Source organism: Clavelina lepadiformis, chromosome 2 (genome assembly GCF_947623445.1).
Source record: "Clavelina lepadiformis chromosome 2, kaClaLepa1.1, whole genome shotgun sequence".
Lineage (NCBI taxonomy): Eukaryota > Metazoa > Chordata > Ascidiacea > Aplousobranchia > Clavelinidae > Clavelina > Clavelina lepadiformis.
This window is the reverse complement of record NC_135241.1, coordinates 25,340,887-25,404,437: the sequence shown is the minus strand read 5'-3', so window position 1 is coordinate 25,404,437 and position 63,551 is coordinate 25,340,887. Positions and strand designations below refer to the sequence as shown.

The window sequence follows — 63,551 nt, the reverse complement described above, 5'->3', positions numbered from 1 at the left end:
AATACATCAGCGTCTCTCAAAGACCGTTCGGGATAACACAAATAGCTTATTGTTCAAGCTAATCGATAACACAATATGCAATAACCTTTCAACCTCAGATCGTTCAACTCGACATAAGTGGGGAGTGACAAACTCTGCGACCAAACCGCTTCATTTCATGTCTGAGTCACTGAGTGCAACATGTGTCATGCCAAGTCCACTGCCTGCACGTTTCATACCGCACATGACAAACTAATTGCAAGATTACTGCCAAGATAACACTGGTCTGCATGAAAATTTTATTCTGTAAGATGCCAACGTTTTTTAGCTAAGTTTGGTGCGCTGATTTCAAAAATGCCATCGTTTTTGGCCTGTCACATCAGGTTTTAAAGTTACGGTTGAAAAACCGCATAATTTTTCGCTTTTACGTTTTACTACCCACTTTTTTGTCAAAAGGATATAATTTATCAAGATAAATTTTGTTATCACAACGAGCTACGTATGTGCATCAAAGCTACGTATGTGGTACCAGAAAAAACTCAAGAGCCTTTCCTTTGGCGTCCCTACGGTATGTAGGGAGCAAAAAAACCATCGCAATGACTGTTATTTTTGTATGGTGTATTAAGGGGTTTAACAGAAGAAACAAATCCAATATCAAGTAGGCCTACCCTAATTTAAAGTCAGCATTGAGGTCTGTACCACATTGTGATGAAATTCCTGTGCCGAATCCTCTAACAGAGATGCAAAGCTCCTCAAAATCTGAAAGAAGTGCAGGTGATAGAGAGCACTACCAGAAAGGAATAAACGATCACTCTCCAAAGCTGTTTTCACAAACTCAGCTGAATGATCTCACAAGAGAGTTATATCTTTCAAAAGAATATGCACAACTTCTAGCGTCAAGATTAAAGGAAAAGAATCTTCTAGAAAAGGGTACAAGTTTTGCGTGGTACCGCCACAGAGAGAAAAAATTTACAGAATTTTTTAGTAAAGAAAATACTCTGATTTATTGGAAGAATGTTCAGGGTTTAGTTGAAACATTTGGGATATCATATTCAGCAGAATATTGTAGACTGTTCATAGATTCTTCGAAGACGAGCATGAAATGAGTTGTGGTACAATGGCCAACTGTGCCATCAGTACCTGTTGCACATTCTACTGAGATGCCAGAAACGTATGAAAACACAGAAACTCTGTTGCAAATGATAAAGTACCAAGAGCATAACTGGTTGATATGTGCTGACTTAAAAGTTGTAGCTCTCATACTATACTACACTAAATTTCCCTGTTTTCTTTATCTCTGGGACAGTAGGGCGGATACTTCCCACTTTACTCGGAAATTGTGGCCAGCAAGAGATGAGTTTCTGCCAGGATCTAAGAATGTGAAGGTACATCCTCTTGTTGCTCCAGCAAAAGTTTTTTTACCGCCCTTGCACATCAAGTTAGAGTGCATGAAAAACTTTGTGAAAGGTATGCACAAAGACGGAGAAAGATTTAGGTAGGCCTACCTGCAAGAAAAGTTTTCGTCTTTATCCGAAGCTAAGCTGCAAACAGGTATTTTCACTGGACCTCAAATCAGAGAACTGTTGAAGGATGAAGATTTCGAAAAAAAAGTCTATAACGGAATTGCGAGCCTGGAAGGGGTTAAAAGCTGTTATCCAGCAGTTCCATGGAAATAACCGAGCCTCCAATTACAAACAGCTTATTACAGATATGCTCGATGCCTTTTAAAATTTGGGGGTAGGATGAGCGTCAAAATGCACTTTTTACCCTCCCACCTAGACTGCTTCCCAGATAACTGTGGGACGTTTAGTGAGGAACAAGATGAACGTTTTCACCAGGAGATAATGGTGATGGAGGAACGCTATCAGAGTAAGTGGAATGTCAGCATGATTGCTGACTACTGCTGGTGTCTTAAAAGAGAAGACTCTACTAAATTTGTGAGAGAATCAGGTAGACGCGCATTTTCAATAAAATAGATACCGAGGTAGTGAACCGCTGTGCTTTCAATAATAATCATTTTACTGGATTGCATGGCTATTGCTGTCATATTTCAAAAATCTTTATTGTTTTATCATAAGAAGACAAAGATGTGTAACAATTCTGTGCAAACTGTGAATTTTTTCGAGTCAAGCTTGTTGTAAACCTTACGTTATTTGCGATTATTCACCAAAAACGCTATATCACTTGTAACAGTTATCTCAAAAACTTGATGTGCTAGAATAAAAAGGACCACAGATTCGAAATCAGCGCCCCAAAATTAGCTATATTTGCATGTTTTTAGTGAAAAAAAAATTTTGAAGTTTAAAAATGCAGGCCAGTGTAATTAATACAAGTTGCCAAAAACATTTGGCTCAAACAATAACGGCCGCACTATAGTTATAAAATGACATATTCAACCTGGTAAGAAAATAGTTTATGACCTTGTTAAAACGAAACTTAGCAACTCATCGAATACTTTCTTTCGGGAATTCTTTTTATATTTTGCTTTTAAACATATTTTACTTCGTTAAACTATTATTGTTAAAGATACCACGTTAAGTGCAGACGTGTAGATTAACCGTAGGTGGTGTAGGCGGAAACAAACAGAGATATTATACAAGGAAGTGATCAAATATAAGCGACGGTTGTCTCAGAGCTGAAACGCGTGATAGCTATCTGGCTCAACTAGTCATGTTACAAACTATTCAAAGAAGCAAAACAATGAAGGTAGCTTGGTGAATGACTTTATTAAGATTTGTTGGCAGTCTTTGTTGGTGATTGTTGATAAATAAAGGATTTTCAAATACTTCTCAACTGCTCTTAGAAAATACTTAGATGCCGTAGGAATGTGAAACGGATTTCGGTTAGTATTTTAATCAATCAAATAATCATTAATCTTTTAGTTTTCCAATATTTCAGCACATTTCGTTGTGAAACATCGTATAGTAGTTTTCATCGTGCTTTCATGTGTTGTATATAACTGATATTGGCTCGACACCTGAATGCTGAGGCCTTGTTTGCACGAAGAAGGTAGAACCTATTCAAAACATAGGTCTACAAATTTGATCAACATACATAAACGGCATTTAAAAGGAAAGTGGTTTGCAGTAAGTTGTTCGCTTCTATGTATGTGGAGACTGTTGAGGTTACATAGCGACTGAAAATAAAGAATTGAAACACAGGTGTTCGGTTCTGTAGTAAGTACCAGAGTGTTTAGAGAGCTCAGCTTGGGCCAATACGGTTCATGTTCGGTGCTGAATGGCCATGGGACGATCGTTGTAATACTGGTATTTGGCATTCACGATACTTGCCCCTGTTCAGTGGTTCTGGTGAACAGTTAATCTTTCAGGCAATGTTAATAATTAGCTAAACTTTCAGTTTGTAAACAGTCAATGACGAAAAATCAAAATTTTTATTTGTCATTTGCTTTTGCAAGACCAACGTCTCGGGTTCGGATCTCTCGGAAGCAATTGCAAACTGGTAGAGGTCGCTTTGCCATTAACTGCAAATTACCAAACGAGGTTTTTAGTTTAAATTTAAAACAGATAACACAACTTTCATGAAAGGATTGCAAAGAAATATTTACAACACATTTGACTTAAGACAAATAACAATTTTATGCAAAAACGTCATTGTTTAGAACAAGGGTCTCGAACACGCGGCCCCCGACGCACTTTGAAATATTTAATTAATATTTTTTTCATTGCCTCGTGTTTTTCAATGTTCTTAGGCCAGTAACAAATCTTTAAATTTTGCTTCATTTTAAATAAGTGCGAGAAACAATACAAAAACGATAGACGCCCGTGTTTGCTTGTTCTCGTTCTGACAGGTTTCGGTATTTGTTGAAAGTGGTTCTAGAACTGCATTGAACTGATATTCTATGTTCCTATATATTCTAGAAGGAAATATATTCTGAGCATATATTCTTGGTAACTGTGGTGTGAAGTTATCCCAATGATTACGTAATTCCGGTTTACGTCATCAATCCTTCTCTGCCCTTTCCAACTGGTACAATTATCCGACTCACGGTGACTTTTATGATGGGAGAGTCCATAATATTCATATATATGAGGTTCCTATGTGCAACGGTTCCGCCGAGACGAGATGTGAAACAAGTATTACTGTGTATTGCGACGAATTAAAACTAAATATCGAGGACCTTGTTGCTGATAAACGCTGCCAGCTAAGTGGTCAGAACAAAAAATGAATACAACACCGATTACATTCACTTATTTTTGTTCAATGTAATGGGTGGTTAATGTTTATTGACCTTTTACTGTGTATTGCGACCCTCGGGATGATTTGCAATTTTTTATCTGGACCTCAGATCAATTTGAATTTGAGATCCTTGGTTTAGAACTAAAAAACTTAACAAAGTTTTTATTAAAAATTTGTAAACACAAACATATTTACTTAACTAAAAAATTTGTCATACGTTTTATTTAAAATTCACCTCTGGATCCGGACAACACTAAGTGCAATCGTGTACAGGAATAATTCTCTTTTTATAATAAATCAACAATGTTTAGAAGAAGATGAGCTTAATGAGTGCTTCTGTGCTTGTCCGGACCCAACCTTTTTACAAGAATATACGGGGACTTAAGAAAAGGTGAAATACCTGGGTAGGTCATAAAATCTTTGCTCTATTATATGGCGAAATTAGTAAAGAGAAGCAATTGATCGAAAATTCCCGCATAAGGTTTTCTGGAATTTTGCTCATCATTTTAACATGTTCTAGGCTAGGGCTAGGATAAAGTTTCTAACTTCAACAACAAGGAAGCAAATTGTGTGCTTGATGTTACCATCAACCGGTCGTATGCGGACTTCTGTCCTGTCCTCAAATAACTTGAACAGATCTACCGCCAACACCTTGAGTGATCAAACCTATTCGCAAGACAAGTAAGAAATCGCTTTGATAAAACGGTTCTTAGCCGGGTTTAGCAAAGACGCTGTGGCTACGACCTTAGGTACGTCAGCTCAGAATCAAGTCTATTCCACTTCTGAGTATGAGCATCTATCTGGTGACGTAGTACAAACACGCACCACATAGAAGGTGACTTACGATTTAAGACTGGATGGATATCACTGGCGAGATTGCAACGCTTAGATGACGTATGTGTGAGGGTGACTAATGTATCTGTAATATTAACCGCGTAGGTGGAAGACAAAGAATATATTACACGGAAGTTTTCAAATCGATTATCTCATAACTTAAACGCTTACTAGATAAATGGCGCAGCTTGCCATGTCACAAACCGGTTGAGAAAGAAAATGAAGATTACTTAGTTACAGATTTGATTAAAAATTTTTGAAATTTGTAGGTGATTTTGGATAAATTAAAAAGCTTTAAAACATTCTCTACCGCTAATTTTATAGATATAATATTTCATAATTGCCATAGAACAGAAGGCGTAGTTCGGTCGATAGTTTCGATCATTAATGTTTTGTTCAACCTTTCATCGTTCAAGTGTTTTAGCACATTTTATGGCCAAATATCATGTAGTAGTTTTCATTTCGTGTAATCTTATTTATGATGTCAGCGCCTTATCAGAATTCTAAAGGTTTATTTGCTCTGAAAGGTTCCTAGGTCACATATGTTTGATCAGCAGCCAGCTTAGCATTTTAAACCGAAAGTAATTTGCAGAAAGTTGCTGGATTCTAAATAAGCAGTAAATGTTGAGAATACAGAGGAGCTAAAAATTAAGATTGTGTTTTATTTTTAAAAGCAAAGATATGAAAGACAAGGAGCTTTATGTCGTTGCAGTTACTTTGATTGCTACATTTTGCTACATTCAGTTTGCAGGATTTTTTGAGTATGTTATAAAACAATCTCAAGTTTACATTTGTTGGAATATCTGCTGTCGTCGAATATGTGCTGTCGTCTGTGACATTCCTAGACTAAAAATAAACATTACTTCATCAAGCATATTGTTTTTAACTCGATTTTTATATGTGACTACTTCCGTGTATAATGCTGTTGTTTTCAACCTAGGCCTACCTGGTTATATCTACACTTACATTAGTAACCCAAACATACGTCATCTGACAGTTTTGCAGGTTTTTTAAGTACTCTACGCTGCTAAATGGATATTATAAATCAATCTCAAGTGAAAATTTGTTGGAATATCTCACAAGTTTACAAGCTGCAGATACTTGTTGTTGTGCTTCCTATGATGTAGACAGCAAAAAATGTCTAATTTTGATTTCTCGGTGCACAATTAATTCTGTTGTTTTGTGCTGGTACTTACCACATGTCGTTTAACCCATGGCCTAAGTTTGATCTCCTTAATTGGGTGTAAATACAGGTAAGATTGTATCCAACACGAATGGAAAGAGAATCAAAGAATCGAAATCCAAATAATCGACCCGAGTCTTAACGGGTTGGGTTTTGGTGCTCAGGTTCTATATTTGAAAACGAGTAAGTGGTCTGAGAAATGAATTTTGAGACGTTTAGATTCCTTGTAAGGTAATAGAAAGCACAAGGCTGTACTAAGGTTTTGCAGCCAGCTTGCAAGGTCGATGATAGCTCATGTAAATGCAACAATTGCCAAACTTTGAATTCTCATCAAACAGCGAATTTTATTTAGAAAATTTAGGAAAAACCTTTACTTAAAATGTTTTGTAGCAATGAAAAAATTAAGCAGAAAAAGAAAATTTTCAGCTTGATTAATGGTTATTGATTTTGCTCGTTTTTCTTCATTTTTTTCTGAAAATGTTGCGGTCAACCCAGCATTTAAGATAGCCTAATTGAATGGTCGTTTGACAGCAAGATGCTCTCGGATATGTTCACGATATTCTAATTTTCACACTTTTTCTTAGATCAAATGTTAGACCTACATGTACAGGTTCATTTTCATATAAGTTTATTAAGTTTTTAGTAACGAGTGACAAACTAAAACTTGATATCTGCTTATTTTGAAAAAAAGCTACTTTGGAGAAGTTGTCAATCAAAATAAGACGCCATGAGGTTTGGCTTGGATGTTCATTGTCTGCTGATATTTTATGGTATTTCATGATTTATAAATTACTATTTTACCAATTGCGATAATATAGGGTCAATGGTACAGTATAAGTGCCTTGGATTTTATCTCATCGATTTATCTTATCTTACAACTTATCTCTATCTACCAAGTACCACTGCATACACTTTCAACGTGGTGCTTAATTGCACTATGGTATATACGTGAGAAGGTGGGAAAAAGTCTTGGCTGTACCTCAAGATCTTACGTCATTTGATAGTTGCAGTTGACGGAGATAATTTCAATTATTGACGCATTACATTGTTGTCGGCGTTCTACCTGTGTGTGTGTTGTATTTCATTGAAGCGTTGAAAATAATTTCCATGCGTATTATCAGCGTCATGTTTGAAACCATGAACCTGAAATTATGTTGTCGATCTTTAACTGAACTTAAGGAACCATGGCTTCTCTTGTTCTCTTCCTGATTGGTCGTCGCTGGTTGATTATCGTGTAACGCAGAACGCTTTAAATCAAAAGATGACGTAATTACTATTACTTCACCTTTGTAACGGAGAATATTGGTCGGTGACGACTTTAATCAAACGTAACACTACATTGTTATTATTATTATTATGTCTATTGCGCATTCTCAAATCTTGTGTTTGGAAAAAGGTTGCAAGAACAAGAAGAATCTTGTAGTTTGATTATTAGTAGATTGGTTGCCACTTTCCAATTTTTTTTTCTTTTATCGCTAATTTATTCATTAATTTCCACATTTATTCATTCCATCACATCTTTGCACCCAACACTCCTCCCTTGAAGTTAATTAAAAAAATTTATGTATTTTGTAAAAATTGAGGTGCAACTCTTAGCTTTAGATCTAATCAATTAATAAATAACATTGTTGGTATTTAGTTTGTTTGTTAAACAGTCAGCTTTTTTTAACACAAAATTTAAACTTACATTTCTTAATTGCACTGAAGCGCTCTCACAGATTTTTGATTTCTCTGACGCCCAAATTTCGTCATTTTCACCGCTTATTCCATCCAATGCACCACAAGCAATTGGCTCTGATGTTGACATCACTACAACTGTGACGACTACTTTGCCAACAGGCAGTCTTGTATCAATATTATGGGAATTCAGTGATGTGAGTAATGCTGTGTTATATTTATGTTAAATCCAATCTCTACAAATTGTTGACTTTAGTTATGCTTGTAGGAAGTAGTTGGAGCTGTTTCGATTAATAGCACTGGAGGAACAAGTGCAACTTTGAATCCTGGTTCAATCTATGCAAGCAGGATAGATATCAGGTAGGAATGACATTTATAAAAGTTTTAATAATTTACCAACTTACATTAGTAGCCTGTTGTAGAATAAAATACGAACAGTAAATAACAACCTATAAATAGTTTTAATTTGACCTGAACATTAAGTTCCAAGTTAATCATGAATTTGAAGGGGTATTTTTAATGATTAGATATTTGTATTCAAATGTCATGTTTCAGATAGGTAATTTCAATGATTAAATATTATAGATATGATATTGTAACGCAAAGTTATATTCTAATGCAACAACGCATAAAGTTGTTGTTATTTAAATTTGTTTAGGTGAGCTCTACCATAGAAACTCGTATCGTGTGTTTGTGGTACCGACTAATAAAAACACATGGAAATAACATTATGATGAAGTGCTTACGTCATCCAAACGCAGTAAATGTTTGGTCTCTGCAAGTATTTAAAAATTAGACAGTTTTTGTCTAGAAATCAACTAATTTAACGCTTTTTGTCTTTTTATTTTGCCTTTATGAAAACATTTTAAGAAAATCGTTGCAACACATAACTTTTTTATGCAGTACAATATTTGATTGTACTCGTGACAAATGAATCAAAAGAACAAATGATTTTTTAGTTATTAAGCCGCAAATTTCTAAAGAAAGCATCAAAAATGCCGATAATACTGCTAGAATAGTTAAAAAAATCATTATAATTTAAATAAAGCATGTACGGTGGCCGATGTATAATTACATAAAATCAACATGTATTTTTATCAACGAAAACGGACAAATAGACTCACAGTGCGTGACGTACCTTACATTACTTGTAAAATATTACATCTCTCCACCCGGTTTAATTCTATTAATTGTGGTTAAATTGATTCCTTAATCGAATTTCAAAAGCAACTGGTAAACGTAAAATGTACATCGCAAAACAGCGCAGCGCAAAACCCAATTTATGTATTTTTAGTTCGATTTCACCAACCGGGAATATGCCCTGTTGGCATCAATTAATTATAATTTATTAATCGATATTTGGAAACTTGTCTAGCTTGATATAAAGTCAATAGAAAGCAAAAGTGAGGCAGGAAAATAGAACTTTTTAAACAAGTTTTTGAAATACATTCACAAATGAAGCGAAATGAAACACATTTTAAAAGTGATTTAGCAAGTGGTTCTGTTTTTGCAGTGTTGGTATATTTGCTTCAGACCAGTTCACAATCACTCTGACCATACGAGAGTTACTTGCCAGTGAGGATGGTTCAACTGTCAGTATCTCATATATTGATTTGCTTAATGCTTCACTTCAGTTAAATATAAAAGGTATAATTGTTTTAAAAGAGATTGATATTCGCAAGTGTTTTATCATACCAAGTAGATGTAGTAGAAACAAACCAATTCAGTCAATTATTGTAAAATATCAAGCATAGAGCTCACCCATGTATACGTTCTATCAGAGTTTCCACCCAGGCTGCTTTAAGCTATATTTTAATTTTCATAGAATCATTTTACTCATTAAACTTACGTGAAACATGTAGTTTTCAAATGTAATTTCAACTTAGTGGATCGTGTACATGTATCTCGTGTGCAAAGTGCCTTGAAAGCGAATTAGTAAAATCACAACAAAAAGGCACAGTTTGACTTTTGTTTCCACACAAACAAATCAAACTTTCATTCTCAAGTGAGAATACACAAACACGCAAATTTAATTTATATAAAATTTGAAATATGAGATCAGCATGTAAGTTCTTAGCTTCTGTATATTCTCAGAATGTCCATCATCCCTTCCTTATGGTGTTGTGATTACGTCATCATCTCGACCTTATCGGTACCAAGCCACTGGAATGTTCAGTTGCCCGACAGGAGATTTGTTTTACTCAAATGGAACTGCACTTCCATCTAGTGATACAACATGCTTAGCGAATGCCGAGTGGAGTGTTCAGGACAATTTACAATGTTGGTCAGGTAAGTTGGCAGATCTATTGTTATCTGTATCTTGTGAGAAATCATACCAATTGGTAACCATAGTTTTTCCGAAAAAATCTTGCAATCCATTGCTCAAATCGTCTTTACTTATTTGTACTTGACGATTCTTAATACACGCATTGCCAAAAAAACTGAGCTGTAACATTTAAATTTAAAATTTGCAGCTCCTGACGTGATGTTAAATGGTGATTTAAACGTTATTGAACTTGATGACATTACACTGACTTGTGATTATGATGTCACTGTCATACCCAGTGGGACTTCTTCAATATTTTATTTTGATAATGTGGGATACACATTGAAAAAGGTAACAAACCGTCATTAAAAATTGGTTTTGTCAAAGTTTATTTTAAAGTTAGAAATTTGATAGTATTTTCTTTTCACAATTAACGACTCGTTGAGAGTTAATGTAAAAACTGCCTTAAATTTAAAATGATTTTAAAGTTGTTGAATTTGTTAAAGGAAGATTCATTCACGCTTCAATTACAAAGAGAAGATAACATGAAGCCAATATCATGCCAAGCCATAACTCCATATACAGAAATATACAACAACACTGGACGATCTTTGACTGAAACTGTGAATGTGTTGTGTAAGTGTCAATACAACTTTGCATCATTGTTAGTGCCTGCGTCAAACATCGTGTGTTTCTTAGCGAGCTACTGAAATCTTAAAATTTATTGATCCCTTCCTAGCTGCTTATGGTTCGATTCCATTATGTTTAGAGTATTCATTTGTGAATAATAAAGTGTTTAGTATAAATATTTTGACTAATCGTTAACAGATGGTCCAACTTATGCAACAAGTCATACGTTTGCATTAAAATACTTCGTGAAAATCGGAGACGATGAATATCTTCTTCGATCAGATGAAAACCTGACATTATTTTGTTCAAGTGATGCAAATCCTGCAGCATCGTGCATATGGACAGTTTGTGGCAAAAGTTGTGAGAATATCTCATCAGCACATACAAGTGATTGCAACATGGATTACCATCTTAGCACAAACAGCTCAATCTCTTGCACTGCTACCAATGATTATGGTTTTGCTTCAAGCAAGATGCAAAAAGTTACCGTTGTGCCTTTGACAAGTAATTCAAAACAATCTAAATAGCATCATAAACTGTGCTTCATGAAGAAACGCGAATATTTTTATCTAATCTTGAATTGCAGTTTTTTAAATGAAATTATTTGTTACAGGACCGGTTTTATTTGGCAACAAACAAGATGAAATTTCTATGGTTGCTAACACTGTGACATCACAAACTGGAAGCAACATAACACTTTCTTGCTCCATCTCATATGAAGACGAACTTGCAACAGAATTTGAAATAATCCTACCAAATGGAACTATTGTCAAACAACCGATGCTTGAAGTGGTTTCCTTGACAACCGCTGATGCAGGCAATTACACTTGCGTTACAAATGACTTGTTCGGAAGCTTTGAAGCATCGGTGTATGTGGACGTGCAATGTAAGTTCAAATAAATTCGTAATGAAACCGAACACTCGGATTTCTACATTTATAATGTTACTTTTTACCAATCAAATATTCATAAAACTTACATTTCCAATCGCAAAGTGTAAGATTACTGCTTGGTGTTCTTATTATTGACTGGTACTTGCATTCAGTCTTATTGTTGCGATCAGATGCTCCATACCAAGCAACATCAACATCATGTACTTGGGTCATTGAAGAAACTGGTTTCTGTGTAATTATTTTTAAGTCCAACCCAGGAATGGAATTTGTCTCCTTAGATATAAATGGTAAGAGGTGTTATAATTGAAGCTGTTTTAACTTGACCTGATTTTGGTCACACTTGGTATTTCTGTAACAAACCTAACCTGGTGTAAATTTTCTAGAACAACCAGCCTTAAATGATGGTGCAAATGATGTTGTCAGCAACGGAGATAAACAGCAATATATATTCACCAAAACTAAGGTGATTCTGTTCTAAAACTCCACCATACATGCGGAGTACATAACAAGCACTATACAAGCATTTGTGTAGTTAACGCAAGTCAAAGCTGTTGTAAAAAGACATATTACCGCATATTAATGTGTAATGTTAAAGTAATTACTTACTTCATATGCCAGGTGACATCCAGTGACGAAGGAACTTACAATCTTATACTGAGCTCTCTTCTTCCACCATACAACTATTTAATAGAGTTTGACGTCACTGTTGTCAACATCGATCAACTTCCAACTCCAGATAACACAGGAGCAATTGTTAGTGGAGCCGTTGCCGCTGTTGCTCTCATCTGCATTACAGTTGTGCTCGCACTGTATGTTACAAGAAGGCAACAAACACCAAAAGCTAAAGGTTGGAAAATACTGTGAATGCACAGTAATTTTTATTTTTGCACAAAACACGAAAGTAAGGGCATAACAAAGTTATATAAAAGCGCCACTTGAAAATACGTAAATATTTTCAAAAAAACATGAATTCTTAGTCAAACTTTTTTACATTTCTTTTAGATAGATTAAACACTTCACACAACACAAAACCACATTCTGGTGAGTTGAACTTAAACAGCGATGTATTTATTGACAGTAAAAAGAATTATGAAAAAACGAAAAGTTTTCCATCTATTGCGATTATTTACTTTTGCTGCACATATTTTGCTTAAATAATTGTAATGAATTTGAATTTGATTTTCAGTGCATGAGGAATATGTTGAATTCGACGAACACGTACAAAGCAATGAAAATGTGACTTTAATGTTGACATTATTTTGCATTTATTGCGAAAGATTTAATTTGAAATAGGGAACGTTGCAATATTCAGAAGCATGAAAAAGCGAATTATATTTTCTTAAATATACCCTCTCACTGTTCGATTTGTCGTATTTATCATTCGTGGTTTATGTAAAAGAAATAAAACGTTTGTAGATATATATAAATAAATTCATGATTTGCAGACACAAGAAACAAACGCAACTTATGAAAACCTGGAGAAGCTTGAGGAAGGTATCTCAGAACATTGTGTTAAGATAAACGTGAAGGTTTTCGAACAATTACTAAGTATAATCTATAAGCTCATTGCAAAACTAGTTCACGCTGTTGCAATAAAACATGATGCCTATTAATAAAGACGTAAAATATTAATTTGTAAAATATTTCATAAAGATACTTACTCCGCCATTCTTTTAAAGCTCAGATTTATATTAACAGACAAAAATGGCTACTTGGAAGTGAACGTTGGTGATCGACAAACTACGGTTCGTTTCTGAAATTGTTAATTTTTGTCGGTTTGCATTTTGTCTACGTTGTAATTTAGAAAATATACTGGTAAAGTCTGAATTTATTTTATATAATTTGACAAATACAAAATTACAATATTTTTGAAATTATTTTTATAACATTATTGTGTTGTTGAGTATAACATCATCATCGTAAAACTAAAATCATCATAACATTGTGTTGGTATGTAGCATCATTCTACAACTTTATTGGGGTTACAATATTAAACGTAAATCAAAGGTTAGGTTATAAGACAAGTAGTAATGACGTCAGCAGTATCATCAGTCATCTGATTAATAATGACTCAATTTCTTGTTTAGGCTGCAAACTATGAAAATACCAGAGGAGAACAAAATTATGAAATCATCGAAGGACTTTATGATGGAGAAATATAGAACATTGATGGAAAATCATTTAAAAAATCATCTTTTTATGATGTATATTTTTTAAAAAAGCACTTTCATGGCCCGGACTGAAATATAGGACCTTTGGACATGAACGACATGAGCAGACTATTAATATGATTATAAAAGTGTGTAGCGGTCAACGTTTCAACGTAGAATCAGTTCCACTTGCATTGCTATGAATCTTGCCAATTTGCTCTGGTTATCTCATCTTACTTTAGTTAGCCTTATCTTTTGCCACTGCGTGGGCTTGGAAGCTGACGTAGTAAGAATAATTAATCACAATTTTGAATCCGGTTATAAGCGGATATTTTCTTTTGACTCCGTGATTGAAAGCATGTTCAGAAGCTCACATGCTCTGATTTGAAACAATATCGTTCTAGTATCAGTCTAATTTAACTAGCTATTATACTGGTCCAATAAACATATTTGGATATTCAAAGCAGCTCTCTAACAATTTGTAATAGGCGCTGTAGACAATACATCAGCGTCTCTCAAAGACCGTTCGGGATAACACAAATAGCTTATTGTTCACGCTAATCGATAACACAATATGCAATAACCTGCCAACCTCAGATCGTTCAACTCGACATAAGTGGGGAGTGGCAAACTCTACGACCAAACCGCTTCATGTCATGTCTGAGTCTTTCATTTCTTGTCAAACCATTTCATGTCTGAGTCACTGAGTGCAACATGTATCATGCCAAGTCCACTGCCTGCACGTTTCATACCGCACATGACAAACTAATTGCAAGATTACTGCCAACATAATTAATAAAAGTTGCCAAAAACAGTTGGCTCAAACAATAACGGCCGCACTATAGTTATAAAATGACATATTCAACCTGGTAAGATAATAGTTTGTGATCTTGTTAAAACCAAACTTAGCAGCTCATCAACAACTTTCGTTTGGAAGTGCTTTTAATATTTTGATGCTGCGTATACTTTACATCGTTAAACTATTATTGTTAAAGACGCCAGTATAAGTGCAGACGTGTAAATTAATCGTGGATGGTGTAGGCGGAAACAAACAGAGATATCATACAAGGAAGTGATCAAACATAAGCGACGATTGTCTCAGAGCTGAAACGCGTGGTAGCTATCTGGCTCAACTGATCATGATACAAATTATTCAAAGAAGCAAAACAATGAAGGTAGCTTGGTGAATGACTTCCTTAAGATTTGTTGGCAATCTTTGTTGGTGATTGTTAATAAATGAAGGATTTTCAAATAGTTCTCAACTGCTTGTAACAAATACTTAGATGCCGTAGAAATGTAAAACGGATTTCAGTTAGTATTTTAATCAATCAAATAATCATTAATCTTTTAGTTTTCCAATATTTCAGCACATTTTGTTGTGAAACATCGTATAGTAGTTTTCATCGAGCTTTCATGTATTATATATGACTGATATTGGCTCGACACCTGAATGCTTAGGCCCTGTTTGCACAAGAAGGTAGAACCTATTCAAAACATAGGTCTACAAATTTGGTCAACATTCTTAAACGGCAATTAAAATGAAAGTAGTTTGCAGTAAGCCGTTCGCTTATATGTATGTGGAGACTGTTGACGTTACATAACGACTAAAACTAAAGAACTGCAACAGAGGTGTTCGATTCTGTAGTAAATACCAGAGTGTTTAGAAAGCTAAGGTTAGGCCAATACGGTTCATGTTCGCTACTTAATGGCCGTGGGACGATCGTTGTAATGCTGGTATTTGGTATTCACGATACTTGCTCTTGTTCAGTGGTTCTGGTGAACAGTTAAAGTTTCAGGCAATGTGAATAATTGGCTAAACTTTCAGTTTGTAAAAAATCAATGACGAAAAGTTAAACATTTGCCATTTTGTCAATTGTCCTTTCTGTAAGAAGAACATCAGCTTCGTAGCTAGAACAACTTATTAGCCTAGCTTTGTAACGAGCTCGACACAGTTCGTCTGTGACTTTGGGCAAATAAATGTCAAACGGAATAGCTGAACTTTCAAGCACAAACCTCAATCAATCAATTTTATTTGTTACAAATGTATTAAATATAAGTTAGCATGTGTCTATGTTGGACCTATCTAAAATGGTAGATCTTTCACTCACCATCCAGATTATGAAAGAGAGAGTCTCTTCGTCCAAATTGTGGAAAAAAGCTCATCAGGGTTGGTGGCCTTTTGATTCAAAATCACTCGAGCATAACAATTTTCATTTTCATATTCTGAATGGTGATTGGTGAGTAGAAAGAATTTAAATATGCTATTATCTAATATACCATTATATAAATATGCTCATTGCTCCTGTTTAAAAAGTTTACGTTGTATAAACTAAACCCATTCTGTATCACCCAAAACTAAGTTGGCAAAAGTTTGTTTTTGAACATTTTACGTTCTCACCCTTTTAATAAGCCCTAAAACTTCACCTAACAACCACTATACTAGGGGAATTTACCCAAGTCAAAACCTTTAAAAAACTTAGATTCATTGTAGGGTGAAACAATTGAAATGTGTTTTGTTTGATTTTCTTGTAAGTCAGACATCAGCAAACATTTTTAAAAAATTTGTCCGGTCGTATTTTTTTGAAAAGTTGATTATCTTTTCCAGGTTAGACCCCGACTAGAAAGTACGGAAATCTTGAACAAAAACTCGTCCTTGCAAAGACGAAGTGTTGCGTGTTCCGAAGCTTTAATTTTTAGTTTCATTTAATGATAATTTGGCATTCAAGCAACCAGTTTTTTTTTGTTTATTTGTAAAAAATCGACGTTAAGATAAAAAATTTTGCGTGTGTGTTGGTACTACACTTTCCACTATGGGGCTAGGCTAACACTTTCAACAGTTCAATCTTGGATGTTGGCTCTAGCCTAGTCCGGTAACTGTGGTAAAAACAAGAATGCTTTACCAGTTTATGTGCTGTCGTCTGTGACTTTCCTAGACTGATAATAAACATTTCGTCATCAAGCATAATATTTTTAACTCGATATTTATATGTGACTACTTCCATGTATAATGCTGTTGTTTTCAAACTACCTGGTCATACTCATATCTACACTTACATTAGTAATCCACACATAGGCCTACGTCATCTAACAGTTTACAGTTGCAGTATTAGTTAATCTACACTGCTGAATGGATGTTACAAATCAGTCTCAAGTGAAAATTTGTTGGAATAATTTACAAGTTCACAAGCTGCAGATACTTGTTGGTCTGCTTCCTATGATGTAGACAGCAAAAGTGTCTACTTTTGATTTCTCAGTGCACGTTATTTTTCTATTGTTTTGTTTTAGGTAATTACCACATGTCGTTTAACCCATTCTTTGGTGCTTTAATATCTTTGACTGCGTGTAATTACAGGTAGCATTGTAACCAACAAGATAGTCTAAGCATCGACCCGAGTCTTAACGGGTTGGATCTTGGTACTCACGTTCCACGTTTGAAAACCATTAAGTGATCTGAGAAATACATTTTGAGACGTTTAGATTCCTTGTAAGGTAATCGCAAGCACATTACTGTGCCAAAGTTTCGTAGCCAGCTAGCAAGGTCGAAGATAGTTCATGTAAATGCAATAAATACCAAAATTTGAATTCTCATCAAACAGAGAATTTTATTCAGAATATTTAAGAAAAACCTTTACTTAAAATTTTCAGCTTGATTAATGGTTATTGTTTTTGCTCGTTTTTCTTCATTTTTTTTCTGAAATTGTTGCAGTCAATCCAGCATTTAAGATAATTGAATGGTCGTTTGACAGCAACATGCTCTCGGATTTGTTTTGACATTCTAATTTTCACACTTTTTCTTAGATCTCATGAACAAGTTGTTGAATAAATTTATTAAGGTTTAACAATAAGTGACGAACTAAAAACTTGATATCTGCTTATTTTGAAAAAAAATCTACTTTAGAGAAGTTGTCAATTAAAATAAGACGCCATGAGGTTTGGCTTGGATGTTCATTGTCTGCTGATATTTTATGGTATTTTATGATTTATAAATTACTATTTTACCAATTGCGATAATATAGGGTCAATGGTACAGTATAAGTGCCTTAGATCTTACCTTTTTGACTTATCTTATCTTTTAACTTATCTCTATTTGTCAATTACCACTGCACTTTCAAAATGGTGCTTAATTGCACAATCGTATGTACGTGGGAAGAAAAAGGGTACTTCAGGTACATGTACGCTGGTACATGTTCAGGTACATGTTCAGGTACATGTACAGGTACGCTGTACTTCAAGATCTTACGTCGCTTGTTTGTCGCGGTTAGCGGTGATAATATCAATTAAATTATTGCCGCATTACATTGTTATCGGTCGTTCTACTTGCGCGTGTATTGATTTTCACATTAAATTTTATTGTTAGAGTTATTGAAGCGTTGAAAATAATTTCCATGCGCATTATTAATGACATGTTTGAAACCATGAACCTGAAATCATGTCAGTCTGTTGTTGATCTTTAACTGAATTTAAGAAGTCATGGCTCTTCTCGTTCACATCCTGATTGGTCGTCGCTGGTCAATTATCATGTAAGGCAGAACGCTTTAAATTAAAAGATGACGTAATTGCTATTACTTGTAACGGAGAATATTGGTCGGTGACGACTTTAATCAAACATAACACTACATTGTTTTTATTATGTCTATTGCGCAGTTTCGAGTTTTCTCTCTTGAAAAAGGTTGCAAGAACAAAAAGAATCTTGTAGTTTGGTTGTTAGTAGATTGGTTGCCACTTTCCAAATTTTATTCACTTTTCACTATTTTATTTATTAATTTCCACATTTATTCATTCCATCACAGCTTTGCACCCAACACTTCTTCCTTGAACTTAATGAAAAATTTTTATGTATCTAGTAAAAAATGTGGTGCAATTCTTAGCTTTAGATCTTATAAATTAATAATTAACATTGTTGGTATTTAGTTTGTTTGTTAAACAGTCAGCTTTTTTTAACACAAAATTTAAACTTACATTTCTTAATTGCACTGAAGCGCTCTCACAGATTTTTGATTTCTCTGACGCCCAAATTTCGTCATTTTCACCGCTTATTCCATCCAATGCACCACAAGCAATTGGCTCTGATGTTGACATCACTACAACTGTGACGACTACTTTGCCAACAGGCAGTCTTGTATCAATATTATGGGAATTCAGTGATGTGAGTAATGCTGTGTTATATTTATGTTAAATCCAATCTCTACAAATTGTTGACTTTAGTTATGCTTGTAGGAAGTAGTTGGAGCTGTTTCGATTAATAGCGCTGGAGGAACAAGCGAAATTTTGAATCCTGATTCAATCTATGCAAGCAGGATAGATATCAGGTAGGAATGACATTTATATAAATTTTAATAATTTAATAACTTACATTAGTAACCTGTTATAAAATAATTTATGAATAGTAAGTACCAACGTATAAATAGTTTTAATTTGACCAGCAGGACATTAAGTTGCAAGTTAATCATGAATCTGAAGGAGTATTTTTAATGATTAAATATTTGTATTCAAATGTCATATTTTAGATAAGTATTTTTGATGATCAAATATTATAGATATTATATTTTAACATAAAAAACTCAACGTTTTAATTTTTTTTCCGGTTAACTCTAGCATAGAAACTGTTAATCTTATTTGTGGTACCTAACCTTTGCACTAGATTCCAATTGTACCTTGCATGGTCTTTGTCTTTGGACAATTTTAAAACCTTAATTAAGTGGTTCTGTTTTTGCAGAGTTGGTGTCTTTGCTTCAGACCAGTTCACAACCACTCTGACCATACGAGAATTACTTGCCAGTGAGGATGGTTCAACTGTCAGTATCTCATTCATTAATGTGGTTAATGCTTCACTTCAGTTAAATGTACAAGGTAGGCTATAGTTGCATTTAATGTGGTTGGTATTTGTAAACATACAAGGTAAAATTGTATTTACAGTAAAGTCATTTGATATTTGTCAGTAATATCTTTAGTAACCAGATGCAGTTTACATTGTCATAAAACTACTGTAGTGTGAATGATTTTGCAAAGAAATACACTGTCAGGTTTTTGGAAGGATTTGACTAAAATTTTGTTTGAAATGAATCGAGTCACAAAACAAATTATATCAAATCATTATACAATCGATTTTTATATTTGTAAAAGAATTTATTCAAAACTTTCCGTGCAATACATTCTGTTTATTGTTCACAAGTGTCAGAAATGGATAAAATCAGATGCTCATATTTGCATTACGAGTATTCAGAAAGCCGTTCACTGTCAACTTAAAACGAAAAAAAATTGTAAATAATAACTTGGCATGTGTTAAGACTTCAACTTGATAAACGTTACTGACTTGACTAGTCTTGACTTGAGACCGTAATTAAAATGGCTTGACTTGGAATTGCGCTGTTTGTGACTTTACTTAAGTGTTATAACCATAAAGAAGAGTAGAAATATAAGCTATTGTGCTAAAGAAATCATATAAGCTATTGTGTTATTATTATTATTATTATTAATTATTTTTTTGAGCAAGTTTACATGGTAAAGTGCATTGTATCTGCCGTATGTTTTGAAAAGTAAATTAGTTGAGTTACAGCATAAGGACACACGGTTTCCTGCTCAGAGCACAATGAACCAAGTTATTAAGCAAATTTTGAAACGTTGTGGCACACACAAAAAACGCTTGTAGTCAAAACCTTTAGTGGTTGTTGGACTCTGGCAATGGTGTGATATTATCACATCTCCTTTTCTTCTTCATAACGTAGATTGTATGAATGGGCACTATAATATGTCTATGTCTATGCGTTGCAATGTAATTAGAAAGAAACTATCTAAATTCTAAATTATTTTCTCAGAGCCATTTTAGCCAACAAGATTACACACTGATACACAGATATCTAGTTTATGCAAAAATATGTGATTTCAAAGTGTCGTTTTTGCATTTTATTCCTTCGCTTTCTACTCACAGAGTGTCCGTCATCTCTGCCCTATGATGTTGTGATTACGTCATCATCTCGACCGTATCGGTACCAAGCCACTGGAATGTTCAGTTGCCCGACAGGAGATTTATTTTACTCAAATGGAACTGCACTGCCATCTAGTGACACAACATGCTTAGCGAATGCCGAGTGGAGTGGTCAGGACAATTTACAATGTTGGTCAGGTAAGCTGTTCTACTGTTATCTGTGTCTTGCGCAATGGTAGATCTAGGGGTGGTGTCTAAAGACCCCCTTAGTATGGTTATTGTTTTTGTTTACGTAGAGTCTGACAAATGGTGATCTGCAGCTCACTTAACAACGCATTAAAGAAAGACTAAAATCGCTAATATAATATTCGCATGCTGCCAAGGTATCACCAAAGTCACGTTTAAAATTTTGTTCTAAATGCATATCGAAAAACATCATTCCCTTTCACATGGTAGACCTGATTTCCAACGCTTCTGTTAGAGAACGCACTGATTTTCACCTAGTTTTTCTCTTTAACTCCTTTCTATTAGCACTAGTCGTGCAACTCTCACAAGCGAGGTTATTTGTGGTCATGCGAGATGGACAATATACACTGCAATTTTCTTTTAAGTGACTGGTGGAAGACATTTAAATTTAGTGTAACTTTAATGGACACCTTTATTAATTATCTGCTTTCAATATTTTACGTTTTTGCTCTCTTCCTATTCCACCGGAAAAAGTCAAAGCGATAATTCACAGTCTCTTGTTAACTCAAATGTTATAACATAATTACCTAAACTAACCTAAATCTACCTTTTAGTCTAAATCTGACTTCAATTAAATCCCAAATAACTAAAATCAACTTTTGCATACCTTCATAAGCTAAACACCTATCTTTAACAAATAACTGCGTGATCTACGTGAACTAGTCGCTCTCAAGTTTTTACTGTCATTGTTAAGATCAAATTTCTGACATTCGCGACCAACAACCACTTTCAACCTGCACAAACGTACTGTAGAAGATGGAATAAATACTGACGTTATGCAGTATGACGTCATAATGGTAATTCATGATATCACGGTGAACTATTGGCAAGTTAAAAACCTCTAGTTCGGCACAAGCTACTGTAACTACCTACCGACAAGCATAGTACTGTGTTGAATGTCTGCAGAATTGAAATACAGTAAGCGAAGTTCTATGACTTAACTATTAACATCTGCGAATATATGACACTTGTCCAGTTACATTTAGTAAACGACCCGTCGCAATTGACAAAGTCTATAGGGTTTTTGACTAACGCTATTGAGCATATTTATATGAACATATGGTGCTGGCTTTATGATTACCATTATTGTGGTCTTATTGAACAAAACTTTTCACTTTAAACATGAAGAATTTCAATGCAGAATAAGAGCTTTAGACATACACAATTACCATTCTTAATTTGATGCGATCGAGACTGTTTATCCTAAACCCTATGACTGAAGTAGGATTGCAGTAATTTCATATCTGTTTGGATTTAAGAATTGATGGCCGCATTCCAATGCTCTTGTTTTTATCAAGGTAAAGGGATTTGGTAAACTTTGGTGGTTGGCATCGTGTTATTTATACATATTCAGATACCAACACTAAAATTGACTTGAGAGTTTGCTACTGAGTCGCTCGCGTAGGGGAGTTTCCAAAATGAAATATTTAAAAGTGACACCCCCACGTTAAAAATTTTCTAAATCCATCCCTGATTTTGTGGGTGTTGTCAGAAATTCTGCCAATTAGCAACCATTGCTTACTTACTGTATTATTGCAATTCTTGCTAACTGAAAACACAAACATTTTCTGAAGCAGAGCTAATACACATTATGTTAGTATTTTTAGCTTCTAATGTGACCCTAACTAGTGACCTGAACATTGTTGAGTTTGATGACATCACACTTATGTTTTATGTTTAATCTTTTTAGCACCTACTGTGATGTTAAATGGTGACCTCACAGTAATTGAGAATAATGACATCACACTGACTTGTGATTATGATGACACTGTCATACCCAATGGGACATCTTCAATATTTTATTTTGATAATGTGGGATACATTTTGAAAAAGGTAATAAACCCTCATTAAAAATGGTTTTTGTCTAAGTTTATTTAAAAAGGTAATAACATGTCATGGAAAAGTTATTTTAAACTTTATAATGATTAGATTTAAATTTGATTATTTTGCTTTTCTTATGTAACAATTTATTAAAATGAAATATTATGAATAACAACAACCAAAGTATATTTTTTGAAGATATCTGAATGTATTATTGCAAAATTAACTTGATCCAATGGAAATAGCAATATTATGATAATAGTGTGGAAGCTAAAGTTTTATGGTTGTCGTTCAAATCTAGGGTTAAGTTTTCCTTAAATTTTAAGCACTGATGAAGCTGTTACTTTCACTGCAGGAAGTTGCATTTACCCTTCAATTGCAAAGAGAAGACAATGGGAAGCCGATACTATGCCAAGCCATTACTCCATATACCGAAATACCAATACACAACAACACTGGACGTTCTTTGACTGAAACTGTGAATGTGTTGTGTGAGTATCTGATGCAACTTTGCATTATAGTTAGTGTCTACATCAAATATCACGTTGTTTCTTCAGACTCAGTCAGTGGCTGCAATATAAGTTATAAAGGTCAAACGATTTATTAATTATTATTAATAGGGATGATATTTGGCATTTTGATGCATGTCGGTTTGGCCTTTTTGTTAATATGATGGCCGATATGAGATCAATCTGAAACTAGGTTACTTTGGCTCATATTTTATTTATTGTTTGTCACAATGACTTGCTTTATAGAAGAAAATTTTCAGATTAAAAAAGGGAAAAGCTTTTAGCCAAAAGGTGGACAAAAGATCATTTGCCAAAACGCATTTTTCCGTGCAAAACAATAAACACCTCATTATGACATGTTGTTGAAATTCATTGATTATTTTATTGACATAACTGAAATGTATTTAGCCGACATTTAACATTTTTGATTTAAATTGTAGCATTTGTTGCCTATTTAAGTGTTAAGATTTGTTGCGTTGTGAGCGCTGAAGAAAGATATTCAAACTAGCTGTTTCACTAACGATAGGTACTTTTAAACTTTCGTGGTATAGTTTACTTATCAATGCTTTCAATTGTCTTGCTTGGTTGGTTTTTCAACCATACGTTGATGATCACTTTAATGCTCAATCAATCAATCTAATTTTCAATCCTTGGGTCTTGGGTTGGCGATTGGTTTTGTTGGGTTGCCGGCTAAGTAGTTCATGAAACCTTTTGATATAACTGATTATCGTATTCTATTGCATATTCATTTGACATTTCTGACTAGTGAATTCTTGTTAAAAGAACTTGATACTTGACGAATATCTCTGTGACATTATAGCAGTGTTACAGTGATTATATAGTTGGTTGGTGACTAGAAAAGCCCACTGTGTAGTATTTTTTCTCATCAATTATAGAAGGGAGAACGCGTTTGTGATTTCAAAGAAGTGCTAAAAAGAAAGTTTTGAAAAAAATCAAGAATTAAGAGTATTGTTGGCACCCAGTAAAAGCTCTCCTGTCATTTGTTACTACTTTCCTGTGAAAAACAGTTTTCTGTGCTTATTCACATCAAGACTTACTTAGATCTGAGAAATTGTCTTTAACCCGAAAATGACAAGAGATTGGCATCCGTGTATTATGTAGAAATTTTGTTAAAAGCGGAAGACCTAAGAATCACCAGTTTAAAGAGTTCAATATATTTGATTTTAATAATTTTGAAATATGTTTACTTGGTCGCAGAAGCATCAAGTCTTTATGAAATGATCTTTGAAATCAAGTAGTTTGTGGAAATGAAAGGAGAACCTGTCACAGATCTCAGCCAGTGATTTGTGATCTTGTATTCATGGTGGGTACTGACTGCCTTGACTTGCATTGGGAGCTAAAATGAATTGATTTTGGTCACAAATTATTATTGCCGCAAGACTTCTTCCCGTTATTGTTTAATGGTTAAGCATCTAGTTGGTCGTTGGTCTTTCGAACCTCTCTTGCTTCCAGAATAATACCGTGATGATTCTATCTTGAACTGGGTAGACATGGCAGTTGCAGTATCTGTTGCTTCAGAAGAATACCGGGAAAATGCAGCCGCATGTTGCCATTAGGCCTCACAGTCTTTGGAACCTTACTTTTGCCATGGACTCTGCACAGGGTCAAGCTGTGTGGCTTTGTGTCACAACCCCATCACCACATTAAATAATCAGCGAATGACGAGAACCAAACTGAATCCGCTATGGATCTTATTAACCTCGTAAACATAGAAATACCAACGACGACAATGCTTGCACTACTCGACCAAAATTATACTCGCAAGAAGGTTATATGCATGCGTGACCCCAAAGCACGTGCATCACAATCTAACATATTGCAGCATTAGTTACTGTCTTTTATGTGGCAGGCAGCCGCTTAAATATTCTAGAAGTACTGTATGTTTAGTTGCAAAGTACTTTTTATTTTACCAAAGAAATAGGCTAACAGCATAATTGATTTGCTTCCAGATTTCCTTATGCTTAGACATAGCATGTGTAGGTTGGAAACGTTGTTTAAATTTAAGTTAGATTTATGTTATATTTAATGAAAATTTTAGGTGAAAAAGATTAAAACATGAAATTTGTTTGAGAAGGTAAAAAAGGCAGCTCTGTTTCCGTATTTCTCAAATACCTCAGTTTTAGGTTGAAAGTTGTGTGATACCAAACTACTATGTTACAATGTAGTAATATCACAGTCATACTAATAAGCAATAAAATAAACTTCTCTTGTATAAAATGAACATATTTCGTTTTCTCTAAACTAATGTGGGCTGTGACTAAAACAAAAATATCACTAAGCAAATTTTTTGAAAAGCAGGTTCATGTTTTACTAGAAAAACTATTTTATTTTATTGCTGTTTATTTCCCGCTTCACGTCATTTTTCAAATTGACAGATGCACCAAACACAGTTACCAGCAAAGTTGAGCTTTCTCAATACACAATAGTTGCAAAAGAAGGATATCTTTTGAGATCAGATGAAAATCTCACCATGCAGTGCATATATAGTGAAGCAAATCCACCTGCAAACTGTAACTTCATATTTCATATGACTCAGTCAAACACAGTCAGCTCAGTCAGTGGTTGCAGCATAAGTTATGATCTTGACCAATCAAGTCTGGTCTCTTGCACTGCTGGAAATGAAGCTGGTTCAAGGTCAAGCAATAATGAAACCATCACTGTGGTTCCAGCACAACGTGAGTACTTTGTTGTTTTTAGACTTTACAGTCAAATGTAATTGGGTAAAATCTGTACTTGGGTGCATTAACTTGCAAAATTACTTTAGGCATTCCTGAATTCAATGTGACTGTAAGCAACATCACAAGCACTGGAGGATATATGATGTCTTATGTTGGAGAAGATGTGAATTTTTCCTGCACTATTAGTTATAGCGACGAGCTTAATACAACATATTTGTTGTATCAATCAAACAACATCATTAATACTGGTCCAAGTGTTACCTTGTCTGCTACACATTCTGATACAGGAAATTATTCGTGTATAATGATGGACAGCTTTGGAACCTATAGCTCATCAATATATCTTGATGTTCTGTGTGAGTATTAAACGTTTTATTGGCATCATGTTGAATTTGTTGTGTGCAAATTAACTAGAAATTGATTGTAAATGTATTGTGGTATGTATACTTTTTTTTATAACTTTGCATGAGATAGTTTTCTAGTTTTTTAAAAATGTCTGCGTGTCCTTTAAATCATACACACTTGTGCGCTTATTCATTATGTCAGTTCAATGAATAACAACAAATTTTTTATGCTTGGTAAAATTATGTGCTTGTATATTTTCCTACTTTACTTCACAAACGTTTTTATGATTTTGTGATTTTTTGCTTATTGTGGTGGTAAATTTGTGGTGTATGGGTAGTATTTGTAGAACCCAACGTCATAGCAATAAATTTTTATGAGCTACAGATATTTGTTGAATACAACTTGTAATAATGCAGTTACTGTCACAAACAAATAATAGTTGGTATTAGTTACAGTCTTTATGTTTTTGTATTTTTTACGAAACTTACATGAGTTGTACCGAAAGATATAGTTTTATTGCTTTATTTCAATTGCATTGCACCAAAATGTAATTATATCTATGTTGCTGAGAAAATTGCTTCATTTCAATTACGTTGTTAGGAAGATTTGATTATGAGACAAAGTGCAATGTTGTCAGAAAATTTTAAATTTTATCTCTGTTTTGTTTTGTGCTCACTCTGCAATATCCATGTTCTGTAATTGAAGACAATGAATTAAAAAAATTTTATTCACACATATCTGTAGATACCATTGTTTATGATGTCAATTGTGCGCAATCAATTTAGCTGTCATGCTTCCTTTAACCATCATTAGGTGGTTATGATAACCTGAAACTAATTGTAGTCAATATACATTTTTGACTTGTTTAGTTTAGTTAGTAATGGGTGTATCAGAGTTACATGCATGCTGCTAAAGTACTTTGGAAGTTTTGTAAAATAAAATAATAGTTCTAAAACAAACAATTTTCAATTTTCAATATTAGAACCTTGTGTGTTTGAACAGACATCTCATCATCAGTGAGTAACAAGATAGAAACATCGCAGTATGTGATTGAAGCATCAGAAAGCAACTACTTGCTGAGATCAGATCAACAACTCACAATGAATTGCATTCCAAGTGATGCAAACCCACCAGCAACTTGTAGCTGGCAACTGTGCTCAGATTCAAGATGCCAGACACTCACCTCAGATGGTGGTTGTCTTATCACTGTTGATCTCAATGCATCAAGCACCGTCACTTGTGCTGCTGAGAATGTAGTCGGCAATGTATCAAGTACAGAGCAAACTGTTGATGTGATTCCCGTTGAAAGTAAGTGATATTGCTAAATAATAGAGAATGCGTATAACGAAGTAAAGAATTAAAAATTTATTTTTGCAGAATATTTATCATTTAAGTAAGAAATTGTTTTAATCACAGGACAAGTTCAGTTCAATGTCACTGGCAGAAATATTACAAATGACGGCAGCATCAACTCAACAACTTATGTTGGAGAAAGCATCATGATCTCTTGCAGACTTTCATATGAAAATGAACTGAACACCACATACCTCATAAAACTACCAAACAACTCAATGATATCTCAGTCTTCAAAGTTGTTTTCCTCTGTAACACGTTTTGACTCTGGAGATTATATCTGCAATACAAATGACCAATTTGGAAGCTTTAATGCAGCTATTTACTTAAATATTATATGTAAGTTCTGATAAAGTGTTTTAATGTTTGTGAAATGATGTTGCTGTAATAATCGTATTTTTTTGGGGATTTGTTAACTGATTTGATTCACTAAACTGCTCCAGTTCAAATTTTAATTTAGTGTTTTCCTGTTGATTGTAGAATGGAATCAATTTGGAATTTTCATGCATGCAGTTGCAGTAGTACAACTGGAATCATTTATGTAGAGAATGTATTTAAACAGAACAAATTAAGCTGAATTCGTTTTTCGTGCAAGTTAATATTTTGCATATTTCGATCATTGCGATTTTTGATAATTATTGTTAGTTTTGCACTCACTTTTGCTTTTATTAAAGAAACCTACAGATTTTCTGTCAATGGGTTGCTTTGTGATTGGTTTGAGTTAGTGATTTTTAGAAAATAAAGTTAGGCACGTATGTTTGTTCACATAAATTATATCAATGTGTAATATCTGCCATGAAAATTTAGCCTTTCACATGCATGCTTTCTTGCTTTTAAGTAGTTATTTCAAACTTTGTATTGCAAAAAGTTTCTCCTTAAATGGTATGGTTTTTCAAATTTTAATATTGTGTAAAATTAATATAAATGCTTTGAAAAAACAGGCTTTTTAACATAAAACCTCTCTTAAGTATCTAAACTTTGATGATCTTGCCCAATAAAACTAATGTTTGTATTTCCAGACGCTGCAACACAGGATGATAAAATTCCAACTTGTGAATGGAATTTGAATGAAACTGAAATCTGCTCTGTTGTGCTTTTCTCAAATCCAAACTCCCAATTTGTATCATTGAGCACTAATGGTAAGTTTTCACTTGATTTCTATGGTCATTTAAATACAACCGTGTGGTGAATTTTACTAAAGCTATTTTCTGTATGTAGTTAAACTGAAGTACTTTTAAATTTTTCTGTTATAAAATTATCTTTAAGTTGAGAATTTGTTTTAGGATATTAGCTCAAAAATGATAGTTCATTGTCTTCAACATTCTACTTCTTGCGTTATGCGTTGAATAGTATTATATTGAAATTTGTTATCATTTATCTTAGATAATGTTTAAGTTTAAACACAGGAGAAATCAGTTAATTCCATACCGCTTTAAGCATAAAACAACTTAATTTCTAGCAAAAGAAAAATGTATTTTATGTCAATACATTTAAGGGTATGCAGATGATTGCGGTGGTGTGACCATACCTGTAACCTATACAGAAAATTTACAAATTCTTAATTTGCCTATTTACTTTTTTGTTTTATTTTAAGTTTACTTTTATATTTTGTGAGCTCGTTTTCTCATATTATTGACCTCAAACCTTTTGAACCTTTGGAAAAAGTCCACTTCTTACCTTGCATTAATTAAATTAAAATGTTAATTCCTGAAAAAGTCTTGGTTGGCTTGGTAGAAGAATATTTAGACCGCTGCTGGGCTCACAGTAATGTGGCCCATGTTCGATACCCGCTCACCAATGGCGCTACTGTCGTAATTTTCTTGGGCAAGATATCATCTATACTTGCTAAAGTTCAGTAGTCCTGTTGCGAAGTTTTACTTTTGGGCAACACTGTATAAAAAATTGATGATGGATTTCAAGAGCCAGGCTCAGAATGAGATAATGGGACCATGGTTCTGTACCAACCAGCACTATTCTGTTGTATTGTATTGAAGCAATGACATTAACGACACTTGTTATTGTTCTGTACTCCTAGTGAACAGCACTAACTTTTGGCGATAGTGAGACAATAATCACAAGCTCCTTCTAAGTAGTTTAACACTAGGTTGGTGCCATTAGTACTGGTTTCATGTTATTAGTTAAGTCGATCAATTTATTCACCAGGATCATCGGTGGCAAGTGATGGTTCAATGACTATAGAATCAACTGGTGACCAAGACCAACAGACTTTCACATTTATCCGAACACAAGTAAGTAATTGGCATAACATTACAGATAAGAAATTCTGGGATTTGTGTTGATTGCCTTAAATTTTACACCAAGATATTTTACTACCGGGTCATTGAAAGTTGAGAAAGACTCGATTGTTATGCGGCCTTCTATTTGGAGACCATTTCTTTGATCTTTAGCAACCAATAGCTAGGCTCAGAGTTTGCATTGGAAGGGTTTATAGAAATTTCTCAAACATGATGTTTTTGCTGTGTTTCTCGTGTAAGACACGAAAAAATGTTCCAAATTTTTCAAATTAAACCTTATTTAAATCCTTCACAAGACCTCAAACTTTTGGAGTATTTTTTTGTTTAAGTACTGTAATAATATTTATTTTATTATTATGTTCAACGATATGTTTTATGGAATATGTTTATTTTAGTTCTGATAAATGTGTTTCGTATTATAATAAAAATTGCCATCATTATTATGTGGGTAATATTTAATTACCTTGCATAATAATAATTTGCATTAAATAAAAAATAATTAATTTACCTAAGCAGTCTGACCTCAAAAACTTTGCAGGTAACAAATTCAGACAATGGAAGATACGAGCTCACCGTGAAATCTTCAAGCAGCAGTTTATTCTCGAACAGTGTTTTATACTTTGACATTGAAGTTGTGGACAATACAGATGGCAATGGAGAACCACCTGGCACTCCTGGTCTCTCCACTGGTGCGATTGCTGGGATTATTGCTGGTGTAGTGGTGGTCATTTTATGTTCAGCTGGTTATGGTGTTTACAAATGGAGAAGTGGAACTCAGAAGAAAAGTTTGTTTACTTTTTTGGATTTGTTACATTATTTTTGTTGAAACTGACTTAATGAGAGCTTAGGTTTTATATTTATATTCCAGTATTCTTTTTATTTTGTCTCCATCTGTAGTTTGTGGCTATCTTAAATGTACGTTGTTACTTGGTCAATGTTTTGAAAAACTTCTTGAAGTCTTGTAATTTATTTTAATATCTTTTAGCATTGTTTTTTGTCTCAATGTTCAGATTGTGACTATCTTTAATGTTAAGTATTGTTTATAAAATATTTTGCAAACTTCTCTATAAAATTATAAACTCTTTACACTGTATTGTTGGTACGTGTACAGATGGAAATCACCCCAATGAATTGTATCCTACTGGCAGCAGAGATCACGTCTTAACAGGTGAAATAATGCTTTATGTGTTTTTATGTAAAGATCCTTGGAAAGCAGACTACACAATAGACTAATAGAGTTTGTGAATGGCAGCTTAATGTCAGAAATCTAAGTAATTTTCTTTAATTGGTGTTGCTGAAATAAAACATAATATCCAGTTTGTTTTGATACATTGTGGGTTTTGATACATTGGATTGTTTTTGCTATGCATTGATTTCAGAATTTAGAACATGACAATAAAGAATTTTTATTTGTAACAAGTGTTAGTTGGATGAGAATGTTACACTTAAAAGCATTATAACACATCACACTGGCCTGTCATTTGCAATTTATGTTTGAATAATATTCTTGTCCTGTTTAAGAGCATTTACATAGCAGTACTTTTGTGTTAAAAGTTTGCACTATATTTTAAATTTTGTATTTTGTATTTTTTAAATACAAAACAACTGAGATTGTTTATTTTTCCAGATCAACCCGGATACATTGAATTTCCTGCAAATAATTCAACCCAAGTAAATAAGACTTGTGACAATGAAAATTGAAATCTTATCAATTCATTATATGGAAAATAGCGTGTAGTCTGAAATCAAATTAAAGTTGTAAAATATATTCATCGCAGATAAACTCAGACAACCAAAGAAAATACGAAGTAGTTGGTCCAGCTGAAGGTATGTCTAAATATATTTGATTGGATTGAATGTTGTCCTGAACTTGCAACCATTCTCATCTTTGCTTCATTTATCCAAAAGCAGGCGAAAATATTTCATTTTGAATTGACTAGTGACATACTAGTTAATAGGTTTCAAATTTTTTGACTGTTTTTCCAGGAAATATAACTTATGATTTTGTGTTTATAAATTTGCAGATGAGAATGGATATCTTGCGGTTAATGGAAGCACAACTGGTCACTTGGTAACTCCTGTTATATTTTAAATGTAACGCAGCAGCATTGATTGCAGCTGCTTGAATCATAATTTGTTTGATTTTGCAGAGAAACAGAGCATCTAATTCTCAGCTGGAAACTGGTAAATCATCTTATTTACAATTTTTTATGAGTTATACAAATAACAGCTTAATACCACAGCAGTATGAAGTATAAGGTTTATTGTGGGCATACCAAATAACACACTAACATCTTCACCTTTGCAAGGCAGCGACAATTGTATGCTTTGTGCTTAGTAAGCTCCTTTTCCACTTCCTTAATTGTATGTGAGCATATTTCTATTGTGCTATATCTAGAATGGCGTCGAAAATTTTTCTCCATAAGGTTGATGGCGAAAAATAAACAAGACAATAATATAGATAATATATAATACCTGAATGTTTTTTTATGTTTTTATTTTATGCTTTTTGGCTTTTACAAATAACAGCCTAACACCACAATATGATATTTATTGTGGAGGTAGCTAATACTGTAACATTGAAATAACATCAAAATAAAGTAAAATTTGCTCAACTGAACACTTTATTACGCAGACAACGCAGGTTACATTGTCTTGAATGGGGAGGAATCCAATGCTCAGTCGAACAATCAAGGAAATACATCAAGTAGTTCCAGAAGATATGAGAATATTAAAGGTGCTTATGATGACGTCATCACTGCTCCACGTGCTCATACTGTGGTGAGAAAAACTAAACTGAAGTCGTTGAACTAATTTATAAAAAGCTGAAGTAAAAATATGATTTCAAAAGTATATTTCTATTAAATTTTGCTTCAAAATCATGGATAACAGAACGGATCAAGAAGATATGAAAATGTTGAAGGGCCTTATGATGAAATCAACAACTCATAGAAATTTACTTTCAAGAACTTCCATACTTCTATTATTTCTTTGTCTTGTTAGTTGTGTCATAGATAGTTTATATAATATAAGCCACGTTGAGATTTTTCTTTTTAAAATCGCTAGTTTTACCCCATTATCTATCATTGTTTGTCATCATTTATCTATCATCATAAATTTTGATTTCACCCTTACAGCGACCTAATATTTCTGTAATATGTCGATTGTGTCACATACAGTTGTGGGCTATTTCTTTCTGAAATGGAATCTATTCTTCACATATTATTTGAGTATTGTTTTGGTGCATGCTCTTTTATTGTTTTAGCTCAATTAAATTATCTATTATTGCTTGCTTTCTGAAGTAATAGCAGTATTATGGTAAGTTCTTTGGAGCGTTTCCCCTAACCTCTTCTAATCAGTGAAGGAACACGAATTTCTACCAAGCATGGTACCATGATATAAAAAAATCAATAGACTTGTGCTTAGATGCACTGAACTTTTTAAAATGTATAAAATGCCATAGTTACGGCAAGGTACTTTCCGGTCAACACAACTGGTTCCAGTTTAACAATAATTCTTCATTTAGTTACAAGCACACTTCACGTCGTTAATTGTTAGCATAAGATTGCGTACTTTTGATTAAGTTTTATGACTGCATATATCGTTTATAAAAAGCAGAACGTTATTGCTGTTATTTTTTCGCCTCGCGCTGTGTTTGTGCGAGAATTAAGTTGAGCGATTTATAAATGCAATTTTGTTTTTTTATTAAAGTGTTACATGTTGTGTTGTGTTAAATGGGAATTATATGCAATCATTGTAATAAAACATTAATTTATATGAATTAATTGACAATAAAATCCATCTATTGAACCAATGTGATTGCTTCGATGTAGAGTTGGCCATTTTGGGATTGGTTTGTAATTGATTGTACAAGCAAGCAAGTCAATTTTATCAAACGTAATTCAGAAGAACAAGCTAACACCCTATTTACACCAGGGCACAAATGGAGCGTTTTTTAATTTTTTATTGTAATGATTAAAGAAGTTCTGTTGGGTTGTAGTCAAGGCCACCTTTCTCATACAAAACGGGAGCAGCCGATAAATTGAGTTATTGCCTCGATAAGAATTTAATTGTCAAAAGTAGGTTTTAAAGGAAAAATTATCATTTTTTTGGCCGCAAGACGGCGCAGACAAGTCGTTTTCGTACACCATTACAACTCTGGCGTAATGTGTTAGTTGAACTTGCAAAACCAAACATCATAGTCAGAGTCTCAATTAACCTTAAGATACCACATCAAACAACGGACATGTTCAGTTTATGCATTAAAATACAGTATAATTAAACGACGCTTTTACGTAGTTGCTCCTTCGCATTATTGGATCGTATTAGTGTGGCCAAGTTGTACTAAACACAGAATTCGCAACATACACCATGTTAAATCGGTTGCCACAGGCAACAACTGCCATGGCAACGTTTCGTGCGCACTTTACCCAAGAAAGTTTATAACTTTTATTGCAGCAGCTTGCGACAACACAATTACAAGAAATACATTTATCGTTGATTTATAATTAATCATTGCATCATTATTGCCCATCTAAAGACAACACATTACGAGCTTGGCCAAATATTGAATAAACTAGGTCAATTTCGTTCATTACAAGTCTAATAAGAAATGTGCAAAAACGTGTCCATGACTGCTTGTAAGAAAGGTAATAGTCTGGAAAAACGTACTTTCAGAGTTACATGCTTATGGTAAACGCTAACAACGAAAACAATATCTGAAAAACAGTAAATCAAAGCTGCAATGCTTCCATAATCAACAATTAAAACCACCAAAATCTTCTTATTAAAAAGAAAACACCACTACGGAGAAAAAGAAAAAAATATTTTGAGCAAACAAAACATTTGATTTAGCCTTAAACAACAACTAATAGATATCCTATAATTAAATTTGAATAGAATAAGATATAATATATGCACCAAAAACATTTAAACTAATGTGTAGAGTTTCAGACCAGGATACTATCAATAAGCCACCAATAAGCAAGATAATTAAAATTCATAGGTTGTATAAATCAAAAACATTTATGACAATTATGAATTAAAACTGTTCTCTGTTCATCTTAACTTGCACAAACAGTTGTCTCAGTTGAAAATTACTACTAAAACAACTAATTTATTAGAATTACTCCAAAAGCGTTTATAAAAATCAACTGAGTTGCTGAGATAAGAGTCTGATGAAAATTGCTAAGAAGCCGTTGGTTGCTGAGAAAAGTGAATGATTATAAAGTTCCATTTTCTTCAAAACCTACAAAAACACAGATAATAATTACTTTTTTGGCTTTTGTTCCATAAAAATTGAAAGCAAATTAAACAGTATATAAAGAGTAAAACACTAACAAAATAAAACGAAAATAAATACTGTCATAACTACAACATGTACTTATCTCATTAATTATGATGCAAAATGAATTTGTCAATAAATTCGTCTCATGCAGATACCTAGTGCTTATGAAACGCTATTGCTAAGTGTTCTAATCAGTATCATATTCACTTGGAAATAACATCACAATCAATCAACCAATCAATCAATCACACACTAAAATTTGTACACAGTTTTGTAGTTTTTCTATCATTGCACCATTTTTATGTGTGTCTCTTTAGATAATAGATGTGAATCATTGAGCAAAAAAAAAGAAAATTCTATCACCTTTTGATCAACACCAAGTAGACAATTGTGTTAGCAACAGTTTCTACTATCAACCACCTTCCGTTGGCATTTAGTCAGTGCAATATTTATAGAATTCAGTGCCCCAATAAGAAACGCATACTTGCATAAAAATTAAAATCAAAAAAAGTAAACGAATCAAAGCATACATCATACCCAATAACATTTCCATCAACTTTCATCCTGTCACAGCACCGTACATTACCTGCAATAAAGTGAATGCAAACAACTACGTATTTCAACACATTATCACAAACAGAGGAAATGTGAAGTGCTCTCCTCTTTCATTTTCTTTCAAATATTTTGTACAAATTCCTTTGTCCAATTTTTTTTATAAAAAACAATGACTTAATACATGAAATTTGGCATTAAATGTTTGTTCAATGTTTATTTATTGCTTTTACTTACACAACCGATTTATTATGATCAAAATTAAAAACCAAGCTGTACAAAAATCTACTTTGCAACAGGCCAGCCAAGATGTTCATGCCTCTGGACATCATTCACAGCTGGTACAAAGAATGTACCGACACAACAAGTATTCAGGTTTGTGCAAACACAGAAGAAGAATTTTGACTATACTTCTAGTCAAATTTGAAAATTTTTCATCTTATGACATATTTAACTTTTCATATGTTTGAGTTTTTATTTGCCTCCATCTCGCAATACATACATCGCTATTGGGTGAAATTAATCAATTTCAAAATCATAACTTCATATTAATAGCTACAAAGTGTTTGGTTCCCAGTAACAAACTCAATGGAAGTCAAGTGTGCTTTGCTTAATATTTCAGATCACTTAAAACAAGTTTATCGGACTCAACATACGGTTCATTAAAATGCATATAACTAACAATAATCCAAACCTTTTCAGGCTGATGCTTTGTTTAATTCATAGTAGATCGGTCTCAAAGCTTAAGCAGCGCTCGATAAGCCAGAATTAAATTAAAATAAGCTCCAGTGGTAAACATGATAAATTCATACAAGGTCTCATGAAGCTAGTGTTAACATATATTACAAATACAATTTAATTATAAAAGTCACTGCTTTCTGTGATGAATGCAATGGTGTTTACATTACTGAAGATCCATTACCCAATGCCGATTGCTGAGTGGTGCATTACGTGTGTAGCACTGCTTTAAACTAAGGAATTTTGTGATGAGTAACTGCTCACCAGGACCACTGAAATGGAGCAAGTGCACTCGTTGACTTGCTAAACATCAAACTTACTGGCTGCACACGTCAAAACATCCAAGTTGGTCAAAGTTGCATCTGCTTGGCAGGTTGTTGAACTTGTATCTCCACCACTTGAACTGAATCCTTCTTTACAGGATAGTGTGCCGGTTGAGTTGTACTCACATGTAGCATCATTGCATGTGAAGGCAAGGCTGGTATAAGTTGTTTCATCTAAGCTGCAGTCTGAAATATAGTTTTATCGGTTTGTATGAAATAGCTTATCACTAATGGTAGAAGATTGCATAACACATCAGGCACATAATGAGCAGATTATTTTAACCAACTTTTTTTAACTCACACTAAATCTTTTGTTTCGAACATAAATGTAAAATTTAAGTTTATACAATTAAGTTATAAGTAGTTCGATGTCCCCTCAATCTAAGCCAGATGAAAATTTGTTTCAGTAATATAATATATAATTCAATAATAAAAATAGAACCAAATTAAGCTCCAAAGTTATTAAGTTGACAACACTGAAATTATTTGAGATTGCAAAAAAATTTCCCACTTTAAAAAAAAAGTTTGAAGATAAAAACTCTATTTTCAGCCGATAAACTTATAAATTGCAACTTTATCACTTTGACTTCATGGAAATTATTAGCTTTAAAAACATTAGCATCTAATTAATCAAATCACCAAAATATAGTTCCTGGGTCATCCTGGGCCTATGAAAAATTTACTTAAATCAATATTTAAACTATCATAATTAGTAATCATGCACAAAACTTTGTAAGAAGTTACTTCAAGTTTTACATTATTGGAATTCCCTCAATAACTCACCTTGCACAGTTCTAGTGATAGGACCTGGTGTGGTTGCAGTCGTACATCTCACTTCAATATTTAAATTCCCAGCAACAAGTGGTTGAGTGATTGTCAGCACTGTTTCTACATGAGCTGATCCATCGATTGTTTGTTCAGTGCAAGTGATGGTGTCAAATGTGCCTGGAGCTGGAGGGCCACATCCACCAAATAATTCTGAGTAAAACTGAGCACCACTTCCGCTGTCCAGCTCTCCTCCATAGAGCCAAATACATTGATCACCAAAAGCAGTTGGTGTTGGAAACTGAGCAGTTACAATGAGATTGTTGAAACCAGTTGCTAATGTAGTGTCTGTAGGATTGGTGCTGATTGTTGTTATAGATGACACGCCTAAATAAAGTATAATGAATGAAGTTTAATAAAGTATAATGACATGCCTGTGACAACAAAGGTTAAAAAATTTACTTAATGCTTTCATAACTAGGATTTAATATTCATTTAAAGTTTGATATTCTCGATTTAAAGTTCACGGACAGTTTTTTGTCACAGTTTAGTGCATCTTGTGGGCTGTGTGTATAAACTGCTTTTTTATTACAAGTGCACACATACCGCAACCAACTTTTGTTTGCTGTATTTACTATTCTGATTCTGAGAATAAGTACTAGTAATACAACGTAGTTTAATAAAAAAAATTCACAATTTCATACAAAATTGTCAGTGATACAAAAATATACTGATGTATAGCTTTCCCATTGTTTTTCCACCAGGAACATGTTTTCCTACCAATTGACAAAACACTTTTTAAACATGGTTCTCACACAATGTATGATACTGCTAGAAAATATATGTGTGCTACGCATACGTTTTTTGCACAATACAAACGCGTAGTCCTCGCTTAGTTAGTTATTCAACTGTTTATATTAATACAAGCTGGCAACCTATGTAGTCGATGGTCACCTTGATTGAGATAGTTTCATTTTTAATAATAGCTACTACAGCATGCAATAAAATTCCTCCTTACCAGAAAAAAACAATGGCAGTAGGCACAGTTGCACCAACATTGCTTCCATCAGATCACTCTTTTTTAACCTAAAAATTACCTTATCAATGACGTTACGTGACATCATACCATCCAGTGGAGTGCGAATATAACCAGATGTGATACTTTAAGATCTGTAAAGGGAACCACACGGTCCACATGTCTAGTCAAACAAACTGTTCTTTTGTTTTTCATTAGCATCATAACTTTCATTCTCACGAAAACGCCAGAAACCACCTGTCCCAAATTCAAACAAGCGTTGTTTACACTTTATGTCACTTGACCCACAGTCAACAAACACCTCATCAGGGAAAATGGTACCAAAAAATGACGGCAGGGCTCTTCAATATGGCTTCATCTCAGACCACCGATAGCGCTATGCAGTGTTGGACCTACGGACGGTTGGGGTTAGCCCGGGACGATTTAATCCATGTCGACTAACCCCAAGACAACCCAAACAGCATTTATGAGTTGAATTTTCCTGGGTTTACCGGCCGGGGCTGGATCGTCAATCCTGAATCCGATTAAATTTATAACGACCACAATATTGCATACTAGTATGCAAATTTAGTAGTTGCAAATGTAAATGCAAATAGTTACAAAAGTGTGACGTCAGTATGAAGTATAAAATTATTACAAACATTATTACGTCATGTCACGTATCACAACTTGACGAGCAAAGCTACTTGAAAATGCGAATATAAGCGTTTTCCTATCGATCTAAGTTGTGGTACGTTCCTTTAACACGACAAAACCACAAAACTTTGACGTAAGAAATGACCTCGTATAACGCCACATTTTGACGGGTTAAGCTAAACGTATGAACATACTATCATCGAAGGCTATCTTTTACCGTCTCAGAATCAAAATGAGACTGATATGGGATCATGTATATTTTTGCATTTGTCGGCTTGTTATATTTTTTACGTCTGTGGCACAAACGTGAATGTTCTACCAGCTTTGTCTATGTCTTAAATTTAATTTGTTTAAATGATGCATCTATTTCTATTTGGTGTTTTTGTTATACAGTTGTAACTTGTAACCGTCAGTGTCAGTACAGTTTTTCGTCACCAACAATTATGGCGAAAAATAAAACATAAACGAATGAAAATAGCGACGATTTGAAAGATCATTTTGTTGCAAATTTTAAGTTCGCTATGAACAAAACAAATTTTAACAATGAGAATCTGCTGAAAATCACCGTTTAACGTTGCCCAAAGAATTTTGACTGTTCGATGATAAACTAGACAAGACAAAATGTTCCCTCCAAAACGAAATCAAACGGTGAAATCTGCAAAACTTGTCCATTGTAAAACGTAAATTTAACTTTTTGCAAAGTATGCGTATATGTCGTGTAACCAGATTCCGGGCGAAAATGCTTTTTATGAAAGTGGTTTAGCGTAACTTAGCTGCTTAGCAGTTGTTATAGGCCTAATTGCCAATAAATATGGAAATCACAAATTACCCGTATTCTTGTAGGCTACAGCTTGTAACCAGGCAAACAATTAATAAATTACTACAACTATTAACGAAAGCTGTTTGGTGATTCTTCTGATATCTTTGATCTTTAATAAACTTTATAGATTGTTATCTTACGTAACGAAACTCAAAACGGAGCTACGTCATCATTAGTGGAGGTGTCCAAACTTATTTCTATCCACATTCCGCTACCTCAGACAAGGAAATACTGTTGCATGACGCCACAAGATAGTTGTTAACCGTATGCCGTTTTTTCTTGATTAAAAGTTTAAAACCCGCCCTTGAATTGAAGCCTCATCGAAGGATGCTAAAGTATTACTCTATTGAACATCGCTCACACGCGTCTTTGCCATAGGTATACCATTCATTCAAAATGAAACTTATACCATTCAAAATGAAACTTAGAAGACGCTCTCGATTAGAAACCGCGCGATCAAACATAAAAAATAGTAGCCGCGGTGGCTGATCGAAAAAAATACGGTGATAAAACGAAAACACCAAAAATGATTCGCAATTGGCAATGGAAAAAAAATCTGTCATGTATTTAATGCAACAAGAGTACAAACAGAGAGAATTATATAAAACTTGAGTTAACCAAATATGTTTGCACAAAACAACTCACTCAGGAAAAATCGTTATTCAAAAAAATCTATAACAATTTCGTAATGTTACATAATTATATGCGACACATAACCGCAAAAAAAGCTATAATCTACGCAACAGAAGGAAATTAAACTGCTATTAACTGTGAATGTGCCACAGTAGGTGGCTAGCTCTCGGGTGACACACAGCGAATTTTCCGCTTCTCTTGGTGCTCAACACCAAGCGAGAAAGCTGACAACTGTATTTTAAGAGTGTTTGATTACGACCCGACTCGAAAACCAAACCCGAATCTAAGGAACCGACGGCCCCCGCATGACCACACATATGCACAAAAATATATCATTAACGACGTCAGATAGGCTAAGTGCTTTCAGTTGACGTATAGGTGAAAAGTGACGATTCTATAATAACTGCGCGTTTTATAGTTTGGTGAACTGATTCAAAGTTGCTAAACTGGTTCAAGGCTGTTATTGATGTAAATCTAAATCGCAATGAGAAAAATGCGTTCCATCCCTGATCAGTGTTCAAACCTCGTTTATTACGTAATCATTTGCACCAATAGCTAGTCAATATAACCGCATGAAATCATTCTAAAACTTTCTGGCAACAACCTTTGAAGGAAAACCAACCAAACACGAACTTCATTGAAGGGAATATAAAATTTAGAAAACGCAGCCATCTTCCTACGCCGGAATAAACCTACAACAAAAGTGATAGCAAGTCAAAATTAGAAACTTCTGTTCATAATTCCAAAGTTTTAGGACAATTTGCGATTTTAGACATAATATTGAACACATCGCAAAATACTGTTTTAGGATTTTTTAGCTTATATCAAAGCAACAATTGGTGCGGGACTTTTGTTTATCTCGACAATATTAGCATCGGCGATAATACGCAGCAAGAACATGACATTAATTTACGCAGGTTCCTAGAAGTGGCTAAAGAAGCCCACTTAACTTTTAATGACGACAAATGTGCTTTTTCTACTGATTCCATTGACTTGTAGAGCTACCGAATCTACAAGAGCGTCCTTCAGCCAGATTCAAATCGTGTTGAGCCTGTAATGCAACTTCCTCTTCCAAACGACTTGAAGTCTTTGAGGAAAGCTTTGGACATGTTTGCTTATTATGCTCAATGGGTCTCAAAATATTCCAATAAGGCGCAGCCCTTGGTCCAGGCCACTGGTTTTCCCTGAAGCAAAGTATCAAGAATCGCGTTTTTCGAACTAAACAATCTCTGATGCAAACGGCCTTGCAAAATATTGAGAAAAATGCTCCGTTTACAATCGAAACAGATGCCTGGGATGTGAAAGTTTTGGCAACTATTAATCTAAAAATAAACCAGCTTCATTTTACTCTGGAACACTTCGTCCCCACGTGTGGCGTCAACCAGCCATAGAGAAAGAAGCCACGGTCATCATCATCACTTCTAGCTGGGTCGGTATTTCACTTTGATTACGGGTCAAAGGTCAGTCGATTTCATGTGCGACACCAATAAATATAAAATGTGGCCTGACATAAGCTTTCTTTGCCAATGAGCAATTATCCTAAACAAATTCGTTGCACTGTCGTGTGAAGTTATCCCAATGATTACGTCATTCAGGTTTACGTCATCAACCCTCCTCTACTCTTTGCAACTGGTACAATTATCCGACTCACGGTGTCTTTTACGATGGGAGGGTTCATGATATTCATATATATGAGGTTCCTATGTGCAACGGTTCGGCCGAGACGAGATGTTGAACATGCGGATCAGGTATTTTACATGTGAGGAATTTTTTTCATCCATGAACGTAAACAAGTCTGTGCTGAGATCACGGCTCACTGATGAACATTTGCGAGCTTCACTGAGATTGGTTTCATCTGATGAATTCAAACCAAATATCGATCCTTGGCTTAGAACTAAAAAACTTAACAAAGCTCTCATTAAACATTTGTAAACACAAACATATTTACTTAACTTCTTCTTCTTTCGTATGAGGTCAGCTCAAATGTATTCCGCTACCAATTCCAGCCATCTCCTCCCTTCTCCGTCAGGGGTGTTCAGGTCCTCCTGGCCTATGGGTTGGCGCAGGACGCGACAGTTGAGGAGGATGTGTTCTGCTGTCTGCGACTCCGCACCGCAAATGCATGACGGTGATGCTTTGAGGCCCCAGCGGTGCATGCACTCGCCAAAACGGCCTACTCCAGTTCTTAGCCGGTTCAGGGTTGTCCAGACTTTCCGAGGAAGGTCTGCGCCAGCAGGGGAGGTGGTGGAGGGCTCCACATTGAACTGGGGGGGGGGGGGGGGGCGGGACACTACTTTCCAGTCGTTGCGCCATGCAGTGTTGATGTTAAACCCGGTGTTCACAAGTTCCATAGCGTGTCTGCTAAAAGGGCGTCGACAAACCAGTCGTTGACTGTGAGCTTGGCTGCTTAGGGTTCCGTACAAGAGATGGTTGGTATTGTCCACGACTTGGCATGCAATCTTGTGGGTTGCTTGTGCTCTCCGGTGATTGGACGGAGCGATGCCTGCCAGTACTGGCAGGAACGCAACAGGAGGGAGGCGGAGGCAGCCGGTGATGATCCTGAGGGTCTCATTTAGGATGGTGTCCAGTTTCTTCGCATGCACACTTCTACACCAGACTGGAGCAGCGTACTCCGCAGCACTGTGGACAATCGCAAGCGCTGCAGTACGAAGGGTGGAGGTGCACGCTCCCCATGAGGACCCAACCAGGCATCTTAGAAGGTTGTTTCTTGCCGATATCTTGCTTCGGAGGGCTGTGATATGTGGTCTATACGTTAGCTGGCGGTCCAGTGTCACTCCAAGGTACCGTGGTTGCTGGATATTAGGCAGTACAGTCCCGTTCAGTTGGATAGCTAACTGACGGTTCGCCTCACGGTTGTTGAGGTGGAACGCGGTAGTTGTTGTTTTTGCCAAACTCAACTTTAGTCTCCATTTTTCAAGAAAGTCCGCGATGTTCTGCATGTCCTTTGTCAGGGCCTCCTCCACGTTCTTCCAGTTTGTGTTGGCGTAGAGAAGAGCCAGGTCGTCTGCGTAGCCATACTGGTGTGATATTGTTTGTGGCAAGTCGCTGATGTAGATGTTGAAAAGCATTGGCGACAAGATAGATCCCTGGGGTACGCCATTTTTCAGTCGCCGCAAGCGGCTGCTTTGTCCATCACTGGTCTTGAGAGTGAAACTGCGATTGGACAAGATGTTAGTTATGAAACGCACTAGGTGTCGGTCAGGGATCATCTGAAGAAGTTTGAGGGTTAGGCCTTGTTGCCACACGGTGTCATAGGCAGCCGTGAGGTCCACCAGGACCACACCCGCTTTCTGTTTTCGCTCGAAGCAGTCCTCGATGTTGCAGTCCTCGATTACTTAACTTGAAAATTTGTCATACATTTTATTTAAAATCAACCTCCGGATCCGGACAACACTAAATGCAATCGTGTACAGGAACATTTCTTTTTTTTATAATAATTCAACACTATTTAGAATAAAGTGCTTCTGTGCTTGTCCGGACTCGTCCTTTTTACAAGAATATACTGGGTCTTAAGAAAAAGCGAAATACCTATTTAGGTCATAAAATCTTTGCTCTATTATATGGTGAAATTACTATGGATGGAGCAATTGATCGAAAATTCCGGCATAAGGTTTTCTGGAATTTTGCTTTTCATTTTAACATACTCTAGGGCTAGGCTAAGGTTTCTAACTTCAACAACAAGGAAGGAAATGCGTGCTTGATGTTGCCATCAACGGAGCGTATGCGGACTTCTGTCCTGTCCACAAATAACTTGAACAGATCTATCGCCGACACCTTGAGTGACCGAACCTATTTGCAAGACACTTAAGAAATCGCTTTGATAAATCGGTTCGTAGCCGGGTTTAGCAAAGACGCTGAGGCTGCGACCTAACGTGCGTCAACTCCGAATCACATTTATTCATTTTCTGAGTATGAGCATCTATATCTGGTGACGTAGTACAAACACGCACCACATAGACGGTGTCTTACGCTTTAAGACTGGATGGATGTCACTGGCGAGATTGCAACTCTTAGATGACGTATGTGTGAGGGGGACTAATGTATCTGTAATATTAACCGCGTATGTGGAAGACAAAGGATATATTACACGGAAGTTTTCCAATCGATTATCTCATATATAAAGCGCTTACTAGATAAATTGCGCAGCTTGCCATGCTACAAACCGGTTGAGAAAGAAAATGAAGATTACTTGGTTAAAGATTTGATTTAAAATTTGTGAAATCTGCAGGAGATTTTGGATGAATAAAAAAGTTTTAAGCCATTCTCTACTGCTAATGTTATTGATATTATTTTACTGTATAGTCCATAATTGCTAAAAGACAGACGGCGTTGTTCGATCGGTATTTTAGATCATTAATGTTTTGTTAAACCTTTGATCGTCCAAGTGTTTTAACTCATTTTATGGCGAAATATCATGTAGTAGTTTTTATTTCGTGTAATTTTATTTATGATGTTAGCGGCTTAACAGAATTTTAAAGGATTATTTACCCAGAAAAGTTCAACCTAGGTCACATATGTTTGATCAGCAGCCAGCTTAGCATTTAAACGGAAAGTAATTTGCAGGAAGTTTCTGGATTCTAAATAAGCCGTAAATGTTGAGAATACAGAGCAGCTAAATATTAAGATTGTGTTTCATTTTTCATGTACAACATGTTTCATCGTAGAATCAGTTCCACTTGCATTGCTATGAACCTGCCAATCTTTATGATGTATATTTTGTTGAAAAAGCAATTTCATAGCTCAGACTGAAATATAGGACCTTTGGACATGAACGACATGAGCAGACTATTAATATGATTATAAAAGTGTGAAGCGGTCAACATTTCAACGTAGAATCAGTTCCACTTGCATTGCTATGAACCTTGCCAATATGCTCTGGTTATCTCATCTTACTATAGTTAGCCTTATCTTCTGCCACTGCGTGGGCTTGGAAGCTGACGTAGTAAGAATCATTCATCGCAATTTTCAATCCGGTTATGAGCGGATATTTTTATTTCACTCCGTGATTGAAAGCATGTTCAGAAGCTCACATGCTCTGATTTGAAACAATATCGTTCTACTATCAATTTAATTTAACTTTCTAGTATATTGGAGCAATAAATACATTTGGATATTTAAAGCAGCGGTCTGACGATTTATAATAGGCGCTGTAGACAATAAATCGGCGTCTCTTGAAAGTCGCTCGGGCTAAAAAATAGCTCTTTGTTCAAGCTAATCGATAACACAATATACAATAACTTGCCAACCTCAGATCGTTCAACTCGACATAAGTGGGGAGTGGCAAACTCTACGACCAAACCAGGAACCATGTCATGTCTGAGTCACTGAGTGCAACATGTACCATGCCAAGTCCACTGCCTGCACGTTTCATACCGCACATGACAAACTAATTGCAAGATTACTGCCAAGATGTTTAATACAAATTGTCAAAAACATTTGGCTCAAACAATAACGGCCACACTATAGTTATAAAATGACATATTCAGCGTGAAAAGGAAATAATTTATGATCTTAGCAAATGATCAAAAATTTTCGTTTGGTTGTCCTTTTAATATTTTGCTTTTTCGTATATTTTACATCGTTAAACTATTATTATTAAAGACGCCAATGTAAGTGCAGATGTGTAGTTTAACCGTAGGTGGTGTAGGCGGAAACAAACAGAGATATCATACAAGGAAGTGATCAAATATAAGCGAAGATTGTCTCAGAGCTGAAACGCGTGATAGCTATCTGGCTCAATTAGTCATGTTACAAATCATTCAAAGAAGCAAAACAAACGAAGGTAGCTTGGTGAATGAATGATAAGATTTGTTGGCAATCTTTGTTGGTGATTGTTGGTAAATGAAGGATTTTCAAATAGTTCTCAACTGCTTGTAGCAAATACTTAGATGCCGTAGGAATGTAAAACGGATTTCATTTAGTATTTTAATCAATCAAATAATCATTAATCTTTCAGTTTTCCAGTATTTCAGAACATTTTGTTGTGAAACATCGTATAGTAGCTTTCATCGTGCTTTCATGCATTGTATAAGTTATGACTGATATTGGCTCGACAACTGAATGCTGACACCTTGTTTGCACAAGAAGGTAGAACCTATTCAAAACATAGGTCTGCAAATTTGGTCAACATATATAAACGGCATTTAAAATAAAAGTGGTTTGCAGTAAGTTGTTCGCTTCTATGTATGTGGAGACAGTGACGTTGTTTAGTTGTTTAGTGTTTAGAGAATTTAGTTTGGGTCAATACGGTTCATGTTCGATGCTTAGTGGCCGTTGTAATGCTGGTATTTGGCAAGCCCTAGCGACACTTGCTTGTGTTCAGTGGTTTTGGTGAACAGTTTATCTTTCAGACAATAATGATAATAATTCGCTAAACTTTCAGTTTCAGTTCAAAAAAATCTTTCAGTATGTAAAAAGCCAAGAAAAATAAAACATTTGTTTTATCATTTTGTTTTGCAAGACCAACGTCAATTTTGTAGCTGGAACAACTTATTAGCCTAGCTTCGTAACTGACTAAGCTCAACGCAGTTCGCAAACGAAAAAGCTGAACTTTCTGTAACGGCCATTAAGTACTTCTTATTTTGTCGCTGGTTGGCGCCCTCAAGCCACTTCCCGTGTAAAACCGATAAATTTGTTCTCACTGCATGTTAGTTTGCCGTTCTCTTTTCTACTGTTTCTGCGATTCGACTGTGATGTCATTGAAGTGTTGAGCTCAGAAGGTTATAACTTATTTAATATATGAGTGAGGATGACGTATTACTGTAGCAGCAGCCTTTTGGAGTCAGGAGTCAGATCTACTTACCAGAGCAACCCAACAACTTACCTCGTCATATTTTAAGCAAAAACCTCAATTAATCAAGTTTAATTGTTACAAATGTGTTAAATATAAATTAGCATGTGTCTATGTTGGACCTATCCAAAATGGTAGATCTTTAACTCATCATTCAGAATATGAAAGAGAGGGTCTCTTCTTCCAAATTGTGGAAAAAAGCTCATCAGGCTTGCTGGCCTATAGGATCAAAATCACTCGAGCATAACAATTTTCATTTTCTTATTCTGAATGGTGATTGGTGACGTAGAAAAGCTTTAAATTGTCTAAATTTGTATAATATGCTCATTGCTCCTTTATTTTACATAAACTAAACACATTTCGTATCACCCAAAACCAATTAGGCAAAAATTTGTTTTTGAACATTTTATGTCCTTACTACGTTCAAAAGCTTAAAACTCCACTTAACAAAAAATAGTTTTATATTAGGGGATTTTACTCAAGCCAAAACCTTCGATTGATAGCGCTGTGAAACAGTGAAATGTGTTTTGTTTGATTTTCTTGTAAGTAAGACATCAGCAAACGTTTTCTAAAGAATTTTCCAGTTGTATTGTTTTGAAAAGTTGTTTATGCTTTCTTCAGAAATAGTTGCACACTTTATAACATGTAGTGTACGACCATACTTGGTTAGGTTGTTGGGTTTTCAACTTTTTCCGCTTTAAGAGAATTCCCAAGTTAAATGTTTTTTTCCAAGTCAATACTTTGGGCTCAATGCTCAGTGGAAAATGGTCAGAATGTTAAACTTTGAGGTGGGGCAGGTTAGGCCCCGACTAGAAAGTACGGAAATTTTGAACGAGAACTCGTTCGTGCAAAGACATGATGGCGTGCACTGAAACTTCAATTCTTAGTTTTATTTAATTATAATTTAACCTTCAAACAAAAATTTTTTCTTTGTTTATTTGTAATAAATCGGCGTAAAAATGAAAAAGTTTGGCGCACACTTTGAATTTGAATTGAATCTCATGCGTGCAGGTACTACACTTTCCGCTATGGGGCAAGGCTAACACTTTCGACGGATATTACAACAAACACCTAATTTTTCAGATGTCAACTTGTTGGTTGTTGTCATTTTTGTTACAGAGCAGGATGTTGAATGAGGTTGAAGATTGTTTTTTCTAAAGACTGACCTCATAGCTAATGTATCATCTCTATAGGACTGGTAAGTAAACTTGCATTTTGCCATACAAGCATACATTAGTCTTTATTTGCAAAAGTGGGCCATACAGCTGTACTATAGTACCAAATTACTGTACTGCAATACTTTTTGAGTACCAATATCGGTACTGTTGGTATTTTTAGAAAATAGCACCGAATTACTTTTTTCAAGAAATATAAGTCAGTCCCGATGCTTGTTACTTTTAAAATGATTACTTTAAGGTTTTGTGTAGTATGTTTTTTAAATTTTATTTGCATTATTTTACATTTTTTATTTAATTTTTTGCAATACCTTTATCGTTATTGACGGTACTTTTAAAGTACCGACTGCCCACCTCTGTTTATTACTTAGTTCATTCTAGGACTTTGAATAAATGAAAGAGTCTAGAAAAGTACAAATTCTTTTCTTTATCAACCACCATGACAAAATAATTATGAGCAAGAATGTTTCCAGAAAGTACAAAGCATGAGTGAGCATGACCTGCTCTAAGGCTCAATGTTAAAATTATATAACAATTGATCATCACGACTTTATGATCATTGACCTAATTAACAAGATGTATGGAAATTTTGTAAATAGCTACCATTCAGGAGTTTTGCAGACAGTAGGCCTACTATTTAAGAGAATTATGTTTTGTTTCCAAGCAAAATGTTTTCAGTTTGGTATTTTTGTTTAGTGTACCACATTATTTTTAGTAGTTTTCCATAATCCAATTTTTTAGATTAAATTTTATATATAGGCTTATATATTGTTATTATAGCAGTTCATTATTGAATAACTTCTGTGTATTTTAAGTTTTAAGAACCACTAAAAATCAAGAACTTAATATCTGCTTATAACAAAGTTGTCCATCTAAAGGAGAAGCCATGAAGTTGGAATTGGATCTTCATTGTCTGCTGATAATATATGGTTTGTGCATTTGTTTGCATGTTTGTTGAAATTGTTGCCTTGTCTAGGAGGTTTTTTTTATGAGAATTTGTTTGTTTGCAACATCGCTAAAGAGTATCTTATACAATCGTTTAACGTTGCTAAATAGCCTGTTATATACTGTAATCGTGGTAAATTTTAAGGATAGTTTGGTTGTGATACAAGGGAGTATTGGAGTTAAACCTTTAAAGTGAAGGCAAGTCCATAAATAAGTTGGCTATAATTCAAAAAATAGTTATCGGGAAATATATTGGACCATGGATTGTTAATAATATGTAGTGGTTAAGTAGTTATTATCATAAATAAGTGGCAAAAAACACGAATAGATGAAGATGGCGGTTTTTGTTAAGCCACAGTAAAAGAAACAATAGGTATGATTTGGGTATTTGGATCAAGTATGGATAAAATGTTTCCTGTTGTCGACAAATAACCAAGTTACTGGTTAGTACTCAAGTTACTAGAATACTGGTTAATGTAAAAGTTATCCTACACTTCTGTGTTGCTGGCTTTATCATAGTCCGGTACTGGTAACTGCAGTAAAAACAAAATGCTTTACAAATTTATGTACTGTCGTCTGTGACATTCTTACAATGAAAATAAACATTACTTGCTACTAATCACCTATCCATGGAAACGTATTCAATCCCAAATGAGTTAGCTAGCTTATCATACCTAATACAATCTGCAGTCTTCAAGCATATTGTTTTTAGATTGTAATGTCGTAATCACCTCTTCTCCACCATAATAGGAAGCCAAATTTGTGGCACAATTTTGGCAATAATTGTTTAACCACTACACATTATTAAAAATCCTTTCACCAGTATATTTACTGGAAATTGTTCTTTGATTTAAAGCCAATTTGTTTTTGGACTTGCCTCTCCCTTTAAACCCATCCTTGCACGGAGCCATTCAAGGCAGGCAATCACCTTTATCTTTTGAACTGAGCTACTCCTGACTGTTTGAGTCGGGGGTTAATCGCACCCTCCACTAAACCCTACCCTGCTTCGTAAAGTAAATTACTTAAGTAAACCAGCAGCTAAAATAAAGTTTTAAATGAAGTACGGTTAAAGCCATGTTAAGAAATGAAATAGCGAGAAATCCTAACTTTGCGAAATAATATTAACCAGGTGTTTTGAGAGCAGCAGCAACCACAACAATCAGCACTGCTCCTCCATACAATCCACTGGCAACTGGTTTCAACAATCTCATTGTAACTGCTCAGTTTCCAACTCCAACATCAAATACTGATTCATGTTTTTGGTTCTATGGAGGAGAGTTGGACAGTGGAGGTGGTGCTTCTTTTTACTCAGGAGCATTTGGATGTGATTTTCCAGCACCAGGCACATATGACAGCATCACTTGCACTGAACAAACAATTGATGGAACAAATCACACAATAACAATACTGACAATCACTCAACCACTTGTTGCTGGGAATATAAATATTGAAGTGAGATGTATAATTGCCACCGACACACCAGGACCCATCACTAGAACAGTGCAAAGTAAGTTTTAAAATTTATGTATAAGACTAAAATTTAAATACTGAGACTGCATTGGAAGCTGGCATAGCCAGAAGTCAAACTGTAGCCATAATGGACACATCATGCATGATTGTTGCCATAATTCGTTATCTTACCTATTTTTGAGATATACTGAGTCTGAGATATACTGTAAGACTTATACTGCTGAGATTCAAAGAAAAAACATCACTGATTTTGCCAAGCAAGTATAGCAAGCATATTTTGCAGTGAAGCTTGGCAACCAATATAAGCCTTGGGCTCCTCATAAGATCTGTAAAACCTGTATAGAGAGCCTGAGAAAAATGGAAAGAAGAAAAGCTTGAAATTCGAAGTGCCTATGGTATGGAGAGAGCAGCAAAACCATCACAATGACTGTTATTTTTGTATGGTGAATCTCAGAGGTTTCAATCGCTACAAGAGGAGTACATGGTAGTACCCTAACTTTGAATCAGCAAGGCGACTGGTTGAGCACTGCAAAAGCAATCCCGTACCTGTGTTTACATTACTGCCAGATTTGCAAGAAACAGATATTGAGGAAAAGCATGAACTGAAACATAGTGAAGCAAGTGGTGACAGTTTTAGCGATTACGAAGAAAGCTCTTCCACTCCCGAACAGTTCACACAAAAGAAGCTTAATGATCTTATCAGAGACCTTAACATACCAAAAGAAGCATCTGAGGTTTTAGACTGAAAGGGGAAGAACTGTCTAAAGGCGGATGCAAAGATAACAGCGTACTGGGCTAGAGAAGAGGAACTTCTACCTTTCTTCTGTCAAGATGCAGACCTTATATATTGCAATGATATACCTGGACTTCTCCTCAAAATGGAAGTCCTAGACTACAAACCGGAAAACTGGCGATTGTTTATAGACAGCTCTATCAGAAGTTTAAAAGTATTCTGTGGCACAATGGCAACTGCTAAGCATCTCTGCCAATTGCTCATTCAACAAAACTGAAAGAAGAGTATGAAAACGTCAAATTAGTTTTACAGAAGATCTGCTATGCCGAGCACCAGTGGTCGATTTGATTTGATTTGACTATTGTCCAAGTGTATTACAGTTGCAAATATTTATTTACAATAAAATGCGAAACCAATGTGGTATGTGGTCAAACTATTACCCTTTCCTGAGTGTATGAGCTTTTCACTTTCTTTAGGCTACGCTATTTTTTCTATATTCCAATCCAGGCTTGATACACTCGTGAACCTTTCTCATTCACTTTCTGTATTCACTTTTTACACTACTTTAATCTTGCGTTACAATTGTATTATAACTTTTAATTTGGGAACAAATTATTTCACTGGCTTTCATTACTAATTAATCAGCCTTGAATTAATATTTTTACTCTGTAAATTTCTGAATCAAATATGATCTAAGTTTAGTGGAAGTAATTCGAGTATTTTTCATATCACCATCCAACAGTAAAGAAGCCAACAGTAAAGTAGTAATTACTTGAAACCCCAACATTGTTATCTTCGCCAATAATGGGAAAGTTTCTATGAAAACTCTTGGTAAATAGCGTACTGTTTTACTTTAAACTGCTTTGGCTGCAATTGTCAGGGCGTTTTCAAATGCCAAAACTCCATGGCGTGAAAAAAGCGCTCTACGCACCCGACTTCGGCTCCTATTTCTTTATAGAAAATATTCACATGTCGCTGGGCTAGGGCTGATGTGGTTAATTGGAATTCATCAAAAGGTTTGTCTGGTAACTTATGAGGTACAATTCCAATATGTTTTATTGTGGTTAATGTGTAGGAGAGATAAGAGATACCTCTGATAAGGCATTTTACATCACAGTGGAGTATTGTTAAATCATTTTTTCCAATGCTTTATACCTCCATTACGAGTCGACATAAAGTTTGCAAGCATGTCTGGTTTGCTTAGAAAATAAAAAATCGAAAAAGTTAATTTATCAGCGAAATTGAGTTTTTAAAATTCTCGTGCAATTACCCAAAATAAACTTTTTATTGGTTGAGACTGACTATAAAGCAGTATTTTGATACGAAAATGATAAATTTGACCATAAGTTTATAAGGCAGCCATATTGCCATATTTGTTGTATTTACCTTTTGGCACATGGTTGGGGATTCTTCAGCCATTTTCTCCAAGGTATCCTGTAAAAAGCGGTGTTTTATATTGGGGAAGTAGTTCGTTTTGAATACTTCAATCATGAAGGAGAGGAAAAAGATCTCAACGTAAAATTTTGTAAAAAGAACCCTGAAGTTCATAATAATTCATTTGTTGAATCGCAAGTGGAAGATATCCACGCTGTGGAAAGTACACCGATTGCCTTGGTGTTGCCAAACCCTAAACGAGTGGGAGGATCTAAAGGCAAATGGCCGCTCTAAGACTTCCCATTAACCTTTTGTGTTACAACATGCACTAATGTGCTATAGTTATAAAACGCTCTTGGTATTTTGCTGATTTTAATTTCTTTAATTCGTTAAATAAACGAAAAATCCCTACATGACTTATTCTCTCTGAGATGATCCCAAGTATGACCAAAGTCACCCTAGTATCGGGATGACTTCGGACAGTTGAAGACTGCACATATAATGCTTTTTATAACGACTTTCGGATTCCTGTAGCAAACAATACAAACATATTTTCTGCAAAGCCTGTTATTTTCTGCACTGTTTGCAGCAAAAAAAGCTTTTAGAGACTTCACGCCTAATTTTTTTTAAATATTACTTTCAAAAAATTGTCCAATTTGTCCTCGGTCTCCCCTACTCATCTCAGTAGTCCATTAGATTTATGTAAAAACAGTTGGTTTTGTGGTAAAATCATGAAATTTCACGCGAAGTTAACACCAAATCTAATTTTCAAAAAAGGTAAAGACCCATTTTAAATATTTTAGGTATCGTGGTAATTTTAAGTTTTTATCATGACGACTCACGTAAGCTAAACTATTATATGTTCTAAAGCATATGGAATGAAAATGTTTAATATGATGAAAAAGTATTATCTTTCTTGTGATATGAATTTTTGAATGGAATTTGGGTTTCCTAGCACACCTTTTCAAAGAGAAAGACCAGACTTTATTGTAGAATGAATGAAGTCTTCATTAAAGAATGTTTTAAGAAATTATTAAGCATGATCACGTTTTAACTCCTTGCTTTCACAGTATAAAGCATTTCTCTTTAAAACATTTACAGTCTTTGTCATATTGCAACCACATCTCAATAGCTTTTGGCAACACTTTGATGTACCCAGCCCCAGTTATTTGGAGATGGTGATAAAACAAATGGAACCAACGATTATCACCCGTTGTAACCAGTCTGGTAAGCCGCCCTCGTTACTGCCCTCTTTACATGTTGCAGTGATGCTGACGATGTGGGAGGTATGAGATCTATGGACCTTCCTTAATAGGGAAATAATCCTTCCTTGCCTCATCAATATTGGTTCCGATACTGATTCTATCATAGAGCAACACTCTGTACTTCCCATCACTGTTATCACTTGTCATACGGTTTCATCTGTTGAAGCATGGTTAACATTGTGATAAAAGGCATCTGTCAAAAGCCTTTCGTGTTTCCCAAGCTATCATTTTCTTTTGCTTGCTAAGAATGATGTTTGATCACACCAGTTATAGAAATACAGACAAAGCAGTTGCTTTTTTGCGTTCATACACATGAGAAATGCCATGTGCAGCTATGAACCTAGTTTTCTTGTTGTTGTGAAAAAGTGTGTCGTGCAACAATTTCAACTCCACAATGCCCAGAACATATGTTGCATGACATCGCAAAGGTTTACTAGCTTGGTCACAAGCAAAAAACAAACAATCGATTGTAGAGAAGGTTTTGTGATGGTGGTTTTGTTGCAACAATATAATCAGTCTGAAATTAAATACAGATATACTCAATAACCACTGCCTCATGTGTCATCGGTTGCAAAAGAACATAATAAAAAATATAAATTGTATAAATAATAATTATATATTGAACTTTTTAGTTTGTGTGATAGTTATTATTTCTGATTTTAGGCATTTCTTTGATTAGATTCAGATCTCAGTCAAGATTAATTAGTCATATGTATGAAGTGATTAATGGTTAGTATTAATAAAAATGACCATTCATATTTAAGAATCCATTAAAATCAATACAGATTGTCCACCATCTCTTCCTTATGATGTTGTGATTACGTCATCATCTCAAACATACCAAGCCAGTGGAATGTTCAGTTGTCCGTCAGGAGATTTGTTTTACTCCAATGGAACTGCACTGCCATCTAGTGATACAACATGCTTAGTGAATGCCAAGTGGAGTGGCCAGGATAATTTACAATGTTGGATGGGTGAGTATTTGCTTGAATTTGTTGTGGTCAGAATGAATTGCAATGTCGGTCAGGTGAAATAACAATCTTTGGGCATCTAATTGTAGTGAAATGCTGTTTTTGTTAATTTTGTAGTTATTACTGTTGTCACCTGCTTGAAAAAAGCATTTTGCCAGCTTTAAGGACATCAACAGAAACTGGGAAAGTATTTTACGTAACAGAAGGAAAAAAACAATAAGATATAGTTTCTTACACACAGGTTGACCCAAGGGAAGGTTTTGGACATCTTCTATTTAATTAAATCGAAAACTGTAATAGGAATATGATTGTATTGGCAAATCTCAAGCCCACATTACATTGAACAAAATTTAAATGTGGATTTTTATGGCTAACAACATACATTTCACTCGTTATGATACCAATTTTTATCTAAAATCTGCACGTGACTCAGTAGGTTAAAATGCGCCAATTCATAGACATCATTGCCTATAGTGCAGGTAGCGCGTGCACCGCTTGGAAAAAACTTGCAATGATGCAATGAGCCAATTGCTAGGTAATTTCCAAGCTAAAAATTAACAATAATCAAGCAGCCTTCTGATTGGTTTAAATAGGTTTTAAAAATCTATGTAAGGCAAAATCTTGCAAACATCTCTTTAATCAGTGGATGCTACTATATAATGATTTTTTATAAAATGATTTTTTTACTAGTGAAAGAGCTTGCCCCTATTTATTAGTCTGGTAGATCACAAGCTTTATTTTGCTTCTTGTATCCATACTGCTACTGTACTTAGAAGTTATAGGTCGGTGTACACCCCCTAAGAGCTCTTAAATAAATGTCTTATAGTAAAATTGCTTAAATCGCTTATTTTGCAACTTGAGATTAACAAAATATGAATTGAAAAGATCCTAAATGTTATAATAGGCTTGTTAGACTCATTTTAATCTGATACAGTGCTTTTCAGTGCTTTTCTTTTCAAACAGTGCTGTTCTTGGCTATACAGCAATGTTAAAGTATCTCTGTCTCATTTAACCTGGAAGCATACTTGAGGTAAATAACCATTTATATAAAGTCTTGATTGAAGTAAAGTTGCTATTGTACAACATATCAAAGCCTGCGATCACAAAGCAAATTTAATGATAGTAAACAATTAGCTGTAATTGGTGCAATGCCTGTGATGTTTGTATTATCTTGAAATGGATTGAAACATTTCGTTTTGAAATCCAAGTCCAAGATAAAATTTAAAACTTTGCTGTGATCTTGTGCCAGAAATAGCTTGCATTTAGAATATCTATAATTTATTATTGGTATGGAATCATGTGGTTTGAAACTTCCATCACTCACATTAGAGTGAGGAGTAAGTCCAAAAACAAAATGATCTGATATGAAAGAACACTGCTGACTCAATATTCCGGTAAAATAATTTTGAAAATTAATTCTTGGTTAGGTAAGTATACGCAAATTAAAATTGCAAAATTGGCCTTAATAGTGATGTATATCAAGGCACTTGTGATGTCATAGGTAATCAGAGACATTCGCAAACTCATAAATATATCGATACTTACTGTATATCACGTATGTATCTGTTGCAGCTGTATAGATTGCTCTACCTGCCAATAGCTTGGTAGGTGACTTCCTATAGCCCAACCACGGCAACCAGTACGATACCGGTTTGACAGGTAACCTCTGTATCCCGAAGGATACCTTCACTTCACGGATACAAATGATTTGCTACAAGATATTTTATGTTTAAAACAATCGTAATTGTTCGATAATCCAAAGAAAGTTTGATAAACTCCATTCCAACTTTTTGTACTGTGGATCATATAGGTCTCAGTTTCAGAGCTACTGTAGGTGAAGTACTTGACAATAGTTTAATAACTTATGAGTAGCCAGTCAGTTTACGAATCCTGCTACAGTGTAGCATCAGCAAAAATCCTGACTAATTTTGTTACATCTTTGGTGAACATACAGCGCTAAAGCAAAGAAAACATGTCACGAAAGTTGTCAAGCAGGTGTTCTTCCCTACTTCAAGAGTAAACCTTAGTGGCCAAGGCTAGTTATGCAAAACCTGTGCAAAGGCGTTGAGGTTGCTGCAAAATGGAAAAAAAGCTTGATCTTTGGGGTGCCTATATGGTGTTGAGAAAACCACAAAGTCACAACGATGACTGTTATTATTGCATAGTGATGTTAACAGGTTTTAATTGTAACAAAAAAGGGGAGTATCCTGGCTTGACATCGGTGAGGTGACCATTGCTGCAGTCTGAAAGCATTCCTGCTCATTTCTTGGCATCACTGCCAAGATTGTAACTGTGATGTGATTTATCTGCAAAGAGAAAGGTTAGAAGCATCACTAGATTATAAAGGAAGATAGTTACCTAGGAAGAAAATGACCTAGGAAGGTGGGACCAACACATGATGAGAAGTTACTGCCGGAGCCTCAAACATGGTTGTCCTGATGTCCACTGCAGAAGAAAGTCATACAAGCTGTCATTCATAAAGAACTAATTTTATCATGTTTTTCATTGCTACTTTTCATTAACATTCCATGGATCTTTGTAGTGTATGTAGTGCCTCTGTATAACAGATGTGGGCAAGCTTTCTTTTGCTGGGCCACTTTGACTCAACAGCAATTACTTTTAGACCACAATAAGAGTGTTTTATGAACTGAATGTGACCTACGTATGGCGATATCGCAACATAAGTTTCATGGTTTGGACATAATAATGCAGGAATGAAACAAAATCATATCAAAAAGCCCTTTGAGTGCTGTACATCATGATACATTTTTAGAAATCCATATTGACAATTTATACCATTTTTCACCATTTTTAATCCAAAACATTAAAATACCTCAAAAACAAGAGCCAGTTGGGAAAAAACTACCTTGTTTTTAGATTCAGCTCCCCAAAAATACCTCTAAAGCGAAGGAATATTTCCGGCACAAACTGTGTTGACCAGTGTAATGAGAGCAGTACCATGATGTCATTTACAGTGACATCATAGCTGCAGAGTTTTCTTTATTCTTGTGTTTCTTGCCACAATATAATATAAAAATAATTGGAATTTGTGCTGTGATAAGGCCGGCATCATCTTTTTTATTTTCGATAAAATCAATGAGGAAAAAGAAAATAAAATTCAAAAATTGATTTGCAATACAGTAAACTGGACTTTGGTCAAATTAAGAGGTTTTTTCGTCAAATTGGTTGGGTTGGGCTAAGCTGGCACATCATCCTGATATTATAGCTTAGTACGTATTTGCTTTTTTGTTATTTTACAAAGATTTCTTTTGTTTTATTCTACATAGGCAACTTTACTGGTGCTTTTTCAAAATACTTCTTCTAAATACCATTCATTTCAAACAGCACCATCAGTGACACTTGCAAGCAGTTCAATTGATGGCAATAAACTGACTGTGGTTGAAGGAAATGATTTGACTCTGGCTTGTAATTACGATGATGTCATTCCTGCTGGAGATACTTCTCGATTCTATATTGGAGGAAATCGTAACCCTATGAATCAGGTAAAATGGTCAAAGTTTGTGTTGATTGAATGCATTTCTGATTGTTCAAAAAATGATTTGTTTTCACTCACCAAGGGAGAGCCATTTATATTGTTCACATTACAAAGAACTGACAACAACAAAGTAGTCTCATGTCAGGCTGTTACTCCTTACACTGATCTCTATCCTGCAAGCGGAAGATCGTCAGAATATACTTTGAATGTCCTTTGTGAGTATGGCAACAAAACGTTTATCGTGCCTTTGTGGTGTTGTGTAGTGTTCTTGCACTATCTTGTAGTCGCATTTAATGGCCAGTAAGGAGTCTTCTTTGTTTTCAAATCTGAGGCCCCACAAGTTACTTTTAAACCCAAACATGGAAGTAATTAATAGTAATGACAATAATATTTTATCACATTTTTATTAATTTGATAATTTTGATGGTGAATAATTTGTCACTAATTTGTTTGTTTCAACTAGAGAGTGTAAGATATTATTTGGAAAAAGTTAAACAACTGCGTATAAAAACAGCTATGGCGATCGATACTACCTGATGTTATTCCGCATTAAATTTTAGCATATAAACATCTCATCGTAAGAAGAAGGCTGTAAGTAAACTAACATTCCAGATGCTCATTATTGCTAAGTCAAAATATGCTTTTTGCAACATAATTAACTAAGTGTAATTAGAAGAGCATTGCCAACTTCAATGTTTTGCCGATAATGCGATGCAAAATGCAAAGCTGACCTAGAAACATGACCTAGATCAAAAACAATGCTAGGTGCATAGAAATTACAAAAATGTGAATAAAAGAGCAAAGGAATGTTTGTTGGAATTCGAATAAGCTTTCTGGATTTTCACATTAAAGCAAATTGATCTCTTAGTTAATTCAGAATCTTTTGAGTCAAGTGTTTTTACTTCATTTTGAAACTGATTGATAGTTTCTCAAAACATACCGTTTGCAAGTTGGTTATCGCAAAGAAAGCGCATAAGGTAAAAAGTACAAAGTGATTACAAAAGACGTTAATTAAATATTTACAAAGTGTTTTCCATGCCTTGCCTGTGTGCGCTGTGATGTTTCAGTAGAACGGGATTTTAAATGCCCCGGTGGCAACAGCAAGTCACTTGTTGAAAGAAAAAATGTAGTTAGTTTCAATGAATAATCCTCACTTGGCATATTTTTCAAAAATTATGGGTTTTACCTCGTTTAATTCGATAGATACAACAGCGACTTGAATAATGTATTGTCGCTTAGTAGTTAACACACTTTTTCTGGTGGCTTTACTATTGCTAGAAATACCTGCTCAGGAACACATTGCCAATTTGTTTTGGAAATGTAGCTTGGTTTTGTACTTACTGCAAAGCTAAAAGTCATGCAGTGCCTAGTTTGCATGGAAAGATGTATGTGAAACAGGTAGTGTACTGTTCACGACCAGGTAGGTTAGATTAGGGCTGGGTGTAATTGTCATAAATGTAAATGTGATTCATAATTGAAACTATCAATTGTGCACTTACAATTACTACACCAAAATGTTGCAATCAGCGCAATAAGTGCAGAAATATGTATATTTACAAAACAAAATAACAAACGTGTTTTGGAATGTTCTTCAATTCTTCATCGGAGTGAAAATATACAGATTTTAATTGGAATTGTTTTATGTGCAACTGCTCACGTCACATTGTTGTGCATCATGCTCATTGTTGAAGACCTGTAATTAGGTTAAGCAATTTATCGTCAGGTTATAATACAACCAAATATATAATACAATAAAATCATTTGCAGTAGAATTGGATGATATTATCAATCATCAATCTTACAGTAATTGTTAGACAAAGTTATTGATTGTCGAGTCTGGTATTTTTTTATAATAAACAATTTTTTTCCTCCCACATGGTGAAAACTTAAATGTATGAACGATATCATAGCAGCCAAAAGCACTTTAAACTTTCCTTTCACTGTCATGGATTTTTGGCCAAGTTGTGCTGAATGGTTGTGTTGAAGATACTGGGATTTAGTTTCTGAACCATAAACCATAAACCTATCATCAATTTTCAGAAATTTGTTTTCAAAAATTATGGTTCTAAGTTTTTTCAGCTTTACTTTCACAAAGGTGTAAAATCTTCATATGATGTAGCAACTGAGGTCAACTTAAAACTGGCAAGTGTGTATTACAATTCTATATCTAGAGCATGAAGGAGAGGTTGATGTCAACAAGTTTCCATAGAAATGGTCAAATGACTTCCTAGCAGTGACACTTAGTTCCTGCAGCATTGCTTTGGTGGGAATAGGTCAAGATACTTTTTGGACACACTTTGTAATATGGTTTATATATTTTTTACTGTTTTAATGCTTGCTATGTACCAGTAGGTATCACTGTGAAACTAGAATTGGGTTTTAACGGGTAATTTCTTCCTGCTTTGTCATTTCTGCATAGGTAGCACATTGAAGATTTGCTTTTAGGCAGTTTTTTTGATTTGGTTACACGTAGGACCAAATGAAACGAGAATTTGAGAATAAGTAACTATCAGATTTGAGAAAATGTGCCTCAAGTATAGGCTACATAAGGTTCCCTCTGTATATAATGTTTAATCAGGATTTGCAACTGCACTTGGTAATCTCCAATGCAATAATAGCTTGGTGAGAGTCGCACCCAGTTGGTTCTTTTTATACTCAGCCAGGGAAAAGGGTGTTCAAAACGCACTTTGTTATTAAAACCAAACATCATCCCTGTGTTATTGCAATGGCTTGGTACTTGTACTCTGGTTTAGCTCACTTGCCTTACTTGGTCATAGCACACTTTTCAGTCTGTTACATATTTGAAATTTTGCCATTTGATCTTTTTTCAACTAGATGTACCTGACACAGTTAACATCAAAGCAGTGCTTACTGACTTCACAATACCTGCAGAGAATGGATATCTTTTAAGATCAGATGAAAATCTCACCATGCAGTGCATATATAGTGAAGCAAATCCACCTGCAAACTGTAACTTCACATTTCATATGACTCAGTCAAACACAGTCAGCTCAGTCAGTGGTTGCAGCATAAGTTATAATCTTGATCAATCAAGTCTGGTCTCTTGCACTGCTGGAAATATAGTTGGTTCCAGGTCAAGCGACAATCAAACCATCACTGTGGTTCCAGCACAACGTGAGTGTATTTTCTTGCTTTGGTTGCACTGTAGTATATTTCACCAAGATTAGGCATACAGTTGGTTTCAAAAGTTAAAAACTACTGTAAGAATTGCACTTCATTATGCAGTAGTAGCATTAACCTGAAGATTTGGTCCAGGTATTCTTCACTTCAATGTGGATGGGGCTAATGTGACTGACAACAATGCGACATCATATCTTGGCCAAAATGTTACTTTTTCATGCAGCATTGGCTTCAGTGATGAGCTAAAAACCTCATTTTACTTTTTTCATGAAAGTAATAATATCGGCAGTGAACAGTCATTTGACTTGACATTGAAACCTTCTGATACTGGGAATTATTCCTGCACAAGCATGGATAGCTTTGGAAATTACAGCGCATCAATATATCTTGATGTTCTATGTAAGTGAGAAGTTTTAATGGTATGCAGTAGGTTGCCATTTATTTTGCGTGACTTCATATTTCTTTCTTTGATGAGTAAAACATCTGCATGGCATTCCATTGGAGGTTTAGTTGCCAACATCAATGAAATGAGCCCATTATTACAATAATTTGGTATAGTACACATAGCTGCTCATATATATATGTGTGTCTTAATGTATGTTGTTTTATGTTTGTTGTGCAAGTTGTCCTATGTTTATGTATGCTTTACCACCCACTGCAATAGTAATTAATCAATGTTCAATGTACTTGTGTATTCACAAACTTGTGTATTTACTTGCTACTTGCTTGCTTCATAAATAGCTTCAGTTACTTCTGTTTAAACAATTAAAATACTCACATTTGCATGGTTGTAATAATCTGCGTGTAAAGGTAGCAATAAAGAATGATTCTTAAGAATGCATGTTTTAGCCATTTATGCAGAAATTTCAAACTTTGTACAACAAAACAATCTGCACTTTAATGTGCTACTGGTCAAAAATTCAATAGACTATGAAAACGATTTAAGAATGATCTTAGAACATACAACTTGGCTTATGCTTTTCATTTTCAATAATCTTATATAATGAAAATTATGTTTCTAGACGCTGCAACACAGGATGAGATTCCAATTTGTAATTGGAATTTGAATGAAACTGGAATCTGCTATGTTATGTTTTTTTCAAATCCAAATTCCCAGTTTGTATCATTAAGCAAAGATGGTGAGTTACGCTATTTGTTATTCTTTTTAATATTTTGGCAAGTGTGAATTTCAAATAGATATTTTTGCAGTGTTATATTAAAATCTTGCGTGTTTTGTATTTTTTTTTGAATTCTTAATCTTGCGCTTTTTGGTATATGATGCATTAAAGAACATTAGATTCAAAATTATGATTTAAAATTTCATTTAAATTTGTAGTTGCCTATTATTTAAATTTTGTAATCACATGATCAATCCAGCTGCGTCAGTTAATTGCAGTCCAATACAAACATTTATGACTT

At 34.7% G+C, this 63,551-nt stretch overlaps 3 protein-coding genes across 5 annotated transcripts in view; all 3 read left to right on the top strand.

The window, feature by feature from the left end:
- Window positions 1-6,863: 6,863 nt before the first annotated feature.
- On the top strand, window positions 6,864-14,171 carry LOC143446309 (uncharacterized). 2 transcript variants are annotated; one of them, XM_076945898.1, is made up of 17 exons: window positions 6,864-6,963; window positions 7,901-8,067; window positions 8,139-8,230; window positions 9,384-9,517; window positions 9,965-10,159; window positions 10,345-10,487; window positions 10,643-10,772; window positions 10,965-11,270; window positions 11,380-11,652; window positions 11,829-11,945; window positions 12,042-12,121; window positions 12,277-12,505; window positions 12,661-12,699; window positions 12,845-12,894; window positions 13,104-13,152; window positions 13,357-13,403; window positions 13,746-14,171. In XM_076945898.1, exons 1-17 carry the CDS (start codon window positions 6,921-6,923, stop codon window positions 13,818-13,820), a joined length of 2,169 nt encoding a protein of 722 aa, XP_076802013.1. In that variant the 5' UTR covers window positions 6,864-6,920; the 3' UTR covers window positions 13,821-14,171. The 2 variants fall into 2 exon arrangements, 1 of the variants encoding a protein (XP_076802013.1); XR_013113914.1 differs by lacking the exon at window positions 12,845-12,894 and having other exon boundaries at window positions 13,746-13,829.
- Window positions 14,172-17,634: 3,463 nt separating this feature from the next.
- On the top strand, window positions 17,635-33,633 carry LOC143444996 (uncharacterized). Its single transcript, XM_076943787.1, has 19 exons — window positions 17,635-17,776; window positions 18,788-18,954; window positions 19,026-19,117; window positions 19,525-19,658; window positions 20,737-20,931; window positions 22,670-22,812; window positions 23,156-23,291; window positions 27,356-27,661; window positions 27,770-28,045; window positions 28,726-28,845; window positions 29,870-29,955; window positions 30,500-30,746; window positions 31,073-31,129; window positions 31,589-31,632; window positions 31,740-31,788; window positions 31,986-32,032; window positions 32,112-32,145; window positions 32,597-32,742; window positions 32,854-33,633. The coding sequence occupies exons 1-19, from the start codon at window positions 17,734-17,736 to the stop codon at window positions 32,911-32,913; spliced, it is 2,382 nt and encodes a 793-aa protein (XP_076799902.1). The 5' UTR covers window positions 17,635-17,733; the 3' UTR covers window positions 32,914-33,633.
- A 14,715-nt stretch (window positions 33,634-48,348) lies between these two features.
- Window positions 48,349-63,551, top strand: part of LOC143445776 (uncharacterized) — a 20,514-nt gene continuing 5,311 nt past the window's right edge. The window contains exons 1-9 of one of the 2 annotated variants that reach the window (XM_076945090.1): window positions 48,354-48,760; window positions 49,553-49,666; window positions 50,812-51,189; window positions 55,310-55,498; window positions 58,841-58,998; window positions 59,074-59,206; window positions 61,827-62,126; window positions 62,268-62,531; window positions 63,155-63,271. In XM_076945090.1, coding sequence (XP_076801205.1) covers window positions 49,624-49,666; window positions 50,812-51,189; window positions 55,310-55,498; window positions 58,841-58,998; window positions 59,074-59,206; window positions 61,827-62,126; window positions 62,268-62,531; window positions 63,155-63,271 — 1,582 coding nt within the window. In that variant the 5' untranslated portion in view covers window positions 48,354-48,760; window positions 49,553-49,623. Of the gene's footprint in view, window positions 48,761-49,552; window positions 49,667-50,811; window positions 51,190-55,309; window positions 55,499-58,840; window positions 58,999-59,073; window positions 59,207-61,826; window positions 62,127-62,267; window positions 62,532-63,154; window positions 63,272-63,551 lie in introns of both variants that reach the window. The other variant, XM_076945091.1, reaches the window with a different exon arrangement.

Excerpts from the sequence above, each read along its gene's own strand:
- LOC143446309 (XM_076945898.1), top strand. The coding sequence starts at position 6,921 with ATGAGGTTTGGCTTGGATGTTCATTGTCTGCTGATATTTTATG. Across the intron at positions 12,122-12,276 it reads ATATATTCACCAAAACTAAG|GTGACATCCAGTGACGAAGG; the intron begins GTGATTCTGTTC and ends TTCATATGCCAG. Across the intron at positions 13,404-13,745 it reads TTGGTGATCGACAAACTACG|GCTGCAAACTATGAAAATAC; the intron begins GTTCGTTTCTGA and ends TTTCTTGTTTAG.
- LOC143444996 (XM_076943787.1), top strand. The coding sequence starts at position 17,734 with ATGAGGTTTGGCTTGGATGTTCATTGTCTGCTGATATTTTATG. Across the intron at positions 20,932-22,669 it reads CAATTTACAATGTTGGTCAG|CACCTACTGTGATGTTAAAT; the intron begins GTAAGCTGTTCT and ends TAATCTTTTTAG. Across the intron at positions 30,747-31,072 it reads AAGTGGAACTCAGAAGAAAA|ATGGAAATCACCCCAATGAA; the intron begins GTTTGTTTACTT and ends GTACGTGTACAG.